This window comes from Camelus bactrianus, chromosome 35 (assembly GCF_048773025.1).
Source record: "Camelus bactrianus isolate YW-2024 breed Bactrian camel chromosome 35, ASM4877302v1, whole genome shotgun sequence".
Taxonomy (NCBI): Eukaryota; Metazoa; Chordata; class Mammalia; order Artiodactyla; family Camelidae; genus Camelus; species Camelus bactrianus.
The window spans coordinates 14,965,104-15,037,192 of NC_133573.1; the positions used below are offsets into that span (position 1 = coordinate 14,965,104).

Here is a 72,089-nt window from a genome sequence, read left to right on the forward strand (position 1 = left end):
GTTCTCTTATGAAAAAGACAATATACACATGGACTATGCAAATTAATTTTTCAATTAATATATTGGGAATATTTTTTCCATATCAATTTTTATAACATTATTTTTAATGATTTTGGATTACTTTGTCTCCTGGATGCACTCTAACTTATTTGACCAATCCCCTATTGAAGAACACTTAGGTTAGGTCCAAGGTCTTTTGAGACTAAATCAGCTATGTCTCTCATTCTTTTTTTTCCAATCAGTCAATGCCCAAAGGGTATTCTCCACTTGACTCTGTCATAAATTAGCAAAGTATTACTATCCCTATTATGTTATATAGTATTACTGTCTTCCCCCACCCCCTGACTCTTCCCATGTCCCCAGTGCTTCTGGAGCTTTTGCTTTATGATATATTTAGCTGTAGTTTTTGTACTTTTCTTAGAGTACTTCTTACATTTCCTTTTTTAACCTGGCTCTTTCCTAAGGTCAGTGCTTCCCCTACATCCTTCTCAGGGAGAACTGTTTATAGTCAACATACCTTACGCATGTCAGGGTCAAGGGGTAGTAACTGGGATCATCATTGCTTCCATTTTTTGCTTTTTGATTATCATTCTCCCAGTCTCTCTTTAAACTATTGTTGCTCTGAAGATCTTGTCATCTGCTCTACCATCCTCAACCTCTCTATCTAAATAATCCATTTACACATTCACTCTGAATCACTGATGATGTTAACCCTTGATTTGGTCTTCTCCTTCAATTCAGCTGTTACCACCATCCCTGCTCATGTCAACATTATAGGAGTGAAAGCCAACCAACACTCTGACTTGGTTCTTTCATCTCTCAGGTCAAGACTTTCTCAGCAAGCCTTTCTCTTTATATCCTGGAACTTGTGGCCAATTAAAATAGCATCTCTTCTGAATTCAGTAGTTCAAATAACCCACTATTTCCTCATGCCTACATCTTACCCTAAGGCTTGTTTTTTCAACTATTCCCACTATCTCTGCCTATTGGTCTCAACAGATCATTAATTCAAACAATCACTGTTCTAAGAACTGAGAATAATGTGGTGAGCAAAACAGCTAAAATCTCTGTCCAGGTGGGACCATTAATGGCATACTTTCCTCCTAACCCTTTACCTCTTATTAAATTTGAATTTCATGGTCCATGAAATTCTTTTAACAATACTCTTAAAAACACATTCTCTGTCTTTTTGTCCCCTCCTCTAAATCTGGCAAAATCACAATACTGCAGAAATCCAAATGTCTACCTTTTCCGTGAATTATAATTGGGACACTTACTGTAAATAGGCCAAAATCAAAGAAACAAGAAAACAAACAAAAAGCAGGTGTAATATAGATTCCTATTCACTAAACTTAAGTGGGAGCTGAACATCTTCCGACAGAGCTACTGGATTTCTCTAATCAGCTCTCCTGTTGTCCTCATTTGCCCTTCTCACAATTTATCCTAAACAGATAGCCTTGCTTCCCACTTCAGAGAAAGGAGGTCATTAAAGAGAAATTGTCTTCACTTTGTCATGTCTACAAGTCTTTCAGCACCCATCATTTCCTCCTTTCATGTTGAAGGAAGTGATCCTTCTCTTAGACAAGGCTGATCACTCCATTTGTGCTTCATAGGAACCTTTCAGTATTGACTGTCCACTCTGGAATTTTCAATCTTTTCCTGTTTGCTAGATAACTAAGAGCCCTTAAGAAGTTCTTTCCTTTCCTTAATCAAACAATTTCTCTCTCTCTCTCTTTTTTTTTTCAATCTGGCTTTCATCTCCTACTACTTCACTAAAATTGAAATCACTACATTCACTAATGCCCCTCGTGATGCTAAATCCAATGGACATTTTGTAGTCCCTGTTTTATGTAATGTCTCTGCAGCATTCAATGTTTATTCAATGTTTATAAAGACTACTTCTTTATAAACTTTAAACTATTTTATTGAAGTAAAACATACATACAGAAAAGTACACTTATTTAAAGCATTTTATTTATTAATTCATCACATGATAGACACTGGGTTGTTTCTATCTTTTGGCTACTGTGAATAGTGCTGCTGTGAACAGTCATGTACACGTTTTTAGCAGAGACATATGTTTTCATTTCCTTCTGGTAGATACCTAGGGGTGGGATTATAAACTCTATGTCTAAACTTTCAAGGAACTGCCAGACTGTTTTCCAAAGTGGGTGTACCACTTCATGTCAGTATTTGGAGACTATTAAGCTTCTTCAGAGACGACTCTTCCAGCATTCTGTTTGGGAGGGAGACGTGGTCTACTTCTAGGACAGGGAAGGAGGCTGACCTTTCCATTTGTAGATTTGACTTCATCCCATTTTCAGTGCTACTTGACTCATCTCATCTTCCAAAGTATCTGATATTCCTGAGTCTTCTCTTCTCTACTGAATCTCTCCAGAGAATTCAATACCTGTCTTTTGCCAGGGACTAATATTCCACATTTGGTACTGCAGCAGCAGAATTGGGTTTTTCAATTCTTGCTTCAAATATCCCTCTCATACTATTTTCAGTTCTACCCCATATCACCACTCTATTTTCAGTTCTACCCCATATCACCACTCTTCATGGTTCACATTGTGTCTAATCCCCAAACCTTTACAAAGTTCTATGACATCAATCTCTTTTTGTTTGAATACCTTTCTCAGTGCTTTCTATGTGGTGGCTTTCTCTATCCTGTTTAATATTACTAATCCTTCATTCATTTTCCATTTTCCAAAAATGTATATAAATCTCTGGTATATCGATGAATCTTCTCCCATTTATTTTCGTGGATTTATACCTTTAAAAACATTCATTTACTCTCATTTTACTGGTGTCTCAGGAAATAGGAGAGATAAATGTAAGTGCTCAATTAATCATCCTAGCTAGGAAATACATTTGCAGAAAGGTTCTATAAATTTCTAGGTGTATTATTAGGAATTTCTGATTTTTTTCACTGCTATTATAAATGCATCCCACCCTCCTCCCCATATCTTTTAAATAGCTAATGCTGGTGTCGAGATTTATAGTAATTGAGTTTTTTACATTATCAAACTCTCTTAATTCCTTAAATTATTTTTTCAGTTGATTTTTATGGGTTTTACGGGTGGACAGTTATATTGAGTATAGATAATGATAAAGTTTATGTGTTTTCCCATATTTGCATTCTTTTTTCTTATATTATTGTACTGGCTAGAACTTCAAGGGCAATGCTAAAACTACAAGTTTTATAGGTACCTTTATATAATTCTGATGTAATAGAAATTATTCTACCTTTTTTTTTTACTAAGCATTTTCCATCTAGATATTCTTTATTATGATAAGAAGTATTTTCTCTTTTGGCTTACTAAAGTCAGGAATGAAAAATTAATTTTATCAAGTAACTTTTCAATATATACTAAGATGATAATATCCTTTTTCTTTTTTGATATATTGTTAAAAAATATTCTATTTTTGACTTTCAAAATAGTAACCACATTTAAATTCCTGGAATATATTCTACTTGGTTATATAGTATTATTCTTCACATTTATTCTTGAATTAGATTTTTATGATTATTTTAGGGTTTAAAAATCTGTATTTATAGGGGAAAAATCTATATTTATTTAAATTTGCTTATAGTCCTTCTTATGGTTCTTTACATCCCTATATATGATTCTTACTGCAGTGGGGGAAAAGGAATAGTACCAGTTCAAGAAAGAATGAATTTATAAAGGGGGCAGAAGGATACCAATTACCATACTGGGCTAGGAGTCCTAAAACAGCTCTTCTCAAGAATCCTAGAATAATTCCTCTCAAAAGTTCTCTACTTTTTAATTGCTAAAGCGAACTTAGGCTGGCATTTAGATTTCTGAAAAATAGAAGATACAGCATATTTTATAAGTGCTTCACAATCATTTCTCAAACATCAGCAAAAAGGTTAGTAAGAAAAAGGGGTGGTCTCAAACCTGCGTATAAGACCGTCGACTTCACAGGAGAACTATTCATAGAGATGCAGAGAAAGTCAGATATATGAAGGCACACGATTACCTTTCTATCTCTTGTTCTCCATTCAGCAGAGGTGTTGTCACAAAAAGATTCTGGCAACTCTAACTTAACATATTTCTTCTTGAAGTGCTTATAAGCCAAAGAGTGAATACTATGCAAAGTCAGTTGCACCTTGGAAGACAGTATAAACACTATTATTTCCTTTTATTTACTGGTGCTTAAAATTTTGGAGTAGTAGTGTTTCTTTTTCTAAAAATAGTTAATTAGTACCTTTTATGTAATTATGAACTCTGTCACAGTTAATTTCCTGTTGATGCTCTTCTTCCATCTTTCTTCAGTGGGGGCTTCTTGAGATTACCTCCTGAGTCTTAGCAACACAAACCTTGTAGACTTGGGGCTTTATATTTTCTGGCATGGCAAGTTATACTATATTCATTTTCTGCATTTCTTGCCCTGAAATCAGCCATTTCTCTAAGAAGCTCTAGTTCTTTTTTAGTGGAAAATGGAATTTAAAGACCGCAGTGCTGGTGCTGGGTGTCTTTATTGCTCTAAACCTTTTTTTTTTTTTTTTTTAATCTATTGACTCTTTATTGGCTTGTTCTTGAAACCATGCATCAAAGAAAAGTGTCATGCTTTCTTCCCTTAGTCTTACATTTGATTTGTGCTGAATTATAGACTTTTGATTAGGAATCCTTCAAAACACCACTTAAATTAAGGTCCTTTTTAGCAGTTCTGTGACATTCAGAAAGTATTGATTTACATGCTGTCTCACTGTTGTGCAGAATGCCTGCTGTATATATTACTGACTTTGGGAATTTCAGTTCTCCAGAGGAGAAGAATACAACATTATAATACAATTTTTTCCATTCTATTAGTTCCCACAATCTTTGCAAAACTTAAGAAAGTTCACAGTTAAAGTCAGTGTTTTTATCTTTAGAACACTTTAAAAAGCATCTGTAATAAGAAGGAACGGAATCTGGAAAGAACTGCAGATCGAGTTTTTTTAAACCAAATGTCAGTGTTCTTATTTGTAAAAAAAAAAAAATTCAAGCATTCAGATAAAAACATAGCAGGCAGAGAAGGAAAATGGAGCTGTATAGGAGCAGAGTTTTTGTATATTATTGAAGCTAAGTTGATATTAATTCAAACTTGATTCTTAGAAAGAATTAAAGTAAAAAAAAACAAAACTGAAAAAGAACAGAAAAGAAATGAGAAGAGAATCAATGTGGTACACTATAGTATTCAGCTTAATCACAAAAGAAGGTAATAATGGACAAATTGAGGAACATAAAGAAAATAAATAGCAAAATGGCAGAATTAAGTTCTCTTTAATCAGTAATTAATGAAATGTAAATGCATTGACCTCTCCAATTAAAAGGCAGACAGTGACAGAATGTGTTTAAAAAAAAAACACATGAATATACTGTCTTTAGGAGCTATTATAGATCCAAAGATAAATAGGTTGATGAGAAAAGATAGTCCATGTAAATAGAACCAAAAGAGAGGTGGGGTGGCCATGCTAATATCAGACAATAGATTTTAAGTCAAAAATTGTTACAAGAGACAAAAAGGCTCTTTATCATATTGATAAGTGAGTCAATCCATCAAGAAGATACAACAGTTATATATACATACACATCAAACAGCAGAGACTCAAAATATATGAAGCAAAAATTGTCAGAATTGGAGGGAGAAATAGTTTTACAATAATAGTTGGAGACTGCAGTTCCCTACTTTCAATAATAGAAAGAACAACTAGACAGAAGATCAAAGAAAGAAATACAACACTTGAGCAAAACCATTAAATGACTAGACCTAACAAACTTATATAGAACACTCTATCCAACAACAGTAGAATATACATTTTCTCAGTTGTACATTGAACAGTCTCCAAGATAGACAATATATTAGGCCACAGAACAAGTCGCAATGCATTTAATAAGATTGAAATAATTTAAAGTATATCCTCTGACCACAATGAAATGAAATTAGAAATCAGTACTGGAAGGAAAATTAGGAAGTTCACAAACATGGAAATTAAATAACACATTTTTAAACAACCAGTGGGTTAATAAAGAAGAAATTACAAGTGAAATTAGAAGATAGTTTGAGATAAATGAAAGCAAAAACATAAATACACAACATACCAAAACCTATGAGATGCAGTGAAAACAGTTCACACAAGGAAATTTATAGCTATAAATAGTTGCATTAAAAAAGAAAATTCCAAATCAGTAACCTATCTTTACACTTTAAGGAACTAGGAAAAGAAGAGCAAGCTAGCCAGAAAGCTAGCAGATGGAAAGAAATAATAAAGATTAGAGCAGAGACAAATGAAAGAGAATAGAGAAATAATAGACTCAGAAAAGTTGGTTCCTTGAAAATTTCATCAAAATTGACATTTTAGCTAGACTGACCAAGAATAACAGGGAGAACACACAAATAACTAAAATCAGATGTGAAATTGAAGATACTACTGCAAACTTTACAGAAATAAAGATAGACTATAAGAGAATATTATGAACAATTTTATGTCAATAAATTTGATGTTCTAGATGAAGTTGATAAATTCCTAGTAACACAGAAGCTACCAAAACTGACTCAAGAAGAAATAGGAAATTTAAACAGACCTTAAACAGGTAAAGAGATTGAATCCGTAACCAAAAATTTCTCAATAAATAAGAGCCCAGGACCAGATAGCTTCATTGGTGATTCTTCCAAACATAAAGAATTAGCACTAATCCTTCTCAAACTTGTCCCATCCCCCCCCCATCCCCCCCAAAAGAGGAGGGAACAATTCTTAACTCATTCATGAGGCTAACATTATAGATGAGTATCCCTTATGAATACAAATGTACAAATCCTCAACAAAATCCTAGCAAACCAAATCCTGCAGTGTATTAAGAGTACACTGTAGCTAATTATTAAGAGTACATTATTAGGAGTGCATCATGGCTATTAAGAGTACGGTGTACATTGTGGCTAATTACATTTTAGGTGCTAGCATCTACCTTCTTTTGTCTGATCTTTCTGCTGTTGCAGCTATAAATCGCTCCAAAACTTGGGGCCGACAACGGTGTGCTTGATATTTCCTGCCCTAAGAATGTTTCTTCCCATGCTTATTGAGCATCAGAGTAATGGATGGCATTGTATGCTTATATTCTCATCCCTTTTTTTTGTGCTTTGATGTTTTACAATTATAAAATACCTCTTTTACCAACTTTTCATTTTTATATCTACAGAAAAGTTGAATACCCTTCACCTGTATTCACCAGTTGTTAACATATTGCCGTGTTTGTTTTTCTTTCCCTTACTTATCTACACACACACACACACACACACACTTTTCAGAAGAACATGGCAGACATCATGACATTTTATCCCTGTATTCCCTAGGAACAAAGATATTCTTTTATGTAACTTTAGTGCCATTATCATACGTAAGAAATTTAATATTAATAAAATCAAATAGTCTATGTTAAAGTTCTTCCAATTGTCCCAATATTTTTTATAACAGATATATATTTTTCTTGATCTAAGAGCCAAGCAGAGATCATTTAATTTTTTCTTGCTAATCTCCTTTAATCTGGAACAGTTTCTCCAGGCCCTTTTAAAAATTTTGAAGAGTCCAAGTTAGTTATTCTGTAGATTGTCTCATTTATGGATATATGTGATTATTTCCCTATTATTAGATTCAAGTGAAACATTTTTGGCAATGGCATTATTATAGATGATATTCCTTCCCATTGCATTACATCAGGAGGCACATAGTTATGGTTTGTCTTCTTATTGGTGATGCTAACACTTGGTTAAGGTGGTGGGTAATCTATAGGATGATACATTGAGAGTCTAACAATTTACACTTTTACTCTTTTACTTGATGTTCGTTACCTGAATCAATGAATGTATTTTCTGTTACTGTCATGATTCTTTTTGATTCTCAAATTTTATCAAATTTGACTAGTCAGAACTCCTTTAGGTCCTCGTGACTTGCCTCATCAGTGTTTTGTAAATATCTCCTTGCACTTTATTACACACAATCCCAGGCTCATCTTGTACTTTTCCCCAACCCTGAACTCAGCTTTTCTTCCAATGATATCTATTTCCTTTTAGTAAAACATGGTATATTTAGAAATGAAGTTTATTGATACTAGAGAGTCATAACTTCTAGCTGTTTTCATTGGACAGATTTTGGAAACTATCCAGAGTTCATACTCATATTTTAGTGTTATTTTAAAAAATAAATATTGTCATATTTAAAACTGTATATACTCTGTAGAAGAAAACAAGAATACCACTTTTTTTAGATCTTTAAAAATAATCTAATAGTGGATAAATTAGTGTCTCTTGTGGTAAATAACTCAGCTTTTCTTTGAGTAAAGTCTATATGTTGATTTTTTAATCTCTGTTGTTATCTTATCTTATCTCTGTTGTTGATATAGTTTGGGGGCAGTGCCATGACAACATTGAGCCAAAAAAGTTGCCTATTACTGAAGAGGAGCAGATTTACCCTTGGGATACATGTGCAGCAGTTCATGATGTGAGGCTTTCATTATTACAGCGTTATTTTAAGGATGGAAGTAGCCTTCTGTATCAAATAGTATTTTTGTCTGCAAATTTGATGGTTATTTCCCTCCAGAGTTGTTTTTTTGTTTGTTTGTTTGTTTTTACTTTAAGTTAAATGTCTTTCTGACTTGGAATCTGTAAGTTTATTAGAAAAAAATTAATATGTGGATAGTAAAGAAATGGAAATCAGTAAACAAAAATTTGAGGTTTTAAGTGTTGTACCTTTGTTTTAAATGTTGTTTATTGTGAGATATACAAATTCAGTTCAATGGAATGATAAGTCTTAACTTTATAAAAGCTTTTAGATATGGCATGAATGTTTTATGAAGATTTTTGTCACCTTTTACTTTTCATGTAAAGATATACAAGAAAATCTCGTTGTGATGTTTTTTAAATGTAAAGCAGGGGCAGATTTAATTCATGGCTCCTATGGTTTCTCTTTGTGAACCTGGGAGATTTTTTCCTGGCTCTTTGCACGTAGGGACTCTAGCACTCAGGTGTCATAAGTCTTAGATCAACCTTGTTTATTTAGCAGCATTGTTAACGTCTTTGTAAAATTTTGATACCATTTTTTATATTTCCGGAGTGAATTATCAAATGGGAATTCCTTTTACCTGTTGTTGTTTGGCTCGCTGTGTTTTGAATTAAGTAAACATCTGATAATAACTTAAAATTCTTAAAATATTAAGTGAAACACTATTTTTAGTTGTCTATATGAGATTATTATCTTGGTAGATTTCCAAATATAATTATTTCTTGCCCACAATGCAATTAAGTGGAAGCAATTGGTAGGAGAGGTGGCAGACAGAATACTTAATTAGAATAAACAGTAACTGATCTCATGATGTTGAGAGTCAGAGTAGTTGTGGTTCAATGGTCTGGACTAAGGAGAAGGTTTCCAGTGGATTATGGAGGAGATGGTGGCTCTAGCTGGGGAGGTGTTGTGTAGAGTAGGAAGAGTTCCAGACCAGGAAAACTGGAATTTGGTTCTGATTCTGCCATCTCTTAGCATTGTGACCTTGGCCAAAACTCTAAGACTCAATTTCCTCATCTGTAAAATAGGGCTCATAATGGTCTTTCATGCAGTAACCCAACAGGTTAGAAATTTCTTGAGGTCACTTTACAGGTAATAAAGGCCAATATAAATGTAAAATGGTGTTTTTAATTTTCAAACTAGCCATCTAAGACAGGGCTCAAGTTAGGCCTTAGTAAGCAGTTTGAGTTAGGTAAGGACGACAGTGCTTGCTTCTATGTACTTTCCGAGGCTTTAAAATAAAATTGTCATTATTTGGAAAAAGAAATCTGTGTGTGTATGTACATGCATACGTATATGTATGTACACACAGACACACACTTTCACACATTTTCTTTATTTGAATTTTTTGCAGCATATTACATTATTAATAAGAGACTGAAAAATATCTTCATTTTGAAGAAAACAATGAAACTGTGCTAAGGTCTGCTTTTGCTGAAATTTACTACCTTCTCATTTAGATTTTAGTTTCTTGATGTAATCCTGGTTTTAATTTCATCATTTTGAATCACTTAGAGTACATGAGTAAAGGTGAATCCTAAAGCCAAATAGAAAATAAAAATAACTTATTCAATTGAAATATAACTCAGACCTAAGAGCAAAATAATTTTGAAGGAAATGGAGATCTAATAAAGGAGAGAAAAAGTAAGATATCTCTTGCAGTCGGAATAGTGGTTTATTTCTAGGAAAAAGATCTTTTTTTGTAAAAAACTCTAAACTGATACCTGAACTGGACTGAATCTCTGTTTTGTTTCTGTTAGTGATTTGAGATTTTACTTCTACATTAATGCCTTTGTGTACTTTCATAATGGTTATTTTATTTATAAATGGTGTGCTCCCTGGACTGTATACCTCTGGAGGTTTAGGGCCACGTCTTCTATTGGTTTTGTAGGGCCCCCTTAGAGGCCATCGCTTGCTGTGTGTATTGTAGATGTTTACTGGATTTCAGTTCTGTAGCCAGATAGACTGTATAGAGTAGAATAGTTACTATCAGTGGACACTGATACTGATTATAGAATGAAGCTGTGTACATTCTACTCTCTATCAAATGGGTGCATTTTATAGACTTGACATGTAGAATTTGTCATATAAGATAGTACATTTACTAGTAGAACTGGAAGTATTCTATATGAGGGAGATGACACAGTAGGGAGGAAACCTGAGCTTTGGAGTCAGATAGACTTGGGGTTGAACTTTGTTCTATCACTTATAACTGAGTGATCCTGGTCAACTCTTTATTCCCTTATCCCTAAAGGGATAAGACCACTTACTTTATGAGGTTTTAATAAATATTGAGGCGGTGACAATTCAATGTTAAACACTTAGCATTAGTGGTGGGCACATGGTTGAAGTCTTCCTAAAATATAGGTCTTATATTAGTAAGTGATTTCCTGCTTTTTTTGAATCTAGCAGATTAAAATAAGACATCTAATAGTTACACAGACAAATGACATACGATTTTCAGTTTTAAAAGCTAATTGCTTTTATTAAAAAGAAAGATTAATTACATTTTTGTAATACATTGCCTAAGAGAGCAGCTTGTTTATTAGCTGACTACCAACCATTCTAAAATGATCGTAATACCAACATCTGCTCCAAAACATGAAAGAGAGATGATCAGGCCTCCTGCTGTTTTTCTGATTTGTAATAGAAGAAGCTAGCTCACCTGCTGCGAGTATTTGATTTGTGCTGTTGCACATCTTTGAATTGACTGGGAAGGCATTTTACACTGTGTAATATTTTTAGCTTTAAAATGTTCATGAAGAGTCTTGATCTAATACTGGAACTTTGTTTACTATTTGTTTAAAGATTATTTGGTCATCTTACATTATAATGTATACATTTCTTTCCAACACAGAAATAAAATTTAAAAGTTTACTCAGTTTTGATGGCTCTCAAATCTTTCATCATATGCTGTCACTCATGTTCGACCTTGTGCCTAATATTGCCTGAACTCAAATTCAGGCTCAAATGCTGTTTGACAGAGGCCAAATGAAAATTCAAAGAAAATTACTCTAGGAGGAAAAGTCTTAGCCTGTTTATAGGTTGAAAGGAAGGGATTAGCAGAGAAGGAGAAGTTGAAAATATAAGAGAAAGAGAAGATGAAAGCAATAAACTTTTAAGTTCAAAGTTCACATTAGTATAACAATATGAAATCATTTGGAGGTTTGTGTGAATTTGTTTAGATGTGTTTAGATTTCTTTAAAATTAATTGTATTTTATCTTTTTTTTTTTCTTTTAAGAGTTCTTGTCTCTTGGCATTATCAACTGGCTCGGAAGGAGGTGTTTATGTACAAACCTGTGGCCACACATTACATACAGATTGTCATAAATCTTACATGGGATCATTACGGGTAAGTTGATTGAAATATTTTAAAGGTGTATGTGTCTTTCCAGGTATTAAATATTTTGACAGCGTATACATCCTAATTCATCTTGGGTGATTTTGATTGCCACTTGAACTATTGAGCATCACAGTTCCTTGACCTCTTCAACTTTAGGGATTTCATTTTTTTACTTCACACTAGCAACTGACTTCCACGGCTGTAATTTTAGACTTTGCTACTCTAGCTCTGAAAAATTAAGCTTTAAAATTCTACCATCTTATTTTATTGTATGATTATTCTTTAAGTCTCTTATTTTTACTCTTATTAAAGTGTTACTGTGTTTTGCTTCTGACCTCAAGATCTCTAGTCTTTTAGCCCACTGCATTTTCCTAGTATGTTAGCTCTTTTCTAGTCTCATTTTCTTGTACGGTGCCCATTCTGCTCTCAATGCCAGTCATTTAATCCACCTCCTTTTATTTCAGACCTAGCAAGTTACCTGTCTTTGGTCCGTTTCTTCTCTAGTCTCCTCAGCAGCTATTTCAAACCCTTGCCTCCTGTATCTCAGACTATTTGCCTAAACCCTGAGGTACCTTTGTTCTTATCAGATTCTGTCTTTTCCTAACACCAAGAAAACAATGTCTGTCTGTTACATACTATCTTAGCTTCCTATATTGCTTTTCTCTTCCCCAATAAATGACTCTACATTCTAACCAGTCCTTTCTTTTCTACTTTTGAGGTAATATTCCTTCTTCTGTTCAAGAATAATTTTTCTTTTTATGCTCTAGTTTTCTCCCCATCACCTCAGGGGCCTTGATCTATCAGTAAGTAACATCTTTTTCTTCTGTGTCTTCAGTTTTTCTGTCCATTCTGTCCCTTCATTTCAATTCATAATGATACTCATCTCTGGCATTCAAAATTTCTTCCCTTGATCTTGCATTCCCGTGTAGCTGCAGTCTTTCTCTTTCTTTCAGCTCAACTCTTTAACAGCATGGCCTACTCTATTCCAGATTCCTAACTCAGAAGCAGAGGATTTTTCTTTTTCTCTTCCTATTCCTTATCTCTCACGTTCAGTCTCTTACCAAATTCTGTTGACTCTGTTTTCCTAAATCTCACTTAACTACATTCTGCCCTCATTTATTCCCACTTCTGCCTTTTTGTGTATGCATTCATCTTTCATCTTGATTATTGCAACTGCTTTCTTTTCAGTTTCCTTATTCCAAGTCTAATGTATTCATTACATTGATCTTTCTAAAATGTAAACCTGATATGTTGTTGGCTTAGAATTCTTTACTGATTTCTTCCTGATGGGATGAAGTTCACTCTTATCTGAATGGCATTCAAGGCACTCCGTGATCTGGGCTTGCCTGTTACTTTAGCTTTATCTTCCAACAATTCAGCATTAATAAACTAATTAATAGTTCCTTAAGCACATTATGCATTTTTCATACCTCTGTATTCAATTGTTCACCCAATGAATATTTGTTCAGTGCCTACAGTGTTCCACGTACTGTGGTAGACATTGGGTATACAACAGTGAATAAGACACAGCTCCTTCCATCAAGGAATTTAATATGCATTGTGTGAGACAGAAATAAACAGTTGCTGTATATTTGCTAAGTGTTATGAGGTACACACAAGCTCTTATTGGAGCATCTGCCAAGTGCCAGAACATTTGATAAAATAAGGTGCTTGAGTGATAAGAAAAAAGAGTGGAGAAGTAATTGGGGGCTATATTGTAAAGGGTCTTGTGGCCCATGTAAGGAATTTAGACTTTAGACAGATTCCTTACAGAGAGACTTAAAGCCTCTTAAGCAGAGAGATGACATAGTCAGAAAGGTCATTGTGGCAGTTGTGTAGATTTCAGGGGATTGTTGTGGGATTGCAGGAGAGTAAGAAAGAATATGGTGATAGTATATATTATTTAGAAAGTAAGAGATAATGGTGGCTTGGGCTTTAGTCATGACAGTGGAGATGGAGAAGAGGTTAGAGATTTGAAATATATTTAGAGAAAGATTTCTGGGCTTCGTGAGAGATTGCATGTGAAACCTAAGAGAGAATGGAATTAAGAGGTGGTGGAGACCATTGAAAGGTTTTAATCACATTAGGTAGATCATACTGGTGGTGTTTTTTTGGGAGACTAGTTAGGAGATATTAGCAAAGGGAGGAGAGGAAAGAAAGTGAATGGAAGGACTGATGGAATTTATTGATTAGATATTGGCATGGGAGAGGGCAGGAAGCTGAAGGAGCTATGGTGACTCTCTTCTTTCTGAAGTAGGAGGTGTAGCTTTATGTTCCTAGAGTAAAAGGGGCAAAGCTGGTTTAGGTGAAGTGAGGAGGTGGTTTGGAAAAACAGCTTTGGTATTGGGTGAGAGAGTGCTTCATAGGATGTTGGAGAAAGATTTAATGAACACTGCATTAAAGAGTTGGGAAACCTAAGTTCATCCTGACAGTGTCATTAACTACCTTTGTAACCAACCACAGGCAAATAAAATATTTTTTTTATTCTTTATCTCCTTTTTTCTCATTATTTTTGTCTTGTTAGTAGTAACAATCTTGCTGTAGTATTTATATATGTATATTAGTACATTAAAAACATATTTTGAGATAAAGGATTAGGTTAGTGGCAAAATAAGAGAGAGGCTGGGAAAAAGAGTAATGCAGTGGTTAGGACTACACAATAGCAGTGGCCTGAAAAAGCAGAATAGAAGTGGGTGGTGGCAGGCAAAAGGAAGGAATGAATGTAGCAGCCTGGGTTCGTCTTAAGTCCTGGTTAGGTAGCATGTGTTGCAGTCTCTCACGAGAAAGAGTTTCCTCCTAAGCATTTGTGATTTATGTGTCTCTGTTTCAGAAATTCTGTTTTTTCCTCCTTTTCCTATCAGAAACATCTGAAGAAAGGGTGTTAAATTACTTCCCCTCCTTTCACCCTTATACCTGAGTACGCTAACTAAATATTTCCCCTATCCATTAAACCTACACAAACCTACTGCGTCAAGTCCAGTCAGCTGTGTTTAGCAGTTAGACACCTTAGAAAACACATTACATTTTCTAGGCTTAAGTACTCTCAAAAGCTGTCTGTCCTAAATCAAGTAACATGAGCACTGGGAGAATATTTTTAGTAGTCACTTGTAGATGATGAAAACAGGGGCACAGGGTAAGAGTAAGGTGATTCACTTTAATATGACCTGCATTTTGAGTTATTCTTTATCTTTGATCCACATTTCAGATTGATTGCATCATTATTTGAATGTTTCATATTGAGGGAAGGGTAGGATACTTAAGAAGTTCATTGATGATGGCAAGTGTTGCATAATTGCCATGATGTAAGAATTTGATAAGCTTCAACAGTTAAATGATTTTATGTTTTTATGACATATATTGGAGGTCTTTTTATATGATTCATTTATTTACTATAAAATGTAGTGGTGTAAATTTTGTTTTCTGTAAAGGTATGCATCATACATCTGTAAGTTTATTTCATCTTTCAGAATGATCTGGTTCTTCAGGGCTTCTCAGTGGACAGAGGAGAATTCACGTGTCCTCTCTGTAGGCAGTTTGCTAACAGTGTTCTTCCTTGTTATCCCGGAAGCAATGTGGAAAACAACCTTTGGCAACGTCCTAGTAGCAAAAGCATACAAGATCTCATAAAGAAAGTGGATGAGCTGCAGGGACGGCTGGGAGCTTTCCCAGTAAGCATCAGTGTAAGGCAGAAATATCTTGGTTAACTCACCTCTGCTTTTTAGCTGTCATTTTGTTCCAAATTTTTCTGGACCTTTATACGTTTAGTAGAAATTGCTTTTAGAGGTTTTCCTCTTCTGTTTGTGGTTATTAAAAACAAAAGTGAGAGTAAGAGAAACAAATTATTACTAAAGGCTATTTTTTTTAGTCTAAATTGTTGGACTTTTAATATACAACTTCCAGATCATGAAATCCTATAAGCTTAGATATGGTTATGTTGAAATATTTAAAAGCAAAGCCAAACATTATATATATGTATCTTGCAATGTAAATATATTAAATAGTCTAGTCATTTAAACATATATCCATTAGGAATATTAGAATTAAGATGATGTATTTACACACATGTGTAATTAGATTTACACACACATTTGTGTGTGTGTGTATTAGAGAAATAAAATATTGTATTGTATATATGATCTAACCATTCACCATATGTCAGTCTGTTTAACTGTGAGATTCACTATATATGAACCCATTTTTTATCCCATCCAGTAGGATTTATTTATTTGATTTAAATTGCTAAATATTTCACCTTCATTATAGATTTATGATATGGTCCCTGAGAGAAGTGACAGCTACGCCCAGTATATGCAGTAAATTTATAAAAACTATGAATATCTGACTTTTGAAACAGAAATTCATAGTTTATTGCTTCTTAGAAAGATTTATCTCCTTTTCTTAACTGAAAACTACTTTTAGAATCTATGTGATTTTTTTCTGTTGCAAATACAAATTTTTATGTGCTTAAATATGCTTAACATAAGAGACATCCATATTAGTATTGAAAAATGAGCATAAATGAAATTTTTTTATAAGCATGGAAACTGTTCTAAAATAGTGTAAGGACATTTGTTTAGAATATAGTTCATGTGGTTAATTCATGGTTGGATCACAATACAAAATTAGGATAAAACATACTTAAAAATAAGAGAAAATGTCTCTTGATATGTTTTATCTTTGTGCACTAAATAGATTTATAGTGGATAGCTAATGTACATCTGTTTTGACTTTTAAACTTTAATTTCCTAGTGTGTTCATATGATAAAAAAGTAGTGTTTGACTAATACTTGAGAAAATAAATATACATAAACTTTATATGTATGTCTGCATTTTTTTTTACAGTCAGAAACCAACTTAAGTAAAGAAATGGAATCCATAATGAAAGATATCAAAAATACCACTCAGAGGAAATATAGAGACTATAGCAAGACTCCAGGATCTCCAGATAATGATTTTCTCTTTATGTATTCTGTTGCTAGATAGATATATAGTATATACTTTTATATTTACTTATTAATAATAGTTGATTTTATTGTTTTATTTATTGTCGTTCATGCTTATTTGAAGAAAGATTGCATTTTTTAATGTTGGTTGAAATTATTAACATTATGGGACAGGAATCTTTCCCAAAGCATGTGAGTATGATATATGAAGGGTCTTGTTAAGAAATCACTGTTCAAGTCCTGTCAAAAAGTGATTAATACTGAGAACTAAAACACTGTAATATGTTAAATACTTTTAATTTATAAAAAGAAATAAGAGCAGTAAGAAGAACTTACCATGTTTTAAGCTACTGAAAGATTTGTTAATATCCTAGAAAACTATAAGTGGTTTAGAAAATCAGATTAAGAAGAGGAAGCAAGACAGAGATCAGGCATGTTTTAAGTCTGTCAGTAGCTAGCAGGGGCTCAAGAAAATGGAATAAATACTTCTCATCTGTCAGATTAGGTAGAATTAGCCCTATTGACTGAGTAGGTATTCAATACCTAAAAAATAGTTCCAAATGGAAATTTTGGAGAACTAAACTGAATGAAAATGAAGAACCATAAAAGAAAGGAAATAGAGGAATAGGGGAGAAGCAGGCACAATTAGAAACTTGTAAACACATTCTGCCAGATCTGATATTGTAGACCCTGGGTATATCTAGACGCATACTTTGTATTTTGTCCAAGTAGCATTGTAATAGGTAAGATTTAGAGAAATAAATGTGACTTGAAGTTGTGCAACAAATTAGTGGTACAGTAGGATAGAATTCAGATCTCTTGAGTTGAAGTCTAGTGTTCTTTCAATTACTATCCTCCTTTTTTTCTTCTTTGTTCAGCTTTTATAGGTTATATATACATGCAGTTCATCATGACTATCCTCTTTGCCCCATTCCTGGAGTAGAGGGTAACAAAAGAGTGAATGAACAATGTACTCTTTTGAACCCAGGGAAAATGGAGACAGACTTAGGGAAATTGCAACAAGCAAATTAGATGTCAAAATAAGGAAACATTAGTTTTTGGTCTAAGAATGCAAATGCTGGACATGGATTGATGTAAAAGGATCTAATAGATTAGGAAGTAACTTTCTAGTCTGCACATTCCTAGACTACTGTTACTTACCCAGAATGCTTTGGAGGAAGATATAACAATTAATTTAACATTTTGTCTCTGAAGAGCTACCAATTCTATACTTGCAAAAAAACATACTTTATGTGAAAACTCAATTGAGTGTAGTTTAATTTTGCCAAGTTTCAAGGTTTTATAAAACTTCTGTACAATATTGTGGTAATAATGTTGTAGAAAATTGGAATGGATATAGACCAACTCAGTTATGCTCTATGTATATGTATATATACACACATATACAGGGATATACACACACATATATCTATGTCACTTGTGTACTTATGCCTTTGATTTTATTAGGACTGACCTCACAAGGAAATCCCAGTTGAATGGGAATAATCTGTACGTGGAATTTTGCTGTAGTATGATAAATAATTTGATTGAAATTTAGTAGAAATTTTGGAAGTTCCTGTTTCTTGGTGTAAATATATAAATAACTTAGAGTATATGTATATTTAATTTTTAATAGCAATATTTATAGAAAGCTTATGTGAAAATGGGAGACTTTTTGAATCAACATATTTTGACTTTTCTCTTTTTATACATAAGCAGGGACAGATGTCAAATGTTATTTGCTAAGGGTATATGTAAAGAAATGGAGAAAATATGCTTTCCCATTCTCCCACCCTTCTCTGATCCCTAATGATAAACTCTAAAGCAACAAGATAATGAGTCCAAAAGTGAAACTGTATAACCCTTAAAAACCTTGCTATCCTTTGGTTAAAATTACCCAGGCCATTGCAAAGTTCTCACAGTGAGACTGCTTGCCTTCTCTAAACTTTACTTAATCATTACAAAGAAAACACACAAAAACCAAATTGACTCGATAATTAGTAAAAACATGAATTGAAGGAAGAAAGTATGTTGTATTCTATTTGAATAAGATGTAATTTTTTCACAGAAGGAAACCAGGTCTTTATTAGTTATCTTATGCCTAATGTAGAACCTTACTTCATTAAATACTTATTATCACAGATTATGATTTTTTTTTCCTAAAAGGTAGGCATTGAAATATTTAGCAGTATTTAAAATGCTTAAATATTTAAGTAAAATATTTAGAAATAAGCTTAATTTGAATTATTTAACTTTTGAATTAAATGTTGTGATTCTTAAATGTATAATTCATTAAACCATACACATTTTATTTATATTTGACATTAGTAATTCAAATGGTACAACCCTAGTTTCCCAGAACTGAATTTCTCCCAGGTGAATAAGCAATTTTCTTTACTTTTTGGGGGGCTTAAAATTTTGATGTTTAGAAACAAAATATTTCTAGTGGGTAACTAGCGTATAAAGCTGTTTCCTTTAATTATTGTTTTAGAGCTTTTTTTTTGGTAGGACAACATGGATCTCTTTGTTTTTAATTTTATTTGCATGAGGAAGCCTTGGAGGACTTTCTGAGGGCAACAGAGAAAAATTATAGGAATTATAACTTTTTGTTGCATTAAAATTAATCAAAATTACTATATTCAAGTTTTAATGTATTTTCAGAAAACATTCTGTTGCAAATATCAGCTATTCAAATGGATTATGGAAAGTTAATATTGGGGAAGAAAGCTTTCTTCACTTCAAATACCAATCCATTATTTCTTTATTGAAACAGTAAATCACACCAATTTTAGTAATTAATTTTTCCAAAGAATTTGGACCCAAGTTGTATATAGCCTAGAGTTTTGGTAAGCAGCACTTGGCTTGTATATGGTGAGAAACATGGAAATGGAAAGAAGATGAAACATGAGTAACTGAGATGTAAATGGAGAGACAGCTTTAAGTCACAAATGTGTGAACTATGCAGTAGCGTGAATGTGCGTTGATTTATAAGTTAATTGCATTATAAGTTTAAACTTTATAAATTAATTATATTTGAAATAAAAAGAATGCTTGCTAAAATACCAAATTATGAATCCTTTTAAAACTAAAACACTCTTATATGAAACAAATAATCTCCCTTTGCTAACCTCCCCCTGCCTCCCCCCCCACCACAGCCCCTTAAAAAAATGTGTGGTTTTTTTTTTGGATTCACTGCTGAGTTTAAGGGAATAGAGTCAATGAAAGAAAGAATAGCAGAGACTAGAAAATCTTATCACTGGGTACCTATCGAAACAAAGAGGTGGTTAGTTCCTTGGAATTTTTTGAACACTTCACTGAGTACCATCAGGGATTGAGAGGCTGAAGTTCCTGCTCTTCAGGAATTTACAGTTTAGTTAGACAAAGCTAATATTTGTCAATCTGTATAAAACAGAATATAATTTGTTTTAAAATACATACCATATTGAGAAAGTGCTGTAGAACTTTAAAAGAGAAGGTGAGCAAATTGAAATATAAAGAGTGTGGAAGTGCTCTTTCCTGTTTCAAGAAAAGGGAGTTCTCCCGAACTCCTGGAGGAGTTCGAGCTTGAGCTCTAACCATGGTGTGGATGGAGGTATTTTTTTTCTCTGACAAACTGAGTAATTTTCTCAACTGGTAGGGTTAGGCTCAGGCCTCGAAGCCACATTATACCATTGTATGTTTGAGTGTCTCTCTGTGCATATTTATACACACATTTGTTTTTCAAATTATAGCTCTTAAAATAGAAGTTAGTGCTGAAGGAAGGGCAGAAGGGAAGCGAAGCAAAAGGGAGCATAGCTGGAGGCGTTTTTATATGGATGTACCTAGGTGGTCATCATGGTAGGCTTTAAGCAGTCTTTCTCATCTTTATTTCAAATGTAGAGATTTTCTTCTTTTTTCCTTCCAAACTAATTTGAATGTATTTGTGTTAGAAAATATCGAAAGTTGAGCCCACTTCTCTCCAAGAACAAAAAGGCTTAGAAAACTCTCCTCCCAATACATCTATTTTTTATATCATCCATTCACAAGGGCAGAAACAGAATATTGTGTTGTGATTTTCAACAGTGAGGGAAAGGTAGATATGGGGCACGTGACACATTCGTGTGTTCTCTTCTCTAGCAAGACTTAAAGGGCCGATTTTGATATAAATTAAATAAGGAAAAGCTGATAGCTAGGGCTTCTGACATATTGATTTTTAAAATCCTAGATACTATTACATGATACTAACCCTTTGGATAGGTGGTTTTGTTTTGTTTTGTTTTATAACTTAGGAGGAATGTTGTACAGAGCTCTTCCAACCATAATCTGAAATAATTAATTATATTTAGCAGTTTTCTTTTAAGTGTTCTTTAAAGTCAAATTTCTGGTAACATGTTTGTCATCCTTTAAATGATCTAATTCGACGATTGAATAAACAGAATTGTTCTTGTATGTTTATTTTAATGAATATTTTTGCAAATTATGCTGAAGTAAAAGTTGACATTCTGGTTCTGACATTCATTTGTAAGAATTAACCATGTTTCTGGCTAGCTCTTTTTTTTTTTAAACTTTAAAAAGTAATTTTATTAAACTCCTCAATTATTGTAATTAATAATGACTGATGACAATTTGCTAAGTTACAGTTTTCAACAAGTGGAAAACAGGCAGACTAGACAGAACAGGATCTCTTCCTATGTTGATCATCCATCCAGAGCCTGAGGTTGAAGTAGGAACAGTGCGTCAAGGCCTGAGTTAACCCAAACTTTTGCACCCACAGGTCACTCAAATAAAAAAGAAGCACCAACAGAAGTAAAGTTCACAATGAGCTTCTGGCTCTCAGACAAGCATCTGCCTGAACAGGTACGCCTTCCAGAGCACAGGGGCCCAAACCAGTCAAGACTTTGTCAAATTTTTGAGTTTTCTGGAGATCTGAAATATTTATTGTTTTATGATTTCAAGCAATTATTTAGTCAGAAAAAGTTTATTTGATCATAAAGTGTATTTGATCATAAAGTTTCCCTGCAAAAGCATTCCATTTTCTAGTAAAAATGAAGCCTAGCCACCTCAGGCAAAATTTTAAATGTAATTTTAAAACCCCAAGAGGCTCTAAAAAGCACGAACACTGAGAGTACAGTTTCCACATGGAAACTCACGAGGGAGAGAGGCCCTGGTCAGAAGGTGAAGCAGGGGAAGGGGAGGAGGCTGATGGGGTGCCCCGGGGCCTGGAGTGCAAGGGGCAGAAGGGCCTGCCCACTGCCCGAAGGCGGTAGTCAGAATAACGTCCCGGACAACCCTGCCACCAAGCATGGTCAGTGATCAAAGTGAACACAGACTCCACTCCCACTGCTCCTTCCGCTTCTGCCTCTGCAAGGCAGCAGCAAGGGAGGCAGCCATGTCCCAGGACAGGAGAGGGTCTTCACCACGTGTTCCCTAGAGATTTACAGCCCAAGGGGTTTCTTTTAAATCATCCTGCGATGAGTAGTGCATTTAATTACTGCCATTGATGTCCGTGGAGCTTTCAAGTGTATTTGAATAAGAAATTGTTTCCAGTTATGGTTTTGCAATATTGGGAGGGACTTTAAAAAAAAAAAAAAAAAGATGCCTTAAAAAATTCTAATTCTACCTAGGAGGAGGAAGAAAATCCATCCCAGACCAGAGACTCCTGACGGCTCATGGCCAGTGACCTGAGATGGGAGGGCTGCCCTGTGGCATCTTCATGCTCCCAGCCAAGGGCCTTTCCTGGGGGACACAGCGGCTTGCTCCTTAAGAACATCGTCAGTGCCCTGTCCTGCTAGTGAAGTCACCTGTGAGCCAGGCTGGAGCAGGTGCCAGAGGCCTTTGTGCCGGCCTCCGCTGGGCCTCGCCCTCCTCTATGCCCAGCTTCTCCGCTGGCCAGCGAGAGGCGTGGGTACAACCTGGTAGCCAGGCCTCTCTGACCTAGTGGGACAAAAACGGAATCATAACTTTTCTGAATTTTGGATAATCTTCAAATTTCTCAAGGTATCACTGGTGATGCTGCTGAGCCCTGGTGGCCAGGGCACAGAACGTGAAGAGGGCGAACGCCCAGCCCTGGATGGACCAGGACGCCAGCGCGCAGCCGCGCCACTCCACCACCTCCGCGAAGTAGTTGGCTGCAGTAATGTACTCAAACAAGCTGCCCCTTGGTATTTTATATCCAGTCTGCCCTGGTTTCCTGAGGTTCCTTAGAACATGATCTGAGTGGATGTTTATCAGAAGGCCAACCAACCACAAGACGAAACCTGTTAGGAATCGGAGGTCGGTGACCCAGTCGTCCGAGTACACGGCGTGCTGGCTCAGGTAGCGGCTCTGCATGTAGCCCTTGTAGGTGCAGAACACGAAGGCCAGGACAAACGAGTAGAGCGGCGTGGGCTTCCCTCCTCGGATCAGAAACGAGAAAATCAAGGTCCTTTGCGCGCAGTGGATGAGGAACATACCCAGGAGGATGCAGTCGGGCCAACGGTTAAGGCGCTCTCTGGCTAGCTCTTTTAAAAGTACTATCTAGGAAATCTTAGTTTTTTTAAGAGAGTATAGCCATTAATTTTTTTCTACACATTAGGCAACAGAAGATTTGTGAAAACAAAATGTATTGATCTCATTTATATGCCCTTGATGAAGGAACACATGCTGGTCTCAGCTCGCTTTCTGTCCACTAATATGAAATCCTTGTCCCTGCTTCCTTGCTGGTAGGTTTTTAGAAGTTCAGTGAGCAATGCAAATCTCCTGAAGGGTGGAAAATTCCCTTGTCACACTGATGCCCTTATCAGCAGCAACCAGATGGAGCTCTGAGAAGGAACATTATCAGTGTTAAATTGCTTTTTTCTCCCCCTGAGTAGAGAGGATTAAAGTATTCCTTTAGAAATGGGTGGCAAGTATACAGATTTAGGAATATTAATATTTTTAAAGTTTGCATTTATAAGTAAGTATATAAAAACAGCATTTCAAAACATTCTATGTTCAAAATGCAACCAAAACCAGTTCAAAATGTTTTGTTTTAAATAAATAGTATACTTTTCTTTCCTGAATTTACTTGCAAAGAATAAGCTTGAAACTTTCCTTTTTTAAAAAAAAAAAAATTTAAGATAAGGAATATCTCACTATTAGTGTCGTATGCGTATCTTGGATATAAACTAGTTTATACAGTTTTAGTTGTGACAAATAAAGGGGTGTTTAAGTTTATTAACACTGTTGAAGTAATTTATCACTTAGAATTTTCATTTATATTGTCAAATTGATTGGCTATTTTACTGTTACTGTTTTTGAGTAAATCTTTAGATTCTGCATCAATTTGATTTTTGAAATGTCAATTTACTAATTATTGCTATTCTGTAAGGTAATAATTGCTAAATATATTATAATTTCAGATCTATATGAATACTGTTGTTTAGCAATGTCAATAGTTACACAATGTATTTTAATAAAACTAATTTTAAATGTCCATAAAAGAGACTACTGTTAATTATATGTGTTGTTCATAGTCGCTTTGATGTTAGCAATTTTGTTTCTGAATATTGGTTTCTAGATGCAGTCTAAGCTCCAATGAGTGATAACCATTTCTCTGAAAGAAAAATTGGTATGCCCTTGTGTTTTATAAGCCAGTAACCACCTATTCAGTGGCTAAGAGTACAGATTCTTTTATCAGATTCATATGCAGGTTTATGAAATGTGTGCCAGTTTTTCTCCTTAAGGCCTAGTTTTTAGTATTTGCCAACAGCTGGGATTTTGCAACAATTACACTGTGACGCGTGCAGTTTTGCAGGTAGAAATATGAACATATAAGTAAGGGTAGATAAACTTTTCCCCTTTTTTTATTTCTAAATATCAGATAAAATATGATTATTACTAATACTGCATAAACTATACTTTTGCAAATAATAAGTTTAGCTTGATTCAGACATGTCAATAAAACAAAAAATACCATTTCAACCTAGTGACAGAGATATATTTTAATGCTTTCCTTACAGAACCAATTTGGAAGTTGAATTAATTCATCGAGGAGGGAATTTATGTTCAGGTGGTGCAAACACAGCTGGTAAAAGATCATGTTTAAGTAAGTATTAAACAGTGCTAAATTTTTAAACAATATCTAATTATGTCATTTTTGAAAGCATATAGGCAAAGTGGTCTTTTAATGTATTTTTCAAATTCTTTTTATGTTTTATATAATCAGTGTTAATAATGATTATATGCTTTAAATGGTTAATCTTATACATAGAAGAATCAGGACTAATTTTTAGCTCTTTCTATACTATGATTACTAAGTAAATAATGGCATACTAATTGATCAAATTTACATTGGTTCAGAATTAAAACAATGTATTATTCTCAACTATAAAAAATTGTTCTCAAACTCAAATTCTTTTCAGGAATTCTTATGTTGTCTGGATTTAAGAAAATCTTTTTATAAAGACATTTGTGTCACCTACAGATTCCTATTTAAATAGTTACTGTTAATCAGGAAGACATTTTTTACTGCATTTTGATGTGCATAGATGTATTAAAATTGCAAATGTTTGCTTTTATTTATGAATATGCTTTATATTTTAAAATGAACATGATTCTTCAATACTTTTTCTAAGGGTCTATTTCTGAGAAGCTCATTTGGAACTTAAAGTAGATTTTTCATGAGCATGCTTTTGATGCTATCACTGTGTATTCATTATTTAGAGAATTAATGTGAATAACAGGGGTAATATTATTTAATGTCATGTAGAGCTAATTATTGGTCCCAAATCACTGGAGTTAAAACATTACCTAATGTGATCGACATAGGAAATGAAAATGGTTTAAAACAATGTATTCTTTCGAAAAATGAATATATTTTTAAATGCTAAAATGTTAGTAATTATTTAAAATTATCAATACATATTAGTTTTTTAAATATATGTATATTATTTTACAAAGATATATATGTAATTTTTGAGTATTTCAAAGCAAAGGACTGATCAAAAACACCTTGAAATTTCTAACATAAAGTTACAAACTTCTGTGAAATTTAAACCAAGTTACTTTAAAATTCTAACTAGCTGTGTTAGATTTCAGTATTTTATTTTGGGTTATAACTTGATTCTTAGGAGCTTAAAGGTTTGGGAAGTTATTTTTTACTCAGTATTTAGCACTTAAACCTTACTTGTATCCAGTGGTTTAATGTTTTAAAGGAGAAGTTGTAGATACATAGTTTTAGCTTCTAGTCTGTATGAATTGGGAGAAACTATAATTCCACTTATGTAAATTATTGTTTCTTGTTAATTTGTTGCTTGGTATTGGCGGATAATATTCCAGAAACTGTTATATTAGAAAGTGTTTAGTAAAGGAATTTTAGTTTTATGTTACAAACTACTTTTTTCTTCCTCTGAGGAACTTAAATTTATCCAGAGTCTTGTAAATTATTAATTTATTCAGAATGCTAAAAATAGTAATAAAATTCTACAGCAACCACTTCAATTATCACCCTCAATTTTAATTTAAATTATTAAATGGGTAATTACTTACTTCCTTTCATTTATTTTTATTTTCCCCTTTAGCCAATAAAAGATTACAGTGTACCAGTATAGAAAGGGTCATGATGCAGCTTATTCTAAATAGAAGTTAATATGGTTTTTAGTTTTCTTTTTTCTTATCAATTACGTTAGTTTTTTTCCTCCAGCTTTATTGAGGTATGATTGACAAATTAAAAATTGTATGTATTTAGATTGTACAACATGATTTTTTTGTTTTTAGGTTACATATGCTTTATTATTGTTCAGTTGCTTATGCATTATTTATCCTAATTATTTATAAAAGCAGCTCTGTAAGTCATGTATGCAGAATATGTTGCATGTTGTATAAAATCCCATTATTTTGCAAGTGTATAAATTTAATGTATTTGTTATTTACTCAAGCCTAATTCAAACCTAATATAAGTTGAACACCAGAATGTAAACTGATGGTGTTTCATGGGATCTTAGATCAAATATCTCATTTTTTTCATCTCCCAGTAGAACTTTAATGGTATTACTAAACAAAAATTCTGTATTTTCTCTAGAGCCTACTCATAAGACAGTATTTTCTTTTTCCCGTTCATTACTTTCTGTTACCTTGAGGCGGGAAGCCCCATAAAAAGACCGGCGGGACCCCTAGGCAGGGCCGCTGCTCTCCTCTTAGCACCTGTCCGGTTCCCTGGCCCAGAGGCTCTATCTCACTTTTTGCCTCTAAAGCGGCTAACTTACACCTAGAATTCTATTGGTTCCCTGAGCTCACTTCTGATTGGTTATTTCCTTTGCTCCTGATTGGTTATTACTCTCACTCCTGATTGGTTATTACTCTCACTCCTGATTGGTTATTACTCTCACTTCTGATTGGTCCACTTCCCTAACTTCTGATTGGTCCATTTGTAGTACTTCATTTGCATGGAGCTCACTCCTGGTTGGTCTATTTCTACAAAGCTTGTTCCTGGTTGGTCAACTTCTGTTGTACTTTATTTGCATGTGATGTTGCAAAGCATAAAACTGGCAACCTATAAAAGGCCTGTGTAATGCCGTGCCCGCACCCGCACTGCTAACTTCTGTGTGCTTGCTCCACTATTTAAGCAAATGATAAGGGAAGTTGCATTTTTGGGATAATGTTCCATTGTAAATTCCTAATGAAACTGAAGTTTAGTCAAGAAAAGGTTTAATAATGTATGAAATGATTTGAGTAATACCTGGACACACACCCACGCGCACACCTCAAGGCTGGGGCGGGGGTGGGAAAGAAGGTGGTTCTGTCTACAACAGTGAAAGCAGAAATTATAACTGGCCAAGTTTATACTGAGAAATCAAATTGTCATGGAATAATGCCATTTAGCACTTTCATATTCAAATAAATTTTTGAAGTATTGGGGTAAAAAGACCAATATCCAATTAGAGTAAAAGTTCATTCCTGTATGCCTGGGAAGTTTTCCACAGTAAAAAAAGAGCAAAATTAATTCACATAGCGGCATATTATGGTACTTTAATAATACCTTTGCAGTTTTAAAACTTATAAAGTACTTTCACATAAATTAGCCTTTAGAATGACCATGTGAAATAGGTTTTATCTCTCTTTCATAGAAAAGGAAACTAAAGGTCAGAGCAATTGCCTTGTCAAGTCATACAGTTAGAGAATGTCAGAGCTTGCAATTGAGCCTAGCTCTTTTGACTCAAAATTCTGTTATGTAAGACAAAACTCTTGCCCTTAAGTGTCTCAAAGGGTGCAGAATCTCTAAAAACTTTCACCTATGGGTTTAGTCAAGGATATCCTACTGCACAGTACTGCTTTGGGATCTTTTCAGGCTCTGCTGAGCTAACCTTTGTGCTATCTTGTCTGTTTTCTTTTGCCAGTCTTTCACCATGAATCCTATTTTTGTTTGGGCCACTCCTTCAGACATTTCTTCAAGTCCTGATTCCTTCTTCCTTGGATACTAGTTGGTTCTCCTTTATTTTTCACCAGTTTGCTGGCTAGTTCCCCGTTGTTCCTGATGTGAGCCATCTGCGTCAGCTCCCACATACTACTTTGCTCCTGATTCTTGGGTCAGAACCTTGGACCTCCTTTTATCTACTAGAAGGTTAGGTGTTAAGGACCTTATATTTAGCAGATAAGAATGGTTCTAGATAATTTATTGTAAGAAAGTGTTAAGTTCTAAAGTTGGGTATGGGTAAAGTTCTAGAAAATTTGGAGGTTTGGGACCATATCTAGCTTGTAAAATCAGTGAAGCTTTTGGAGGACATGGTGTTTGAACAAGAGTTCCGTAGATAAGTAAATTTGGAGTTTCTGCTACAAATTGGGATATACGCTGATAAATACCACCAACTTGCTTAGCAACAGATACAGGACAAAGCAGATGCAAAAACTGAAGGTATAACTTTTTATTAAGAATAATATTTTATTAAAGTTACTCAGTTAATTTCTTCATTCAAGTGATTTGAAAGTAGACCTGGAATCACACAGATTCCAGTGAAGTGTACAATCTTTCAACACTTTTTGCCATGATATTCTTAGCTTGTTTCTCAAGAAATTGTAGAAATTAGTGACTGGGGTGGCGGTGGTAGGAAGAGGTGTCATTGATAAATTATTAATATTAGAGGATAATTTTTAACTATTATCTTTAGGTAGATTAATATCTTTCCATATCTTTGGGTTTAAAACTTTCTTCTTATTACTGTAGTTTAACTCAGAAGCCATAGTTCATATCAAAAATGGATTTCATGATTTTTTAGAGAGATTAAAAGTTAAATTTGAGAAAGTTTAACGCAAATCCTTGTTTTGACATTTTCATTTGGGGAGGTTTAATTTAATTTTAGTATACAATGTTTTTAAAAAATGATGCATACAGTGGAGAACTGCTCTTGTATTTATTGTTCATAGAAGGCAATCCCGCTTAGATGTGTGCATGCAACTTAAAATAGTTTTGGTTGCTCAAAGAATGAATTTTTGGCAAATCAGAGTTAGAGAAAATTATTTTGATGTTAATTTCACCCTGCAGTAAGACTCCATAAAGATATTGTTGAATAATATCACAAAATTGTTATTAAGGAGTCTGACATTATTTAACAGTGGTAAAATTCTGATAGCTAAGGCTTACTAAGGACTTTCTCAGATTGAAAAACTATGAATTCTACAAATAGGTTGAATCATGACTTTTGTTCTATTCTTTTTGTTACCCCATAACAAGAGGAAAATTTGGCCACCAAATTATTATAATGGTCAAAGTACATAAATTAATATAAAAATATAGAAACTGCCTTCAGACTCCATTCTTCATGAGTAGGCAGATAGTTTAATGGCAAGTATATTCAATCTTCTTATGGATTCTGTTTCTCACAGTATCCAACCAGAGGATTTTTGTAAGAACTCAGTTTTACAATGTGTGTTCAAGTCTTCATAGACTGTAAATCTCAGCATTACTGTCTACGCTACTTCAGTACTACCATTATCAAATTGAGGTTGGGAGTGGGTAAGGAGACCAGAGCAAGATAAAAGTTAATTTTCAGCCTAGTCTTTTTTTTTTTAAGCACTTAACATTCTTTTGACTTGTTAAAAGGTGAGGTTAGAAGGACAGAATAGAATTCATTCCCAAAGACTGATACAACTTATTTATTACTCATTGGGAACAAAATGCATTGTTAATTTGGAGCGGGCTGTGTCAGAGGTGTGGGTTAAAATTTTGAGCTAAGAGGAGTTAATTCAACTATTCTTCCAGGTCTTTCTGCAGGTCCTATGCTTTTTGGTCCAGGTAGCTAGGCCTTCCTGTGTTAATGATTTGGTTATTCCAGGAGCTAAGTATCACAGACAGTAATTTCCACTGTCAGGGCATAGGAGTCCTGAGATCTTTCCTGGCTTAGAAAAGGGCAGCTCCTTTCTTCTGCAGTGTGATTAGAACCTTCCCCCTCACCCCTTAGCTTGAAATGAGGTGCTCAAATGAGAATTGGATTCATGGAGTATGTCCTCTTTGGTAAAGAGGAGATTAGGAGTCCTAAGAACTGACCTTTTCTTTACCCTTCCTAAGACTACCAGTAGGTGAACGCAGCATTGTGCCCTTCTCCGCCCATATTGTCCTATGCTATGTTGTAATGTTGAAGGGGGAGGCTGCTTGTTGCTTAAACCTTAAAAGTAGGAGGAGAACAATTCTATGAAACTAGTACTATGATACTTGAGGTAACCGGAGAACAATGGCATAATGTGCTTCGGAGTGGAGGCATAGAAACTCCAGGAGGCAGGAGAGGAACCCAGCATGAAAAGTAGGAGAGGACGAAAGACAGCCTTTTCCTTCGGCGTTTTTGTATTTTCACATGGAGGAATAAAAACTAAGTAAGCAAAGTTCATCTCCCTTACCCTGGACTTATATGTCCCTTTATTGACTAGAAGCAACATAGAATACAGTGCTGAAAGGAATTCTGGATTGATTGGAGTTAGAAGATCTGGATTCTAGTCCTATTTGTTATAGGAAAGTCACCTAACTTTTTACCTTATTGTGAAAATGGGGATTATGATACCTGTGCTGACATAGTCATATGTTATGGTTATGACAGATAACCATAACCATATGTCATGATTAATGTAAGGGTCAAATGGTATTAGACACATGAGCTAAAGTATTTTATATATGTGTGTGTATGTATAATTTCATTATTATTACTTTTTTCTTAATCCTTCAAAATTTCTACCATGACTGCTATTTTACTTTGTTCCCTGCCTGCCTTGCCTGGAGTGGTGAGGAATGGGATGAGGAAAGATGAGTCAGCTCCTATTGCCCATGACATGAATTTCTTGTTTCTTGGGAACCAGAGCTACAGATCTTCCCTTCTTCTTAGTGTTGTGTCCAGACCTCACTTGGGAGCTCCCTCCCATCTTTTCACCGCTAATCTCTCAGGAGAGTGTTGAGGACTAGGGAAGTTGACTCTACCTTAAGAAGTGTATATCCACACCTATTACATTCACCCAAAGATAAATGAGTCAGAACCAATTCCACACTTTGATTATTCACTTAACGGAGAAATTGAGATTTTTTTTCCTTATGGTAATTCAGAGAGTCATTTGGCCAGTTGAAATTTTTTTCATTGACAAATATTTAACCTAGGTAGTAATAGCTACACTGATAGGACTAAAATCTTGAATGATTTGGAAATGTGGACCTGGATAAGTTTATCTTAGGTAAATTATAACAATACAATTTTAGATAGAACCAATTTATAAAAATCTTTAGGATAACTCTTCCTTTTAATGTATATTTTAATCTTAATGACCAGTATGCATTATACTGAGAAAAAGTCTGCCAGTTTAGATTCCTTATGTGTTTAGAAATAACTGACAGAGACACAGAATTTCCAAGCTGGTTGTGAGCTCAGTACATATCTGTTTCAAAAGCATTTTTCAAAGATTTTAATATATAACAACTTTGAGTTCAGTTTCCTTTGGGTACTCCTCTAGTCATAAAAATTGGCATAATGGTATTTCATGTGTGGATGGTATTCATAGTCATACATGTAAAGCTCTTAATTTTAGAAAAAAGTTGGAATTATGTTTTTATTTTATAGATTTTTTTTTGTAAAATACTCTTAGTTTAATATTGATAAAGACTGAAGGGATGTTGTATCTTACCTTTTTGTTCCATCTGAGAGTCTTCGTGATTAAGTCTGATTTTTTTCAAGGACAAACCAATCTTTCAGTGGTGTTTCCTGCTTTACTAATGATATGTTTCTCTTGTGATTAAGTACATTATAATACCTTAGACTTGTCACAGTTACAAAAAATTTGATTAGGTTTTGCAGGAAATAGTTCACTGTGCCAGGTGAATAGTCACGGCAACCAGAATGAGGAAGAAGATGGGGAGGACAAGTAGGTCAAGCACTGCTTTAGTAATCAGAGTTGAGAGGTCAGTCTCTTGGGGCAATGAAATTAGGGCTGATTAATTTGCCTATTTCTTGGTTACTAAGCTAGTGTGTCGTTACAACAGAAAAGGAAGAGTATAAATCCATCGTGAATTTATATGATTTAAAAAAAATAGGATTGGTGACATGTTCATACAATATTCAGCATACCTGAAAATCCTGTTAAGTGTCAAGTACTGTGCTAGCCCGGGAGGTACAAAGAGGAAAAGAAACCACTGTCTTTTTCAGGGAGATACCACCATCTACTATGAGAAGAAAACACATGAGAAATAATTACAGGGCTGTATAAGGAGTGCTAAAATAGCAGGGGTAGAGAATGCATAAAGCAAAGGATGATCACATCTGTCTAAGGTACGGTATTAGAGGAAACTTTACAGAGGAACACTTGAACTAGCTCTTGAAAAATGAATCAGGTTTGCATAGAGAACAAGAAGATGCTATTCTAGGCTGAGAGAACAGCTTGCACAGAGTGAGAAAACACGGCACACTGGGGAATACTTGGTAAAGGAAGGGAGGAAAGAAAGTTAAGTAATAAACAAGAGAAAGAGGACTATCTATGCCTGTTTAAGTGATTCACCAACCAATTATGAGATAATATGAATAGGTTTATTGTTTACAGGGATAAAAGACATAAAGCTGAATGAGCACTCTGTTGAGTAATCCAGTTGAAAAATGATGTGGCCATGAAGTGGAGTCGAAGAGGATGCAGAGAACCAGTAGGAGGCAGAACCAGTAGGATTGGTAATCAGTTGGCTGTGGAGGGCAAGGACTTGGAAGATGACTCCCAAGTTTTCATAAAGATGAGTAGGATGGCAAATGGCTCGCTGCCTGTGTCTTGAATTAATGCTAAAATGAGATAGAAGTCCCAGAAAATACCTTTTTGAAGAACTGAAATTCCAGTAAAGCTAAGGTTCCTTTGGATTATGACCTTCAAGTCCTGTCTCTCCTCTTACCATTCTCTCTAAGCCATCAGGGAATTCTGCAGTCATAAACCTTCTTGAAGTAAATCTGTTTGGACCACACTTCTGCTAGGATCCTGGAGTGTAAGAGGGTGGTCTTAAAGATTTCCCTGGCAGAGGCATCCCTGTTTTGTGGGCAGAGTCAGAAAACACTCGAATCAGGGAGATTAGGGAGCCTTCTCCAACCAGGACTTGTCTACACAGAGTCATATCCCTGCCTGTGGGAGTGCCTTCCATCTGTTTATTCTGCAAGGAAAGAATAATCATAGTGGCAGAAGACTGACTTCTGGTGTCAGCTTGTGCTGAACACAGGAGAAGGGAGATAGATGTCAGGGCTAAGGAAGGAGACAACTGGCCCATGGAAAACAGATTTTTTTCTAAGGGAGAAGCCTAGGAGTAAGGGATTGATACCATGGAAGTGAAGCGTGCTTTGCTCTTGGACCTCAGAAATACTCATCCCAGTCTGCTTTGCGTCAGTTATTATGTACTTAGGGCTTGACTTGTAGGTTGTGAATTTCTAGAGGTCAGGAACCTGTATTTTTTCATCTTTCATTTACTAGGAATTTTAATAAATATCTGTTGAATTAATATATTCTTTCCTCAGCGAATCTATAATACGAATGGACAAGGGATTCATTTCAAAGATGAAGCAGAGAACAGAATCTGGTAAATGACCAATTGTGTGACTCAGACTCATATTTAAGTATATGTCTTCAGAATTGATACATGCATTATTAAGATTTACATTTGGCTGGAAAGAAACAGAAATCTGTCAGTATATTAGTTTTCTAAGGCTGCCATAATAAAGTACCACAAACTGGAGTGGTACTCAGATAACACAGAAATGTCCTGTCTTACAGTTCCAGAGGTTGGGAGTCTGAAATCAAGGTGTCAGCAAGGTTGGTTCCTTCTGTGGGCTCTGAGGAAGAAACTGTTCCATGCCTCTCCCCTAGCTTCTGGTGGTTTGCTGACAGTCTTTGGCGTTCTTTGGCTTAGAAAAATCACTTCACCTCTGCCTTTGTCTTCACATGGTTCTCTCAGGTGCATCTTTCTCCAAATTTCCCTGTTTTCCAAGGATGCCAGTCATATTGGATTAGGCGCCCACCCTAATCCAGTATGACTTCATCTTTACTTAAGTAATTACATTTGCAATGGCCTTTTTCCAAATAAGGTCACATTCTGAGGTACTGGGGCTTAGGACTTCAATATATGAATTTGGGGATGAGCTCAGTTTAACCTTTAACAGATGGGAAAATGGTAGATTTTGTTCTATTTTGCCAATTTGGTACCTTTAGATTTTCATTTAGTCTCCCCTGCTTAATTCACTTAACGGTTGGGATCCACTGTAAATTATGAATAATAAAATGACTGGTTATAAATGACAAGGATTCCACTTATCATACTACTGTTTACCTAACAGGATTTATACACAGGTTTTAAGATTAATAAGGCCTTCTGATAAGAGCAGCTACCATTTAATGAATGCTCATTGTCTAATGATTTCCATGGGTTATCCCATTTAACTCTCATGTCTACCCCATTAGATTGATATTCTTATTTATCTACATTTAATCAATGAAGAATCCAATATGCAGTTGTAAAGTAGCTAGCCTGAGGGCATACAGTAGTAGAGTTGGCATTCAAATCCAGGCTGACTAACTCTAGGGCCTCACCACTGGGTCTATACTGTCTCCTTAGTCTTATTATAGCCAGGAAAGGCAGGAATTATTCCCATTTCATGGATGAGGAAAATAAAATTTAAAGTAACTAGAAACTTGCCTGGGTCACCAAACCAACAAATGTATAGTATTCGTAAGTGTGTAGTATTTGGAATTTGAGCTTTGATGTTAACCTCCCTAGAGAAATCCTTCCTATGTTTGATTTCAAGCTCCACTTGTGTTTTGTCCCCATTTTTTTAATTGAAGTATAGCCAGTTACAACTGGACAGCGGTATGTAAATCAATGAAGTTAGAACACTCCTTCACACCATACACAAAAATAAACTCAAAATGGCTTAAAGACTTAGAAAAGACACAATAAATCTCCTAGAAGAAAACATAGGCAAAACATTCTCTGACATAAATCTTAGCAATGTCCTCCTAGAGCAGTCTACCCAGGTAATAGAAATACAAGCAAAAACTAGCAAATGGGACCTAATTAAACTTACAAGCTTTGCACAACAAAGGAAACCACAAGCAAAACAAAATGACAACCTGTGGAATGGGAGAAAATATTTGCAAATGATACAACTGACCAAAGGTTTAATTTCCAGAATATATAAACAGCTCCTACTACTTAATAACAAAAAAAACCAAACAACCCAATCTAAAAATGGGCAGAAGACCTAAACAAGCAATTCTCCAATTAAGACATACAAATGGCACATGAAAAAATGCCAGTATCACTAATTATCAGAGAAATGCAAATCAAAACTACAATGAGGTATCACCTCACACCAATCAGAATGACCATCATTCAAAAGTCCACGAACGATAAATGCTGGAGAGGCTGTGGAGAAAAAGGAATCTTCCTACACTATTGATGGTAATATAGTTTGGTGCAGCCATTATGGAAAACAGTATGGAGATTCCTCAAAAAACTAAAAATAGACCTTCCACATGATCCAGCCCCCCACTCCTTGGCATATATCTGGAGGGAACACTAATTCAAAAAGATACATGCACCCCAACATTCAGAGCAGCACTATATACAGTAGCCAAGACATGGAAGCATCCTCAAACATTGTTGCATTGACTTTACATAAAAACCATCACGCTGTTGGTGACTCAGGATAAGCCTGTCTCCTTAGACACCAGTGAGCTTCTTGAGGTTTGTAGGTTCTTGTCTGCATCCCTAGAATCTTGCCTAGTCTCTTGCATATGATAGATATTTAATAGATATTTAATAAATATTTGTTAACTAAATGCATGTAACTAAAGGCAAAAGGGCCAAATAAAGGGGGTACCAGTTGAAAACACAAGAAATACGGGTTAATGAATAGCTGAGGTGACAGAAGATGGCATTTGGGGTAATGATTAAAATGTTATCATAGGAAATTAGTATGACTATCTTAGAAAAATAAGCTAAAAATAAGGAAAAGATATGGAATGATGAAGTGATGAGAGGAAGCTCATGTCTAAATTCCTTGATTTCCTTGGTTAGTTAGGAGGATCATCAACTACGAGTGTTTGGGTGTAAGGAACTGTAGGGGTTGGAGTGAGGTTTATGAATGGGTAGAGGAAAAGATTTGATTATTGTAATGGATTAGAGACATGATTTTAGGTAGTACACAGCAAACATTCATGTTAACGTGTGGGTTCATCACCAGTCGTGGGTTCTGGCCAGCAGAAGTCCCACTGAAACAGAATGAATTACTCAAGACTCTGTGGAAAAAGTCAAGAGAGCGAGAGGGAGTCGGGAGCCAACTCCCCTAACCTCTTAATTGCTCCCACATTTATTGTCTACAAAGGAGAAATCATTGACCACTGTGAGATGGAATGCAGGAATTTAGGGAAAGACAGGGTGGGATTTAGATTGTAGAGTCCGGCTCAAGGTCCGAAGGCCCTCTAGGTTTTAGCAAGTCATATTTGTGTTGACTTCAGTGAGCCTTACAGCTTATCAGGGCAAGTAGCTGCTGTAACATTTTTCTTGGACTCAGGTGGCTGTGCCTGTCTTAGATTGCCCCCCTCTGGGGGTCTTACCCATCATTGGCTAACTCACCTCTGAGTCTGCAGCTTTTTATAACTTGTTTATCATTCTAGCCCAAGACTCATTTCTTTGGGGGCCTACAGTTTACCTTTAAGGAAGTCATGGGAGAGGGGAATAATATACATTCTTATAGATGTGTTAAAGCAGACACCAGCCCAGAAGCAGCTGGGGTCTGTTACAAGTTGTTAACCCAATTGTGGGCTCCTACATTAACATACATTTAAAAACAACCTAATTAGTACGTCATTCAGCTATAACATTTTGAAGGGAGCTTGGCTTTGATGTTGGTTAGGGGTTAATTCTGAAATAGTCATGCTCCCCTGAGTAAACCAGGTGGATTTTTATGTTTATTCAAATATACTTTGGGCAGCCTTTGACTTTGTAAAAACAATTTTTTTTTTTTTTACCTTTTCTAAGGAATTATCCTGATTACAATCTGTTGATAAAATAAGACCTTTTGCTTTGGGAGCAACTGCGAGCAGACAGGTTCTGGATGACACGGCTTTGGCTGAGACCAGCTGTGCAGGAACCCTTAGGTCCTCTGGGTTCCTCAGGCTGCTTGCTTCCTTTCCTGGTGGTTGCAGTAGCTCTCGCTCTGCCCTACCCTAACACCCAGATGCTTTCTCTCCAGCTTACATCTATTCCTTGTTCCTTCACAAAGCCCTACTTTATCCTCTCCCAGTTTATTGCCACCTAGTAGCTGTGTGACCTTGACCAAGCTACTTTATTCTTACCCGCAATCTGTTTTTTTCAACTTTATTAAGGTATAATTTACACACAGCAAGCTACACTAATTTAAAGTGTACAATTTGATGAATTTTAATATTCCAAGCTATTTTAACCTTAACTTAAAAAACCTTAGTAACAAAACTCCCTTTGGGCTCAAGATGACTACATTATCTTCTTTGAGAGAAAGAATCATAAGGAAAATTATTTGTGTCTCTCACAGTACTTAAGTTTTGAAGAAAGTAGGTGGAATTCCTTTCCACTTAAGAAATGGGATTCAGAAGCTACACAACTGTAAGTGGCAGATCTGAGATTCAAACCCAGATCTGTTTTCTCCCAAAGCTAATATACTTTTTTTATTTACTCACAGATGTTTACTTTGGTCAGGAGGTTATTGCAAGAATTCATGGGTAGTAATTGAGGACTTTATCCTTTGTAATTTTTGGTTGACTGTCCTCAGTCAAAAAGTTTGAGATTTGTTTTTGTCTTTGAGGATGAAGAGGCAGAAACTCAGTGTCAGGGCTTGTCCCTGAAGAAAGCTGTTTAGTGAAGTGTAAACAATTGCAGTGTCCAGTAGACACCAGTCACAAAACCGTATTTGCATCATAGTAATCATTCTGCTAGCCTCAGACAGATCAGGGAGGTAAAAGCAAATTGTTACAGCGAAGAAAACCAAGATGAGAGGGAGGATGGGGGCTGTAATGGCATGCTGTCTTTTCATGTGCTTGCCAGGAGAAGTTGTAATTACAGAGAAAGGACCAGGAAGTGTGAGCCCAGCTTTTAAAGGCAAAGGAGGGCACTTTGGAGCCTGAATGCCTAAGAGATTTTATTGTTGCTGTTAACTGCCTTTTTGTTTTTTTTGTTATTTATTTATTTATTTATTTATTTATTTATTTATTTATTTATTTATGCGTGTATGAATGTATATATGTATGTATTTTTTAATTTTTAAAGTACTACCAACATATAAAGAATTTTGCTTGGCCGATCACCAAGACTTTCTGGTGGGGAAATCTGGGTTGTCTTTGTCATGGTGTGCAGGAGGAGAGTTCTTGGAGGGCAGTTTAGAGAGACTTCAGCCACTCTCTACCTGGATTGTTTTGGGCAAGTAACCAGTTTTTCCAAGCCTTCTTTCCTTCATCTGTAGAATGAAGGGGATGATAGTAACCTTCAAGGTTCCCTTTTAGCTGTAACTTAGGGTTGCCAGTGGTACTAAGATGCCTACAGGATAGCCAGTTCAATTTGGATTTCAGATGAACAGTAAATAATGTTTATAAGCATATCCCATGCAATAGTCATTTTTTTTAGTATAAGTACATCCCAAGTATTGCCCAAGACATACTTATTCTAAAAAAAATCATTGTCTATCTGAAACTCAAATTTAACTGGACATCTTACATTTTTATTTGCTAAATCTGAGCACCCTAATATTACTTAGAGTTGTTTAAAAGATCATCACAGTGTTTAGAAGTAATAATAATAGCAAATTGTACATTTTCATGGCCAAATGTTCTAGTGTACATCCACATTATTTTTGAGAAAAGAAATTGTAGGGACAGTATTCTAAAAAAAAGGGTGAGGAATGTCACTGAGAAAGGTATTGCTAGAAAGTGATAATCATATTATCGGTCCACAGTATAAAATTATAGTGATTCATTTCCCCATTCATTCAGTAAATATTTACTGAGTGCCAGCTATGAACAAAGAATTGTGATAAGCATTTTCTGTGTAGGATCACCTCTTCACATCAATTCTCCAAGGTAGTTATTTTTTTCCATTGCGTAGATGAGAAAACTGAGGATCAAAGAATACTTGCCAGCTATTACTGAAGGAAAAAGGTCAAGATTTACATGACTCCTGTTTTATTTTCTTGCCTCTTTCCTTCACAATAAAGTACATTTTGAATAAAATTGGTGAGACGGTGGTATGCTGGATACAACCTAATGATCAACCTGGAATCAGACTGCTTATATTTCCATTCATTTGAATGGAACACAAAAAAGGGAACTGGGGGAGTTACTTTCCCAAGAATGTAAGTTCTAGCAGAACAAGAGGACTCTCTGGTTCCAGGAAAGTCTCATCACCTTTCCTCCAACTCCTCATCAGCAAAATAGGAGTTTAATGCCACATTCTTAAAGTTTCTTTTAATTCCTAGTGAATTCTTCCTCCATTTTCAAGAAGTCATGTAAGAATTATTTATTAAATATTCCCTCCTGTGGCAGGCAGTGTGCTTGGGTCCAGGGATCAAACAATGAAGATATACCCATCCTTCACCAGCTCTAATTTACAATTTCCTCATCGGTGATTTAAGAGCCCTTCTAGCTTTGGGAGATGATCAGGAAGTTCACGTTGTTAGAATAGATTGCCCTTTCCTTTTTGCACCTAAAAATACATTATTTAAAAACTTTTCCTTTTGAAATGGAAGAGTTTGGGAGATCCCAGTTGCTCATGATGAGAGTTTGTGTGACAGTTATTCTGTATCACCAAGAGGTTTATTTCTTAGTTGAAAGTATGGTTTTCCAAATTCTATAATGGTTTGGACTTTTTACAGTTTTAAATTACTTATGTTCCTAGACAAGTTGTACTTAATTCAGTATTCCCCATCCTTTTTAACATGAGTATAGAAAATGATTATCTTTGTACACACACTGGGTTGAGGGTTTCAATTTCTCTCACCCTGCATGTCAAGTGTTCGCTACCCAGTTACGTGACAAGGCAAAGGGCTGGGAAGCTCCTATGTATTTAATGTATATTATAGTGAACAATTGGTTACAGAAAGGAACCACAGAACTCTGTTGTTGGAATCCTGTGTCAGTGAAAATGACAACAGGAAGTATTCTGCTTATTCACAACCAGAAGGTGTTCCTTTCAATCTATAAAGTCATTCATCTGATAAAGATTCTCATATGGAACATCAAGCTGTCACTTGTACTTTCAAAAACCAGTATTAAAAGGGGAAAATCATAGTGATTTCTTCTTTGTTGTCCATTTTATTGGCATGTTCCTAGTAGTTTCTTTATGATCCTTGGTATTTCTACAGTGTCAGTTATAAGTTCTCCTTTTCATTTGTGATTTTACTTGAACACTCTTTTTGTTTGATGAGTACAACTATAGGTTTATTAATTTTGTTTGTCTTTTCAAAGGACCAGCTTAGTTCCATTGATCTTCTGTGTTGTTTTTATTTTTAGTCTCTATTTTATTTATTTCTGCTCTGATCTTTGTGATTTCTTTCCTTTGCTAACTTTCTTCTTTGTTATTCTTTTTCTAGTTCCTTGAGGTGTAAGATGAAGTTGTTTATTTGAGATTTTTTTTGTTTCCTGAAGTAGGCTTGTATCACTATCAACTTCCCTCTTAGAACTGCTTTTGATGCATCCCATAGGTTTGGAAAGCTGTATTTGGAAAACTTTTTTTGATAATTATATATTCATTTAAACCCTGTAACTAACACTTGAAGATAGTGATTTCATAAAAATTATTGTTTGGGAAGGTACTAAATATAAAAATAGGTCAAATAAAAATTATAATTAAAAGTTGTACAGGTGGAACATGAATATGACAGAAATCATGGCAGCCATACATGAATCTTTGAAGACCAGGAAACATTGTTTTTATAGAAAATAGTTATTTTTTAATAGCAAAGTTCAGTTAAGTGAGCTACCATTTTGGGGGAGAGAGAGTCTACAATGTTGTCTTCAAACTATAGCCTGTTGACAACTCTATTCTTCTTGAATGGCACAGCTGAACTTCAGAGTATAAGGTCACCCACAGGCAGGATTGCCCGTGGGGTGGGTAGACTACTCCTATCCTTCTTTTCCTTAGCATCAATAATCAAGGATTGGAATCAAAATTATTCTTCTTTAACAAACTAACCTTGGGTGTGGTAATTTCAATATCTGATGACCACCTCCCTCTCTACCAGATGGGGAAGCAGCCTTCACAGCTCTGGGAGTACATGTTTGAGTTTGGGTCACCAATAAACATTTGTGAGATGATCACTTTCCCAAAATGTATGAAGGGTAACTGTGTACACTTCTTCCCTTCTGTGTGTGTGCAGGATTCTTTCAACATGAGGGCCTTCCTGCAGGCAGTGGCATTCTGGGGAAAGAAGACCCCTTCCCACAGCATCACTGCCATCATGATCACCAGTGACCAGCAGATGATTGTGACTGGAAGTCAAGAGGGTCAGCTCTGTCTCTGGAATCTCTCATCTGAACCAAAGTTAGTGAAAATGATTAATATTGAAGCAGATAGCACTCACAAAATACACACAGCTTGCTTCTTCCACCTGCAGGGACAGTGGAAGTCTTGCATGATAGTTCACAATGTGCTTAAGGAAGTAATAAATTGGTGTTAGTTCTGAATTTGGAAAAATGAAGTGTTTTATGGTGAATCAAGATCATATTTGACATTTATGTTATGAATATTGCTAATCTTACCTACCAGCTAAGTGTTATCATCCTTTAAGCTGAGTTTCACTATTTCATATCCTGAATTATATAAGTAACAGAAGTATAGGCATGTAAGTATAATTCTAAAAATTATAGCTCATTAATCTAAACAAAGGACACCCTTGAAAGCCACTATTAACTAAATGAGTAATATCTTAATTATCTGGGTGTTTCTGTCAGTTTGGCTTTCTCGCTATCCTTTTAAACTCAGCTTGCCTATGATTTTTATAGGTCACATCAAAAGGCTCTAAATCCAGTTTACTATTGTCATCCTCCTGTTTTCAGAACCTGACTTCACCTGGGATTTGGTCCATTAATTAGCAATTAATTGTCCTTGTCCCAACTCATAAACATTTAACATATTGGAATAGATACTTGCTTAGCTCTAGTAGCCTCTAGACCTAATTTGAGCACTTAAACTAATGACATGCTTAAAGTATACTGCCTTCATTAAGAAACCTTTTAAAGATCAAAGACTATTTTTAGCCTTTAAAGTTTGTCACTTTAAAATCTAAATTAACAATTAATTGTAATTCTATCTTATAGTGTAATTAATTAACATCTCCCATCACTGAACAGTGTAGGCCTACCACGAGCTGCAAGCAGACCAGCTCAGCTCAGTGTTTATGTACATTTCTGAAAGAAGGACTGGGTATTGTTGAAACAGTTGAACTTTGAAACTGGTCCTTGCATTTACTTTCCCTTATAGTTTAGACTCAGACTCCTAAATGGTTTAAAATATCTTGCTACTTTTTTGAATGTCAAACTGTAGTGTTTTTTGTATGGAGTAGTTGCCTTGTAATATATAGGTTGCTGTAAGCTTAAGAAATTTGGAATCCTGGCATCTGTATCTTTTTATGTTTGTATCATCTTTTTGTATGTTCCTGATATTTATTCAAAATTTATCCAACATGTTTTTACTGAGTTCATATTGAAAGTTAGGCAGTATCCTAGGTACCTGCATTCAAAGATGAATGAAAAGACCAGGTGCTGGCTGCCCAAGAGGTTACAGTGCAGTAGAGGAAGGACGCAGGCTACATGTGCAGGTAGGTTCTAATACAGAGTTCTCTTTATAAGGATCAGTCTGTGCTTCATCTTCAGTGGGAATAGTTGTTTCATGCTTTTCTTAGGAGCAAGTGCTTGGGGCTAGAGCAGTAGAAAGGGAGATGCTACTGTTGTCTAATGGGTAGGGGCCAGGTATACTGTAAACATTTGGGAGTGCATGCGACAGCCCCTCAAAACAAAAAAACTACCCATCCAAAATGCTAATAGGTGCCAATATTGAGAAATCCTCTATTAGAGACATGGGGTGGGGATGGAACTCAGATCAGCAGGGGTGGAAGAAGAAAGGAGAATCATTGAGGAGACTGAATCAGCTTTATATTTTGGTAACTCACTACGAGGACATCGTGAAAAAGTAACATGAATAAGATATTGATTAGTATGAATGTGGGATTTTCCACATGAGCATTTTCCCTAAGATTTTCTATGGCTAATCATAGAACCAGAAACAATGAACATCTCTTATTTTTTGAATCTTGCCCTTACATGACAATGGGTCAATGGTTAGTAGGGAAAATTCTAGGCTTTTCAAAATTCAGGGCACTTTTAAGTTCTCAAGAAATCCTCTTGCTATATGTAAGAAAGTCAAGTGAGTGGTCCATCACTGATATTTTAGTGCTTAGTAGTTTAATTTCATTTGTTTTTAAAATGAATATATAAAGGAATAATTCAGTCAGGGGAAGAAGAAGGGAGACCTTGAAGATGTGGGCTTGTGAGAGAGGTTACAACTATGTGGGTGACTGAGTAGCTGTCGGGCATCTTGAGGCTGTGGGCATATCACAGGGGAAGAGAGCAGGAGAAGGACACTGGAAGGAGGTGGGATGTATAGTGAACTGAGCTGTTTACGTCCTCTTTGCACTAAATTTGGAAAGCCTCTTCTCCTCTCCAAAATGGTGTAGGTAAGAGAATTTATCAGGTTCTGTGGTTTTAAACACTCACTCGCCACTAAATGAAGTAGAAAAAACAAACATAAGTACACTCATTTATGCAGTCATTAGATAAACTAGACAGATGCTTTTGTTCTAGGCACAGATTCCTCCTTCAGGTTTCTCAAAGTCTGGTGTGGGGGACAGACGTGTCATTAGGAAGTTGTAAAGCAGTGGGATGCAGTCTGAATTTGACTACTCTGTTTCTCATATGCATAGAATCATACGGCATTTATCCTTTTGCCCCTGGCTTATTTCACCTAACACAGTGTTCTCAAGTTTCGTATGTATTGTAGGATATGCCAGAATGTCCTTCCTTTTAAGGCTCAGTAATACTCCATTGTATGTGTATAACACATTTGGTTTATCCATTCGTCCATGGACACTTGGGTTGATTCTGGCTTTTGACTATTGTGATTGGTGCTGCCATGAACGTGGGTGTACAGATCTATGTCTGAGTCCCAGCTTTCACTTCTTTGGGCTGTACCCAGAAGTAGAATCATGGGGCTATATGGTAGTTCTACTTTAAATTTTTGAGAAACTGTCAAACTGTTTTCTAAGGCAGCTGCACCATTTTATATTCTCGCTAGCAGTGCCCAGAGGTTCCAATTTTTCAACATCTTTACCAACACTTGTTATTTTATATTGCTGTTGTTTTTATAGCCATCCTAATCAGGGTGAAGTGTGCTTTTGAAAGGAAAAGTTCCTGAGGGTGATGCTTGACCTGAGTTCTAAAGGATACACCAAACTTGACCAGGAAAGGAAGGTGGGAGGAGATTCCAGGCAGAGTAAGTGTGTGTGTGTAAGGCAAGGAACTGGTGACAGTATCTGAGCAGACTTGGAACATAAAGGGTAAGTTAGAGGTGACAGGCACATCTGGAGAGGACAGAGTAGACTCAGCATGGAATCTGACATGCTGAGGGATTTGCATTTTTTTTTTTAACTAGCAAGAACAGCACATGCTAATTAAAAGCAGTGACAATATTAAGGGGTTTTGAGGATGTTTTATATGAGATGATATATCAAATATCACTTGATATTAAGGATATACTGAAAAGGAGAGGGAGATTAGATAAGGGACAGGGACTGTGGGCAGGAGGCTTTTACAGCAATGTAGTCAGGGAAGTTTTTGACTATGAACCAAATCAGTGGCAGTGGGAATGAAGAGGACATGAAACCCGGAATGATTGTTAATAAGAGAGAATAGACAGAACCAGTTGGATGTCGGGTAAAGGGGCAGGAACAGCTAAAGAAACCTTCCAGATTTGGGGATTGGGTGATGGCTAGGACTGGTGCAATGACAGTATCACTTGCATAAGGAATAGAGAAGATTAGAGAGTAGGATAGGGAAGGAAAGTCAGTGATTTGAGTTCTGTGCATCTTGGAGGTATCCAAGCATTCATTAGGGATTGGGTACACATCTCAGACTTACCCTGTCCATGAATGGCAGGGTGCAGGGGAGCCAAGAATAGCTGTCTCCCTGTCCTGGGCTGCTCATCACACATTTAGGTTACACCTTCTGCTTCCAGGCTCAGGGTCTAACTCCCAAAGCCTTCTAGTTACCCAAGAACTTTGTGAGGTCTACCAAGGAGGAGCTTTTCCAAGTCCCATGCTAGGAACTCCCTCCCTGGGGGCTTCTGGTGTTGATTGCTGGTATTCATCACACCTCTGAGCATAGAGAAAGGTGAGCTGAACATCCTCTCAGACATATTGGTATGCTCTATTTTTCTTCCTGTTTCATACTCATAAGGAAACACAACAATGACAAAATGAGGAATAGCAATACCGTGAAGAGAAAAAGAATGGAGATCTTGGTCAAATTCTAGCTCTGGTATTTACCAACTCTGTGGAATTGGGCAAATGACATTCTTTTTGAGCCCTAATTTCCTCAGCTGTGAAATGGGGATGAAATCCTGTTCCTAGTTGCACCAGTGCCTGGACTATGGTAGATGTTCATCAAGCTGTGTATTCGTTTCCTTTTTCCATTGTGCTATTAGAAGTACCTTGGGTGGGAGGTGGGGGGACCAAAGCTTCATAGAGGTGGAGTCCATGAATAAAAGTAAAGTTTTCCTGGATTTCATCATGACAGTGACTAGGTATGATTGTAGAATTTTTGTTGTTGTTACTCTTCACAGAAGTTCTAAAATGTGACAAAATGAGATTATGATGAATTGTCACAGTTTATTCAACTATGTGTAGAGGTTTAGCAGAGTGAGGACTTCATATGAAAGGCAATAGTGTTCCGTTCTGATATTTTGTCCATAGTGGATTTTCTCTGGGGGAGGAATATCCTTGATTTGCCATAACTCACTGTTTAATTTGGCCTGTAATATACAGGATAAGTACTTAAATTCATAGAGGTATGTATTTCAAAGTGTGATGTTGCAGAAAGATTGTATGTTGTTTTCTGAGACAGAACCTTCTGTACTTCCCAGGACTAATGTAGGGAACTTGGGTTGTAAGTGGTTAGAACCAAGTGGAAAACCCTCTTTGTAGTGCTAGGAATTTAGTCTGATAACATATTTTTAAAGAAGTATTTCTGATTAGGATATAACTAAGATAGAAGGCAGAGAACAATTATGTTATGAAATAATTTGTTCTTATTGATAGGATTGGGGTATGAGGAATAGACTTCTTCCACACATGAGATAATGAAAGAATTAGTCCTTGGTGTCATGTTTTAAATTCACATACAGGGGAAAAACATTGGCATTTTAAAGAATAGCCTATTGAAAATTTTATTTTTAATGTAGGAAAGTTCATTTTTACTATTTCTGAGACAGGAGTTCAAATAAGGTAATGGGTACAGAAGGGGTAATTTTTCTCTGCATTATGTTGTAAATTCATTTCTGAATTCTGAAATTTGGACATTAATATGCTACTATAATCTAGCCATGTTTTGTGCATAAGAAACATCCATACTGATATATTTGTGTTCAAAACCTAGATGTTGTAAAACAGGTCTGGCAATCATCTAGGTTTCATGATGAATACAGAACCAAAAACAAACAAACAAAAAATGTTTATATAACACAGTTCCTTTATCTAGAAGTTTGTTATTCTGAGGATTTTGATATGCTATATATTAGTTTTTCTGAAACTTATGTAAAGCAAAAACAATGTAACAGCATTTCTTAATCGGAATTATGAATGTTATATAATGTCATGTTCGTATTCTTCAACTAAAAATTTATAACTGTTTAAAACCTGACCCTCATCATTTTCAGATTTCGGCCAAAGAACTTCTTTTTGGTCACTCGGCTGCAGTAACGTGTTTGGCGAGAGCGAGAGACTTCAAACAGCCGTTTGTCGTTAGTGCTGCTGAGAACGGGTAGATGAGAGGTGCGGAAATGTCTGTCTCCCTTACTTCTTCCCTTTAAAAAGCTCTGATGAGGTACAGAATTCTAGGGATGAAGGAAACTTTAGTGATTAACATATAGGAAAAGTTGTATCTTGAATGGTTGAATAAAGTGTGTGACAGTCCCAAGGATTGTCATCAGTACTGTGAATCTCAACCTTTTTTTTTTTTTCTTTTTTAACTGAAGTATAGTCAGTTACATTGTGTCAATTTCTGGTGTACAGCACAATGTCCCAGTCATGCATATACATACATAGATTTGTTGTCACATTCTTTTTCATTAAAGGTTATTACAAGATATTAAATATAGTTCCCTGTGCTATACATAAGAAATTAGTTTTTTAAATCTATTTTTATACATAGTGGCTAACATTTGCAAATCTCAAACTGCCAAATTTATCCCTCCCATCCCCTTTCTCTTGGTAACCATACGATTGTTTACTATGTCTGCAGGACTCCCAATTTTTAAACATCTCAACATGTATCAGGCCTCGTGGCAGCCTCACTGTGTAAAGGATGTGGGCACATGCCACCTATTACAGAGTTGAAAATGGAAAAGTCTGGACACTTGTCTTTTTTCATGTAATAACTCTCTTTGAGCTATTAAGCAAACCCATGCAAGCCCTCGTAACTTTGTAGAACTATTCAGTAGTTACAGTCTTCATGTTGTACTGTTGTCTGAAATCATTTTTAAATGAACAGAGGAGAGGACTTCATTGTAAGTGGAATGTGGGAGAGAGAAGGGATGTGCACCCATAGTGATGTGGGTGCAATCTCATGGAAGGAGGTTTGTTCCAAGGAAATAGGACTTAGTTGTAAGAAAAAGGCCCACTGACAAAGAGCTACCATGAACTAGACTCTGCTGATGAGATATTTGCCGAAGTATATTCAGGAATGCGGAATTGATTCAGCGTGTGTTTGTGAATGAGGGATTGGGTTGCTGGTTGAAACAAATCTCCTCCTTTTTCATTTTTAACACAAGGAGAAACTATGTGGCTTTGAATTCTGAGAACCAAAAGAATGAGGAATCAAGTGTCCAACTTGTAGAAACTGAATAGTTAACAAAATGGCTAGTGTAACAGACATCAAAGAGGTACATATTCCCATAGCTTATAGCAAAGCTGTAATTGTTAGACTGAACTTTGGATGAGGCTAAAATGAAATGTCCTAGAACATTCTCCTTTTTTAACAGTTGCCTAGCTTTCATACCCTGGGGCTGCCACAAAGCCTGCTACACAGGATGAGATATTTATTCCCAATTGAGAATTTGGGGGATAATGAATTTTTCTGAGACTACTTGCAGAGTTGAGAAAATGAATAGCAAAGTGAAAAGTAGACCTGAAAAGTAACTGAATTCCACCTTGAGGTTTTTGTTCACAGTGGTCTAGCTCCAAAGAAGAAATTAAGGTTAAGGTACAAATTCTTGATGACAGATGAATTCAGCTGTGTAAGTCTTGTAAATATGACTGTTGAAGAGCCAAGGAGTCTGGTTTGCTCTTCCTTTTCCAAGATCATTTGAATTTTCTAGAACTCTTACTTTTTTGGCGTCTGACATTTAACCCTTCTTAGGCAGTACCTACTCTTTTGCTACTGCATACTTAGCAAATCCTATTTTAATCTGCTGGAGTTTATTAAATTTATGAGGCATAGCCTATTATTTCCCCAAATAACAATGATTATTTTTAGCTTTGAAGAGTCCCAGGAAGTGACTGTGGGCTTAACATTTCTGCCTCCAAGATGATCAGATTCATGCTGATCATGACTTGCTTCCTGACTTAGTTTTTTCATTTTTTCCCCTCAAAGTATCACTTAATCTGCAGACATAAACGTAACATTCAGGAATCCCAGTGAATTCTAGGATAAGTGAAGGGACATAAATATCTGGAACCTGATGCTGAAATGATGGAATGCCAAAGAAAAAGGGAAGCTCCTGAAAGTAGTCAGTGAGAAAAAGCAGATTACTTATAAAGAAATGTTAATTAAACTGAAAGCTGACTTCGTAACAGTAAAATGAAGATGAAATAACTGAAATATCTTCAAAAAGTTGAGAGAAGATATGTGTCAACTTAGAATTGTATCTCTAGGAAAAATATTTTCCAAAAATTAGGACAAAATAGTAACATTTAAGACAAACACTGAGAGCCTTCACTGCCAACAGACCTGCTGTAAGTTTTGAGTTATATTTTTCAGTAAGGACAATGATTTCATAAGGAAGATCTGAGATGGAAGAAGGAATTTTGAACAAAACCCAGCAAATTTTACAAAATTTAAATAAACACAGACTATATTACAGTAATGCTTATGTATACCTCCCATTTACCTCCCCCACACAGACACACGATCCTGATCACCAAGTGTACATAGTAAATGCAGTGACCAGATTCTGTGTGTTCTGGTGTCCTAAAGGTGGGTAAAGATGTTAATTAACTGTAACTTTAGGCTTGATATACAACAGACAAAAGAAAGAAAAACAAAAGAAGTTGAATATAAAACTTCCAATTTAAAATAGAAAAAAGTGTTTTTAATCCAAAGGGGATGGCAATACATAAGACAAATAGAAAGTACAAAGTAAGATAATTGAAATAAATCTGAATAAACCAGTAATTTCAATTAAAGGGATTAAGCCTTTAGTTAAATTACAAAGATTGTCAAACAATTAAAAAAACAAAAAACAGCATAAGAGTATATAAGAGTTAAAAGTAAATGGATGGCTGGGCATATATGCAGAAGGAACCCTACTTCAAAAAGACACCTGCACCCCAGAGTTCATAGCAGCACTATTTACAATAGCCAAGACATGGAAACAGCCTAAATGTCCATCAACAGATGACTGGATAAAGAAGTTGTGGTATATTTATATAATGAAATACTATTCAGCCATAAAAATGACAACATAATGCCATTTGCAGCAACATGGATGTCCCTGGAGAATGTCATTCTAAGTGAAGCCAGCCAGAAAGAGAAAGAAAAACACCATATGAGATCACTCATATGTGGAATCTTAAAGAGAAAAAAAAGAAAAAACATAAATACAAAACAGAAACAGACTCATAGACATAGAATACGAGCTTGTGGTTGCCAAGGGGGTGGGGGGTGGGAAGGGACAGACTGGGATGTCAAAATTTGTAGATACTGACAGGCATATGCAGAATAGATAAGCAAGATTATACTGTATAGCACAGGGAAATATATACAAGATCTTGTGGTAGCTCACAGTGAAAAAAATGTGACAATGAATATATGTATGTTCATGTATAACTGAAAAATTGTGCTCTACACTGGAATTTGACACAACATTGTAAAATGACTATAACTCCATTAAAAGTAAAAAACAAATAAATGGATGGAAAAAGATTTATCAGATGGATACAAATGAAAATTATGTTGATACAGCTGTGTTAGTATATTAAAACATATGTCAAAAAAGCCTTGACATTGATAAAGAGGGTTATTACTTATTAATATAACTTCCAACAACCAGCAAGAGCTGAGAGTTAGGCAGGCAGGCACCCAGTCTTAGGGTCTTCTAGGCTAGTGTTCCTCAACCCTGAGCCTGCATCGGGACCACTTTCAGAGTTTGTTTAAATACAGATTACTGTGCCCCATCCCTGGAGGCACAGGTTCAGTAGGTCAGGGCTGAGGTTCAAGAACTTGCATTTCTGACATGTTCCTGGACAAGGCCAATGCTGCTGGTTCAGAGGAATATATTTGGAATAGTGAGTGCCCCATGCTTGGGTCAGTGAGAGAAAAAGTGAGATCAAGAATGACTTGGAAAACTCATTGGTAATGATACCTTTCACTGAGAATAGAGAACAAAGTAGGGAAGATGTTTTGCTTCATTTTGAATACGAGGAGTGTGAAGTTCTCCACGTCATCCATGTGGAGACATCTAAGTGCTAGTTGCATGTGGAAAACTAGAGCCCACTGAATAGGTCTGGGTTTCCAACATCTTATAGATGGTACTTGAAGTCAAGAGAGTGGATAACTCACTCAGAGAGAGTGGGAAATATGAGAATGTAAGAAAGCCTAAGATACAAATCTAAGGAAAACCAGCATTTAAGAAACAGGCATAACAAGAAAGGAGTCTGAGAATGCCAAAGGAAACCCAAAAGTGTAATTAAAGAGAGTCTAAAGAAAACAATGGACTTGTAAATCAAGATGGGAAACCAAGCACTGATATATATCTCCTTTCCTTCTAGATGTTTCATTAAACTTTGAGCAAAGCAATGAGAGTATGATAATCACACAAATATAAGAAGAGGAAAGGGGCCAAGAGAAAACAGTACGTTTCTGAAAGATGGAAAGTGGATGAAAGAGTAGTGACTGATTTACGTATCCACTGAATGAATTTTTATTGAGGGGCTCAGGTGGAGATATAAAGTTTGAATTAAAAAAAAAAAGGCCCTTTCTCAAGGAACTTTTAGCAGGAATTTAATAATATTCTAATTATATATGTTGTAGTTTTCCCCTCCATTTCTTAAATTGCAATAAAAAAATAAAAAATATTTATTTAATTTGAAATTGTTATTTTTTTTTTTATAATTGAAGATGATTTAATCTATGTCCAAAGTTTGGGGACAGTGTTTGAAAAGGAAAAGAAGAATATTCATTTTAATAGTTAATTTTCATGTCTTTTTATTTGGTATGCAACTGGTACAGTTCAGCTAAAATGCTGAAACTACTTTTGATATACAACAAATTTGCTTTTCTATCTTAAATAGAATTGATTGATAAAGAGTCGATTTTACTATGTGATATTTTTGTATTTTTTTCAATTTAATAAAAAATAAGATGATAAGCAAACAAACAGGGAAAGCATTAGAATCCATGAGTTTAGAAACATTAGTATCACTGGGAGAGCTTTTTATTGATGCTGAGGCTCCAACCCTGGAAAATGTGATTTAATTAGCCTGGTCTGATGCCTGCGCTGGGTCCCAGACATTAGTATTTTTAAAAAGCTCCCTGATGATCTGATGTGTAGCCAGAGTTTAGAACCACTGGTTTAGAGATAGAGTTATCTAGAAACAGGTTAACCAGCCAGAAGCATTGCAAAACCCCCGATGTCAGAACCCCAACACAGAGCCATGAAATTAGAATCTCTGAGGAAAAATTTTAAAATATTCACATAGCTAGAGCTGAGAACCACACTGAGAAACTCAATTTTTTATACAGCCAAAATTTTGTATCAATGGCTGTGTAAAGTTCCATTTCTTTACCTTTGAGATATATACATATACACACACACACATATGTATTACTTTTGAGATATATTATTTCAATTTCTACCTTTCCCAGTCTTTCTTTTCATACATACATATACACACACACACATTTCCCACCCGCCTTCCCCGTTTTATTTAATTGCAAGCCTTTTCAGATTACCTCAAATCCTTTTTGGAATACAGTTAGATATAGACAGAGAGAAATAAAACTACTATGAATATTTAGTTCTATGTCCAGAACATGCTTTCTCAACCTGAGCACTAATGACATTTCAGACCACCAAGGGATTCTTTGTTGTCGGGGACTATCCTGTGCTGTTAGATGTTCAGCAGCATCCCTGGCTTTCCCCCACTAGATGTCAGTAGCGTGTTCCTAGTTATGACAACCAAATTATCTCTCAACGTTGTCAAATGTCCTTTGTGGGGCAAAATCACCCCAGGTTGAGAACCACTGGCTTAAAGATTAATTTCCAGTGTTTGGCTAAAAGAACAAGAAATCAGCAAACACCAAATGCATAGAGCATTTACCATTATTAGTCCATATCTTTTGCTTCTTAATAGCAGCTCTCCCTTAAAGCCAATAAAGTGTTCATTTTTCTTCCACAGAAAATTTTTCTTATTTGTTGAAACTATCAAAACTGAAGAATATTGCCAAACAACTCTGAAACAGCCATTCCGGTTTTTGTGAACTGAAATCATACAGACTTAAACTACCCTATGCCAGTTGTATTTGTAACTGTATTTCATAACTGTATCTATATCTTTGTAACATATATATAGCCAAGTCAGAGTTTTCTAAATATTTAGTGGCAAGGATGCTTTCAGGAGAAGCAAAAAAAAAAAAAAAGCGTATCAATGATAGACCAAGTGTGGCCTCTTGGTGGCACTGTTTGTTTTTACAAAAATGATACCTGAGTTCCAGAAGATGGAACACAATGCATTATGCTCTTCAGAATATGTAGTTTAAATTCCATGAAATAAGCCATTTTCAAGAGGATGCAGTTTCCATGGAAAGATTGCTGTACTGTCACTCTCACAGGCTCTGATAGCTGTACCCCCACAATTTGTTGTAGGTCAGGTTGGCACTTAAGTTTTGTAGGCTGGTGGCAGGGTGTAATTACCTAAACAAAAAGACTCAGATACAGAATGTCATCTCTGCTAATGACCACAACATTTTCTTGCCTAGTAATCTGTAACAAAAAGCCATGTAAACGATCAAGCTGCATTTAAGTGCAGCACTATAAGAAAAACTTGGTGGCACAAGAATTATTCCAGCCAATTGAGTGGAAATGACAGAGAATAATACAAAGTTATCTCTGCTAGGGAGATGTGTGTTTGGAATGTCACCAATGGACAGTGCGTGGAGAAGGCCACCCTTCCTTACAGGCACAGTGCAATCTGTGTAAGTACTTTCACTTCCTTCAGAACATCTCCGGATTCTACAACTCCTTTAGTGCATTTGCTAAGGACACATTTAAAGAAATGTCACTTAAAGAGTGTCACTTACCATCTGTTATTTTGAGATTTTTTTCTTTTCCCAAAGTAACTATCCAACCACTTTTTTTTTATCTTCTTTCTTTTATTTTCTGTATTTTTCTAACACAGACAAATTTGAAAGACAATTTCCGTATTATTTCTTGGTTACATTCACAAAGCACACACACAGTGACATACACACAAAATGATTTTGTTTTATTGACGTACTGTTTTTTTTTTTGAAATGGAATTTAATTTTATTTTTTTTATTTTATTATTTTTTTAACATTTTTTATTGATTTATAATCATTTTACAATGTTGTGTCAAATTCCAGTGTTCAGCACAATTTTTCAGTTATTCATGGACATATACACACTCATTGTCACATTTTTTTCTCTGTGAGTTATCATAACATTTTGTGTATATTTCCCTGTGCTATACAGTGTAGTCTATTCTACAATTTTGAAATCCCAGTCTATCCCTTCCCACCCTCCACCCCTCTGGTAACCACAAGTCTGTATTCTCTGTCTGTGAGTCTATTTCTGTCCTTTATTTACGCTTTGTTTTTGTTTGTTTGTTTTTGGTTTTTTTAGATTCCACATATGAGCGATCTCATATGGTATTTTTCTTTCTCTTTCTGGCTTACTTCACTTAGAATGACATTCTCCAGGATGACACCTGCACCCCAATGTTCATAGTAGCACTATTTACAATAGCCAAAACATGGAAACAGCCTAAATGTCCATCAACAGGTGACTGGATAAAGACGATGTGGTATATTTATACAATGGAATACTACTCAGCCATAAAAACCGACAACATAATGCCATTTGCAGCAACATGGATGCTCCTGGACGTACTGTTTTTTATAAAGAAAAAAATTGTTTTTCCAATTTTAAGCTTTTTGGGGTGGATAAGTTCTTAATTTCTAAACTTTTTATTTATGAAAATAGAGCAAGAGGCATAGCCATAAAAGAGATTTTGGCTTTTGGTAGATGGACTCCAAACATAAGTAAAGTAGTGGCATGATTCCCATGGTACTGACACTGTTTTTTATATTGTACATATTGCTTTTAGCACTGATGACTTGCATTGAAACATTCATGAACTTCTTTCTGGGATCAAAACCTGAATAGTGAGAGAGCTTGTCAAGAGTAGATTATATTATTCAATCTTTAATAAAAGTCATTCTCAGCATTTATTTGGCACAAGAATTCCTCAAACACTCTTCGGACATTTTTCTTTCTTCTTAACATGTAGCAGTATTGCTAGGATAAGGAACCTGATTTTTGTGGTTGTTTAGTTGTATGTAGCATTCCAGAATTAATATAATTGTGAGCTTTTCATTATTTGCAATAAGATTATCTCTTTCCTAAAGATCCCCCTTCTCCAGAAAAATGACATACAAGTGAGATAAAGTACAAAATTAACACTTTAGAATTGTGAAATAATTGAACTAACATAAATTTTAGTTGCTATGCAGCCTAATATCTTAATTGAATAGATGATAAGACTAAACAAACAAAATATAAATACAAAACAGAAACAGACTCACAGACATAGAATACAAACTTGTGGTTACCAAGGAGGCAAGGGATAGACTGGGATTTTAAAATGTCGAATAGATAAACAAGATTATACTGTATAGCACAGGAAAATATATACAAGATCTTGTGGTAGTGAAAAAAAAATGTGACAATAAATATGTACATGTTCATGCGTGACTGAGGAATTGTGCTCTACACTGGAATTTGACGCAGCATTGTAGAATGACTACTACTCAATTAAAAAAATGTAAAACAAAAAGAAGAAAAGAAAAACAAAACAAAACAAAAAAGACTAAAATCCAGAGAAGTCTTCACCACAGGCAAAATTATGTTAACTGCTAGTGATAATGAAATTTTTACTTTGAATTCCACTTGCATAGTATTACCACTGCTCATTCCATATGACAGGAGAAGGCTGACTTCTGTGTTGTGGAGAATATCAAGATGTTCTTATAATTGATGCCAAAAGTCTGGTTATTATTCACACTTTCACATCATCTCAGTCTCCTGATTGGATCAACTGCATGTGCATTGTTCACTCCATGAGAATTCAAGGTAATAGTTAGCTATTATCTAACACTAGAGATAGCAGATAAAAATATCACTTTTGAGCTATTTGTTAAATTATTGGGCAAAAATTCAGAATGCTTCTTTGTTTATCTGTTGGTGGAGATAGCTCTCTAAGCCAGATCAAGAAAAACTGGGAACACCCATTCCAGTGGTTCAGAATATTGGGAAGTCAGCAAGAGTTCAAGATGAAGTGGGAAAAGAAGACTCTGCATTTCCATGACCCAGTTCTGCTTGATACATTTTAAGAGTGACAAGCAGGTGTTTGTTGTGGATGAGCAGGACTCTTGGCTTTGCCCTGCTGTGTCTTCTGGATGTAGTCATGAAGAGAATTCAGTTTCTGTGATGAGTGACTTTTCAGTTTCTCTAAGGAGGGAAGGTGGGCTACTTACTTATTTGTGAGATAGGAAGGTGCAATTAATATTACCAGCATGATGGCTTGCAGTGTGGTTCTGCTTTTAGTGGTCGTCTCCTTCCATGGGAGTCACTTTGAAATTTTAGAACAGATTCAAAATGTGATCTAAGATGTTTATTTTTTATTTAAAAAAGAACTGGATATTTTCTACCTACATAGCTCTGCATAACCCTTAGATGACTATGAAATAATCTTTAGAACAATCAGAATGGTGGTTAGCTTATATGTGACCTTTGTTGTTTTTACAGAAGATTCTCTCTTGGTGGTGTCAGTAGCTGGGGAGCTCAAAGTATGGCATTTATCTTCATCCATCAACAGCATTCAGGTTGGCTTGCAAAACTACTCTTTATTCTCCAATTTCAAGCATATTTATTGAACATTTTTAAATTATAAGGGTGTTACCTTCTCATTTTTAAAATTCCAAATGATGTAAAAAAGTGTAAACATTTTTCCTCCATGTATTTTTCCTATCTCTCTTCCAAGGGGTGGGCATTGGTAACAACTGGATGGTATCTTTCCAGACTTTTCTCTGTGTATATACAAAAGTTTTTATTTACAACCACATGCCCCCACCAACAAACACTACTTACAGTTTAATATAAAAAAAATCCATCATAGGGGTATATTTCTCTGTCCGTTACAACAGAAGACCCCCTTTCTTCTGGGTATGTGTGAGCCATGGCTATTGTGGGCAGATTACAATGAATAACTGGGGGTAACATACACTTGGGGCCCAGTATATTCATCTGCTCCCTGGCATCAGTCTACAAGTCAAGGTGATGGACAAAAAAATAGTCATTGGGATTGTGCTAGTGACAGAACTGTTTTGAATGCTCCATGCTCTGGGCTGTCTTTCAGAATTTCTTGGTTGGGAAAGCCTGGGAATTGTGTTATCAATACTGAGCCCAAGAAACACACACAGCATCATTAGCAATTTGAGAACATAGTATTCTAGGTGTTCTGTGCTGTCCACTCTTTTGTTTTTTCAAAGCATTTTGTTTTTCTATTTTAACAAATAAGATACTACAGGGATTTTAAAAAACTCTTTTACTTTTTCGTCTTATCTTTCTGCCACGTCTGAAAAGCAGTAACTCCTTCATATCTTTACATTTTCAGAAGTCTGCAGCATATTCCCCGACAGGAAGTTAGATGCTTGTGTATAACAAATCCTTGAATTAGAATGGGTTTCCTCTTCACAGTTTCTTCTACAAAGTAACTTTATTAGTTCAGAAAACTCAAAAGGGAAATGGGACGCTTCTTCCTCCTCCTCCTCCTCTTGTTCCCGGGATCGGCAGCGGCAGCGGCGGCGGCCGCGAGTGACTCGGCAGCGTCTCTGGCTCCGCGTGCGAACCATGCTGACCAACAGCAGAGGCGGCGGCACCTCCTTTGAGGAGGACCTGGACTCGGTGGCTCCGCGATCCACCCCATCCCGGGGCCTCGGAGCCGTCTCCGCCGGGAGGGGTCGGGCTGGGGATCCGCACCGTGAGACTCTTTGGGGAGGCCGGGCCCGCTCCAGGGGTCGGTGGCGGCGGGAGCGGTGCAGGCGGAGGGGACGCGGCACTGGATTTCAAGTTGGCGGCTGCCGTTCTGAGGACCGGGGATGGAGGCGGTGCCTCTGGTAGCGACGAGAACAAAGTGTCCGAGGTTGAATCATTTATTTTGGACCAAGAAGATCTGGATAACCCAGTGCTTAAAACAACCTCAGAGATACTCTAATCAAGTACTGCGAAAGGAGCAGACTTATGCACTGTGGATCCAGAGACACAGGCACGACTAGAAGCATTGCTAGAAGCAGCAGGAATTGGCAAATTGTTAACTGCTGATGGTAAAGCCTTTGCAGATCCTGAAGTACTCCGAAGACTGACATCCTCAGTAAGTTGTGCACTGGATGAAGCTGCTGCTGCACTGACACGGATGAGGGCAGAAAACAGCCACAATGCAGGACAAGTGGACACTTGCAGTCTGGCAGAAGCTTGTTCAGATGGGGATGTGAATGCTGTTCGTAAATTGCTAGATGAAGGCAGAAGTGTAAATGAACATAAGAAGGAGAAAGCCTTCTGTGTTTGGCTTGTTCAGCTGGGTATTATGAATTAGCACAAGTATTGCTTGCTATGCATGCTAATGTTGAAGATAGGGGCAATAAAGGAGATATAACACCCCTAATGGCAGCATCCAGTGGAGGTTATTTAGATATTATGAAGTTATTACTTCTTCATGATGCACATGTCAACTCCCAGTCTGCAACAGGAAATACTGCGCTGACTTACGCCTGTGCTGGAGGATTTGTTGATATTGTGAAAATACTATTTAATAAAGGAGCAAATACAGAAGATCATAATGAAAATGGACATACCCCCTTAATGGAAGCAGCCAGTGCAGGTCATGTGGAAGTTGCAAGAGTTCTTCTAGATCGTGGGGCAGGCATCAACACTCATTCTAACAAATTCAAAGAAACTGCTCCTACACTTGCATGCTACAAAGGCCATTTGGATATGATTCGCTTTCTGCTTGATGCTGGTGCAGATCAAGAGCAGAAAACAGATGAGATGCATACTGCCTTAACGGAGGCTTGCATGGATGGACACGTAGAAGCAGCATGTTTGCTTTTGGATAGTGGTGCTCAAGTGAATATGCCTGCAGATTCATTTGAGTTTCCATTAACACTAGCTGCCTGTGGAGGACACATTGAATTGGTAGCTTTACTTATTGAAAGGGGGGCAAATCTTGAAGAATTTAATGATGAAGTATACACTCCCTTGATGGAAGCTGCTCGAGAAGGACATGAAGAGATGGTGGCACTACTCTTAGTACAAGGAGAAAATATTAATGCCCAGACAGAAGAAACCCAAGAAACTGCTCTGACCTTGGGTTGCTGTGGAGGATTTTCTGAAGTTGCAGACTTCCTGATTAAGGCGGGAGCTGATATTGAACTTGGCTGCTCCACACCTCTGATGGAGGCTCCTCAGGAGGGACACCTGGAGTTGGTTAAATATTTACTGGCCCCTGGTGCTAATGTTCATGCTACAACAGCAACAGGAGACACAGCCTTAACCTACACTTGTGAAAATGGACATACAGATGTTACAGATGTTTTGCTTCAAGCAGGGGCTGATTTAGACAAGCAAGAGGAGATGAAGACTATTTTGGAGGGCATAGATCCGGTCAAGCATCAGCCAAGAAGTTCCAGGACCTTGCTGGGTGACAAAGGAAATCCTTTTCGATTGGAAAAGATTATGAAGTTCCAATAAAAAGAGATTTAATTACTAAAATAAAAAAAAAAGGAAAATGGGATACTTTTTAAAATAATAATGGTGTGATCTACTTCAGGTTTACAGGGGAGCAGTCTTCTCATACAATTTCATATAAATTACACAGAACTGTTACTAATAAAATGTTATTCCTTTTGAAGGAAAAGAAAGATGTTTATGAGAAGGAATCCAAATTTCTCAACTGCCTGAACTGCCAGACAATACGATTTTGCACATATACAGAGAGACTTCTACTGGTCGTATTGTCTAAATGTTGGAAGGTACTCTAAAATAACATCATGAATACTAGGGATATACACATGTAATTTGATTTTTACCTTTAGTGCAGTAATTATCAGAATATATTTTAACTGTGATACAAACTCTTTATGATATTAATACCACAACAAGGAATGACTTGTCTTTTCTGACTGACTTCTATCAGTTTTCCTCTCCCTGCATTTAGCAGTTTTGTATGCCAGGATATTGTATATATAAAGTATATACTAATTTTATTAATAACAAACCATAATAATAATGAGCATTTATCTCACATTATTTTAAAAAGTTGATACATGCACTTTAGAATTTAAAAGAAGACTAATATTTTTCACCTACATACATTGGTCTTATTTTTAGATTTTTTTTTTCTTTTCCTGCTTTATCACTATATTTATTTTTGGGGAATATGCATTCCTTTCTTGTAAATGTATCTACTAACTTCTCCAAGAAGAAAGAAAAGCTAAGTTACTATCACTTGATAGCATTCTTTTTTCCTTTAAAGTTTCATATACTTGGCTCAGTTAATAAACCTATATTGTCTTACTTAGAGGCTGATAACATATCTTTGAACAAAAATGTACAGTACATGATCTAACAAAAGATTTCTAGTGTATAAACTTTTGTGTGTGTGATAAATTTTCAAATGTTTAAGTTTGACTATCCATATGGAATTAATAAAATTATACAAAAAATTTGGGATTTTTGGCCTCTGTGCTTAATGGGCACATTCTGGAATGATATATCAGATAAAGTTTACCCACTGATACCCACCCTAGGTTAAATGTGAGAAAAATAAGCACTGGTAAAATGTTATCTTGGTACATGAGTGCAGTGTGGCCTGTTATTAATACTTGATGTGTTGTTGCATCAACACTGTCATCTAAACAGCCTTGATGACCATAATTTGTTTCATTTCCTTGGCAAACTAGATTGGAAGCTTTTGTTAACATGCATCGTTAATTCCATATTTTAGGTTTACGACTATTGTGATTTTTCCCTTCTTTGGACTGAAGTTAGTGGGAGCAGGCAGTTGTTTGCTGGTGGAGAGGTGCTTGCGGCTCACAGGATCATCATCTGGACAGAAGATGGTCACAGTTACATCTATCAGCTGCTGAACAGGTGGGCTCAGATGGGAGCGGAATACAAAACATTCAGGTAGCAAATGAACTTTGGGAGGTTTATTATGGAAAAATCCCTGCATGCTGCCATGATCAAAAACCAGAACAAAACAACTTTGGCACTAGAAGGTTTACTCTAGGCTTGGTAGGCTTCAGCCTTTGTATAAAGCAGCAGGGGATGAAGGAATGAGATTAACCATGTATAACTTGTACAGCTGGTGCTGGGTTTTCAAAAAAGTCACCTGTAATTATTAACCCAACAATTTCTAACTAGAGTTTAGAAACTTGAATGGTACCATCCGACTTTTGAAAGTGGGAAAGGAAAAAAAATAAACTCCAAAGTTCTAAACTTTGCTTTTTATTTTTCGCTATGCAGTGGGCTTTCAAAAAGCATATACCCTGCTGATGGAAGAGTGCTTAAAGAGACCATTTATCCTCATTTACTGTGCTCTACATCTGGGCAGGAAAATAAGGTAATGCAAGAAAAGAGTGACTGCCTCAAAGCTGTTTCACTCCGTTTCTCAGATAAGTGTTGCTTTGTCTGTAACAGAATCAGGCTTGAAAAAATTGAATTGGAGAATCACATCAAATTGTTAACAAGAAAATCAAATCCAATTGTTAATGGCTACTAAAGAGAACACTTTGCCTTTAAAAAAATCTATTTTTTAAGTCTAATTAACTGAACAATACATATTTATTATAGAAAAATTATAAATGTTTAAAAAGGGAGGAATTAAAATTCCTAACTTTACCTCCTTAAATATTCACTATAAATATTTTTTGCTTTATGCAATTACTTATTTTAATTGGAAAATTTTCAGATATTTGAAAGGTTTGAGAATAATACAGTGATCAGTCATATACCCTTTACCTAGATTCAACAATTGTCAACATTTGCCATATTAATTTCTTCTCTCTCTATATATATATGTACATACTCACACATTTTTTTCACTGACCCTTTTGATAGATGGTTTAATACAAAGGTATTAACATTTTGATGTATCTACTCCAATTTTTAAACTTTATCAAATGGTTTATATCCTTTTTTTTTCACTTCACTGTATATTGAGATCATTCTCACTTGTAGTTTGTTATTCCTCTGAATAAATTTTCTTGTTAAAACAAATAAAATTATGATTTCTGGCAGAGAGTTGAGGATGTAATTGTGAGCTTTTACTTGACTGAACTGTATATTTGACACTCCATGAAGCCTGAAAATTTAAACAGTTATTTTACTTCAGTAGTGTCAACCAAAGTGGTTTTTTTTAACCTATTGGATAGAGTCATCAGTTAATTATCCAAAAAGGTATTTCATGGAGAATGGAGTTCTGAATTATTGATGTCAACAATGAAGCATGTTACTTTTTACAGTGATGGCTTGCTTAATTAGGTAACATAGCTGTTGCAAATCCTATGGTTCAGTAGTATCTTCTTAACGTATCTGTGAGGTTTTATTGCAAAAGCTTGATTATCAAGAAGCTGTCAACCAAAAATTAAAACCCCAAGTGCCACTGGGGCATAGGCAAGCTTTAGAGTTACAGTACTGAACACTATTTCTAAAGTCATTTATGGGTGGCAGTAGACCCCTGATTTGCTGTTGATTGCCAAAGCAGTATTGTGACTTGCTGAGAAAGGCATTTCTTTAAAAAATATGCCCTTTCTTCCTTTTTAGCTCCTGAATGCATTTTTATAAGCATAATTTAACATAAAAGCTAAATATTAAGTAGTATCCTTTAGGAGCTTCTCACCTACAACAAGTATCAATGCTATACATAACTATGAGGGGAAAGAACAACAATTACAATTAACTTTAAAAATACTGATCTTATGGGAAGCCATCCTGCTTGTTTCTCAAAATGTGAAGGCACAGATTTGTGAGTCTTCTATCAATACCATAATTCTTGTTTAGACAAGTACAGTTGTTTCTGTATCATAAAAGTGGGAAGTACTTGGAAGCCAGTGAAATATGAATAGAATAATCTGAAACTAAAAGAAGCTGTCTCCCCATCCTTAGATTCTTTTTTGCCCTTTATCCAGCTAATAAACCAATTCAAACTGTCAATATTCACTAAATACAAGACTTCTTAGTGTCTCCTGCAGTTACAAGGTAATGAAGGCATTTTGGTGGGTAGGGAGGTGAATTTGATAGATACAGTGAACTTAGAAAATCATGCTCTGTAAATGTTTTTTGGACTGATGCCGCAGAATTAAATCTCAGTGTTTGACAGTAACATGTTCTCATGTGATGTGGAAACCTACCTACTGATGGCATTATAGTAGCAAAAATGGGGACTCCTCCTTCATTCCAGTAGCTTTATGAGAGTCTCCTTAGCTTCAAATCAGAGCTAATGACCACCAGAGCCTGGGGCAGGAGTCCTGGATGCCAAGACGAGGAACTGGGCTTCCCAGGGCCTTAGCTGTGAAGTAACACTGCAGTGCTGAGATGGGAGTCGGTGGGACAGAAACAACCTGAGGGTTGGGCAGATAAGGAATTTGGGTGTATGAACTAAGAGTGATGACAGCAACGATGATGGTAAAGTAACTTTTTCTGAGTCCTTAGTATTGTTAAACATACACACTGCCTCATTTACATGAATTTTCACCATGACCCCATTTTGAAATTGATGTTCAGAGAGGTTAATTCACAGCATTTGAACTCAGGCAGTTTAGCCCCAGAGTCTGGGAACGGACTTCAGAGTAAGTTCCCCAATTGTTTTGAGAATGGATAATAAGAATAGTTACTGTTTATTGAGTATGTACCAAATGCCTCGTGCCATTCTAAGCACCTTACCTTAATCAACTCATTAATCCTGACAGTAATCCCATATAGTAGGTGGTTTCATTTATTAGCATTCTTTCACACTTAGGGAGAACGAGATATAGCAAAGTTAAGTAAACTGCCTGAATCAAGTAGTTGGCTTTTTTTTTTTTTGCATGTAAATACATATATACAGTATACTGCACATTTTTTTTCAGCTTATGTATGTGTACTAGTTATTGTTTCTAAGCCCACATCTCCCCAAGCCCGCATCATCTCCCCAAGCACACATCTTCCCAAGCCCGGGAATGTTCATAAAATTCAAATTGCTAATCAGTATTATTATTATGTAATTTGTGTTATAGCTCCTAAGTTGGAGACAACATCTACTCTTTTCTAAACATACCTTCTGAGTTTAAAATTTGATTTCCATGCTTCTCTTGGGGTGGAGATTACATATTCTTCAGCCATGTAACCTCCCAGACTGTTGAATGCATAGTACAGTTTATGAATTAGACTTCCAACTTCCACCAGCATGACCTGGATGGAAAGAAAAGAGTCTCAGAAATGGGCATTCAATTATTACAATCAGAGTTGTATTCATCCTTGGAATATAATTAAAAATTATAAAGAAAAGATACTGAAAAAATATCAACTGTAGATTTGGGACCATAATCTAGATATTTAACCCCCAGCTACTTGGCCTTATTAAAGCAACTCATATTCCCCCTACTGCTTGCTTCTGCCAGAATATTTTCCCTCTGATTCTTCACCTTGGAGGCTAAGCATCAATGTCACTTTCTCATAAAGTGAAGTAATGTCACAGCCCACCTCTCATTATTCTCTTTCTCAGCATCCTTTTCATTTCATTGTTTATCTTCCCCACCTTCCACAACAGTATAATCTCAAAAGGGAGCAATGACCTGCTGTCAGTTTATCATGATATCCTCATCACCTAGCACATTTCTGACACAAGGCAGGTATTCAGAAATAGTTGTCATATAAACACATGGACTTAAATGACTAAAGTTGAAACATGAAAAAAACATGGTAAGAAAGTTAAAGATATTCCTTTTTGAATTGTAACACCCCCCCACCCCATCCCAAATGCGTATTTACTTTGCCAGTCAATTGCTTTAAGTCTAAATTGGGTTTTTACATGTGACTTGATCTTACAGAGGGAATTGACCTAGGAAAAAATAGTCAATAATAGCAAAGAGGTTGTTGAAACACAACTGCTACCCCACTGATTTTTAGACACCGGTTTCAATCAATTCAAAAGTTTATAAAGGATATCGCTAGATAGACCGGTCCAAATTAATTCAAAAGTTAAGAAGAAAACGTTTGTTGAACATTGGTGATGAACTTCAGGCTGTTCAGCACATTAGGGAGGACTGAGTCACTGCAGGTAAGATGGGCACAGTAGTGAGCTGATGGAGACTCAGAAAGGAAGACCAAAAGGCAGTGTGGTTGAATGGTTTCTTACATTCGCAGAGTTTCTATCATTGCCCTATTCACTTGCCTTAAATTTCAGACTCCTTTTTCTAGTAACAAAGTTATGTAAAATAAGCACTCAAAAATAGCCCAAGGATCGCACTGTGTATCATGAGCCCTCTGCTTCCCTCAAATAATTATTTTACTAAGCTCTTCCCTCACTACAGAACCCCTGAAGCCAGCAACAATCTAATCAACCGGTTTGTAATAACTTTTAGAAATGTAAGTGTAATAAATATGAAGAGGCCTGATTTATGTTTCATTTCCCAGTTGCAAAGTCTCTAGCACAACCCACCATCCCTCAAGTGGCAAATATCACTTCCTACTTTCATAGATCATTTGAAAATAGCTGAACCTCTCATCAGAGGTTGACGAAGAGAGGGCTGATTCTACTCTGAGATGTGTATGACAGTAAATGCTGTAGGTAATTCCTTATTGTAGGAATATAGGGTTGCCTGCTGGGTTAGCAGTCCCAGGAGACACCAAGTCTCCCATGGGATTTGCTCTTCTTCCTTGTAAGATTTGCTCCTCCTCCAGGGAGACGGTGTCTCAGTAATGGCAGGGCAGGCAGTGCACCTCCACATGGCTGCCCTGCTCATTCTACTCTCCACGCATCTCTTCCTGCCTAATCGCACCTACAGGAGATGCTCTTCTGTCCACCTGGGCAAATCCTACCCATACTATAATGTCTGCCTGCGCTTCTTAACATGAATCTGCAAATTAAACACTTTTAACTTAACTATGGGTTGCCTAGTTATTTTACAAGTATGTATTTGTCTTATCTTTTCTATTAGACCTTAAGCTACCTAAAAATGAAGAACTGCTACATCTGTGTGTTATGTCAGTTTTGTAGCATGGAAAGCAGAGCAGGATATTTTATTTATTTAGCAAATATTCACTGAACACCTACTATGTGCCCGACACTCTTCCTGACACTAGGAATTTCAGCAAAGTCCTGGTACTCACAGCACTTGAGGAGAAGAGATATAATTAAAAAAAAAAAAAAAAAAGAACAAGAATGTCAGTGCAGAAGGCTCTGCAGTGAATTAACATCAGACAGTGTGATAGGAAGTGCCTGGAAATTTACTCTAGGGTGAATGTTCATAAAAGGTCAGAGGAACAGGTAGCATTTACAGTGTCTGAAGGACAAGATAGGGCCAGCCATGTGTCTAGCAAAGGGGAGAACATTCTAGGTAAAATCAACAGTTAATGCAAAAAGCCTAAAGTAGGAATGAGCTTGGTATAGGAAATGAAGTCAGGAAGGCCAGTGTGACTGGAGAGATGTGGATCAGAGAGAGAATTAGAAGTCAATATTGGAAAGAAGATAGGGGCAGACTTTGCTGGGTGTGGAAATTTAAAGTAACAGAGTTTGAGTTCTGCTTTAGTAAGGGGGGAGACTTTTCATGGTTTATCTGAAAAGGGGTGATGGGGTCTGATTGATGTTTTGAAAAGATCACTTTTGTCACTGTATGGATAATCGGATTAGACGAGAGGTCGCATCAGGAGGAGGAAGCTATTGCATAGTTGTAGCAAGAAAACAAAATGATTAGTTGGTGCTGAGTTTTTTAACATCAAATTGGTAAAAGCCATGATACAATACATGTGCTCTAGTAGACCTACATTCCAAAGTACTACTAGCACCCTGTAGGTGGTTAGGCCCATGCTGTTCAGAGTGCAGAAAGTCATGTTGGGTCTAAAGCTTGATGCATGAATAAGATTTTGCTGTGGGAAATAGCAGGTCCAAAAGTCCAGAATACAAAGATGGATGGTGAGTAGGGGATATATGGGAAGCTGATATGCCTAGAGATTGAAAATACAGTGGGAATGGTAGAAGATGACTGTCTTACAGTCCTGCAGGAAAATAAAAAAAAAGTTTTTGGACCTGGCCTTGGACTTCTGAGAGCAATTTATATTTGTAGTGGAAAATCAGATAAGTGGCATAAAAACATCCAGCACAACCTTAAGATAGAGTCCTCTTTTAGAATATAATGTACCTGAATTAAGGAAATTTAACACCTTAAATTACATGCTTTATATTTACATTGTGGCTTTGCATAAAAAATATTTTTGTATACATTTGAAATTACTGTTCATTTAGAATAGGCAAGGATTGTCAAACATTTTCTGTGAAGGGCCAGTGAGTAAATATTTTTGGCTTTGTGGGCCATAAAATCTCTGTCACAACTACTCAACTCTGCCTTTGTAAAATAGCCACTGACAATACATAAACAAATGAGCATTTCTGTGTTTCAGTGATATTTTATTTACAAAAAGGAGGTAGAAGGAGGTATTTGGTCTGGTGGCCCAGGTTTTCCAACCCCTGCAGTAGGCAATACTGTGATTAGATTGTTATAATTAGGTATAATAGGCCACAAGAAGAGGAGTGTCAATGATAATTACGTGACATGCTAAAGGTGTTAGCTAACACTAAAAGTGATAATCATTCTGCAATATACAAATGTATCAAATCAACAAGTTTTGCACCTTAAACTTACACAATGTTACATGAAATTGTATCTCAGCTTAAAAAAAAAGAGAGCATGGGTTTTTCAGTCAGCTGGACCTGAACTTCAATTTGGTCATTTATAAAACTGGATTAATGATACCTCCCTCTAAGAGGGATTAGAGTATTATGAAGATTTACATGATGATTGCCAAACCATTAAGATTTTAAAATGATTTGTTACTACCTTTTTCAAGTTGATGGAAATTTAGGAATCAGTGATGAAAATGCCAGGTACTGGGGTTAGGGTGGCAGCTAGAGCAAGATTATTATCACTTTGATTATATGTCTCTTTTGCCATTGCTTTTCTTGGCCATTTGCTTTGCTCTCAGCATTTAAACTGCTTTTTCTGATCTGGTTTATGCTTTCCTCTAAACTGTAAAGTTTGGACCATATGTTGATGTATATACTTCATTGATTATTGGTATTATTCTATTGGTCCTTTTCATTTCTGTTGATCCCAGGATATTTGTTTTCAATTTGAAATTTTTACTGGACAGAAATAAGATGAACAAGCTTAGTTTATTTTGTTAATTTATTGTTACCCTATCCCTTGTATTGAGTTTTATTTTTCAGTGTTTCTGTTATTTCCTCAGTGTTCCAGGATTGTAGTATTGTAATTTTTAATAAAAGGGGATTTAAATAACTGTTTATTGACTCATTCATTCATTCATTTATAGTTATTGAACTCTTACTGTGTTAGACTGAGAGTAGGAAGACAAATAAGACAAGATCCTTTTCCTCAAGATGTTGGTGTCAAGTAGAGGAAAGGAATAAAGGGACATAAAAAAGAAGCTTCCCAATGGCATCAAATAAAAAGTACAGGGAAATTGTAATTTTTAATTACTGTCACTTTCTAAATGAAATCTTAGCTTTGGTAAATACAACTTGATTTAATGTAATTTTACTAAACAAATACGTCTTTTTAAATTGAAATATAGTCAGTCAATTTCTGATGTACAACATAATGTTTCAGTCATGCATATACACACATATATTCATTTTCATGTCTTTTTCACCATAGGATACTACAAGACATTGAATATAGTTCCCTGTGCTATACAAAATAAACTTGTTTATCTATTTTACATATAGTAGTTAGTACTTGCAAATCTTGAACTCACAATTTATCCCTCCCCATCCCCTTTCCCCCTTGGGTAACCCTAAGTTTATTTACTATGTCTGTTAAGTCTGTTTCTGTTTTGTACGTAAGTTTATTTGTGTCTTTTTTTCCTTTTCCTTCTCTGTCTTTTTTTAGATTCCACATATGAATGATATCATATGGTATTTTTCTTTTTCTTTCTGTCTTACTTCACTTAGAATGATCTCCAGGTCCATCCATCTTGCTGCAAATGACATTATTTATTTTTATGGCTGAGTAGTATTCCATTGTATAAATATACCACAACTTCTTTATCCAGTCATCTATCAATGGACATTTAGGCTGTTTCCATGTCTTGGCTATTGTAAATAGTGCTGCTATTGATATTGAGGTACATGTATCTTTTCAAATTAGAGATCCCTCTGGATATATGCCCAGGAGTGAGGTTGCTGGATCATATGGTACATCTGTTTTTAGTTTTTTGAGGAATCTCCGTACTGTTTTCCATAATGGCTGCACCAAACTACAGTCCCACAAACAATGTAGAAGGGTTCCCTTTTTTCCACACCTTCTCCAGCATTTATCATTTATGGACTTTTAAATGATGGCCATTCTAACTAGTGTGAGGTGATAATACCTCATTGTAGTTTTGATTTGCATTTATCTGATAATTAGTGATATTGAGCATTTTTTCATGTGCCTATAGATCATTTGTATGTCTTCCTTAGAAAATTGCTTGTTTAGGTTTTCTGCTCATTTTTGGATTGTGCTGTTTATTTTTTGTTATTAAGTTGTATGAGCTGTTTATATATTCCGGAAATTAAGCCCTTGTTAGTCACATCATTTGCCAGTATTTTCTCCCATTCTATAGGCTGTCATTTTGTTTTGCTTATAATTTCCTTTGCTGTGTGAAAGCTTGTAAGTTTAATTGTGTCTCATTTGTTTATTTTTGCTTTTATTTCTATTGCCTGGGTAGACTGCCCTAGGTGTCAGAAATTGTTTTCCCTATGTTTTTTTCTAGGATGTTTATAGTGTCTTCTCTTATATTTAAATCTTTAAGCCATTTTGAGTTTATTTTCATGTATGAAGTGAGGGAGTGTTCTAACTTCATTGACTTACATATATCTGTCCAGTTTTCCCAGCACCACTTACTGAAGAGACCTTTTTCCATTGTATATTCTTGCCTCCTAGACAAATACATCTTGAGGACCTACTAGGGTGAGTCCTTGAGGATCTACTAGGGTGAGTCCTTGAGGATGAATAAGACTATGTCCTGATTCTCAAGGAGTCCAGAAGTAATGTAGATTTAGATTTCATTTTACACCCACTCTGGCCCCTCCCCCATTGTTAACTGACAAGGTTCTTGGGTAAGCAAAATTGAAGGAATTCAGGATGGTACACACAGGATCATTAAGTTCTCCAGGAATTCCCCTTGTGCTAGCCTCTATAAAATAGACTATTTAAGAATTGATTTGCTTCACATATCTTGATGAATAATTATTGAGATAAGGTGTATTTCTCTGAAGTGGAAAATACTGTCTATATTTCCTGCTGGAATTGGCTGATAACAGTTTCAGTAGCTGCTCAAATTCTTGCTGATTTCTCCCTGAGTGGATCCTTCAGTTTTGATGGCTTTCCTTTCATAACCATTTTAGTTTCCTTTGGAGAGTCTATTACAAGCAAAATTACTTGTTAATACTAGAATAATTCCTTATTCCACTTGGAAGGGAGCTTTCTGCTGATCCCATTTCTTTTATCCATCTAAGTATTAAGAAAGAGCACAGAGCCTGCCCTAGAATTGTAGAATTCATCTTTGGAAAACTGTGAAACATGGAATGTTTCTATTGCCTCATGGGAATTCAGTGGGCTCCTCAAAACACTGTTTTTATTACAGGGAATTTCCTGTTGTTTCCTAAATTAAAGCATGGGTTTTCCTCTTAAACCAATAACATACAAGTTTTTTCCTTTAACAATTTAATTATGAAACAGCATTTCTTTAGTTTTGTTGTTAGATGATTCAATACTTACTTTAAGTTTTTTTTTTTATTTGAAATCAAAACAGCTATTTTGACTTACTCACACAAATGGTAATTTGTGAATAAAAGAAAGCAAATTAGGAAACAAAGAAACCAAGCCAAAGAAACACACAATTGCTGTTTTGGCAGTTTATGCTGCTATCCCCCAATCTGCTCATTGCAATTGTCACTTTTCAAGCACTGCTGTTTTCTTAAATGGGACATAAAGAAGGTTCTGCCCCCAATTATGTCATGGAGGTTTTTCACCACCACCAAGTATTGTCAGACACCAGTTGGGTATCCTACAATTGAACTCAATTCTGACATTATCTAGCCAGAGACAGAGTCACCTCTCACAGGTTAAAGGCTTAGTCCTACAAGACTGCTATCACCTGTGCTTCAGATTGGCAATAAATTGGAGGTGCCAATGACCCTCGCCTTGGCCTTGATAAATTTGATAGAGCAGCTCACAGAACTCAGATAAACATTTTACTTCCTAGATCACTAGTTTATTATAAAGGGATGTAAGTCAGGAGAAGCCAGATGAAAAAGATGCACAAAGGAAAGTATGGGGAAGGGCTTGAAGTTTCTATGCTCTTTCCAGGCTCCACACTCTTCCAGCACCTCCATGTTTTCAACAACCCGGAAGCTCTCCCAACACTCTCCTTTGGGGCTTTTATGGAGGCTTCATTACACAGGCATAATCAGTTAAGTCACTGACCACTGGTGATTGATTCAACCTCCAGTTCCTCTCCCCTCCTTCAGAAATCAGAGTGATAGTGAAAGTTCCAACCATCTATTCATGGTTGGCTCCCCTGGCAACCAGCCCCCATCCTTAGGTGCTTTCCAAAAATTACATTAATATAAACTCCAATGTGGTTGAAAGGGACTTGTTACAAATAACAAAAGACACATTAC

At 35.9% G+C, this 72,089-nt stretch overlaps 2 pseudogenes; one reads left to right on the forward strand and one right to left on the reverse strand.

Moving 5' to 3' along the window:
* Positions 1-22,766: 22,766 nt before the first annotated feature.
* On the reverse strand, positions 22,767-28,334 carry LOC105065275 (3-oxo-5-alpha-steroid 4-dehydrogenase 1-like; annotated as a pseudogene).
* A 29,630-nt stretch (positions 28,335-57,964) lies between these two features.
* LOC105065276 (ankyrin repeat and KH domain-containing protein 1 pseudogene) lies at positions 57,965-59,896 on the forward strand (annotated as a pseudogene).
* The last annotated feature ends 12,193 nt before the right edge of the window (positions 59,897-72,089 follow it).